We start from the raw sequence: 72,089 nt of genomic DNA on the forward strand, positions 1-72,089 counted from the left end.
TTTCTTTTTGCTCTTCAAAAGAAAATGCTTTGTTTTGAGTTGGCTGCTATACTTTAACAATACGTGGATTAAGGGTCTGGGCACACGTTAATTTTTTTTTTTCAATTTTTTAATTTTGTTTATTTTGTTTAGGATTTGCTACCCTGAACTGAACTGTAAAGAACATTTTAGGACAAGTTGCTTTGAATCACTCAATTTTGCTCAAGTTTTATGCATTTTTTGACAGGATAGTCGAAAAAACGACTACACTGCATTGTAGTCATGCAGTTCAGATATATTAAGTACCAAGTGGGACGCGTATCGTGTGGAGGACCTCCGCGTTAACCAACATCACTGCGCAATTTTTTCAATATTTTCAAATTAAATTTTACAATGTGATTCGTGAAACCCTTTATGATATTGACTCAAAAAAAGTAAAATAATTCCAATATTCGCATAGTTTCAAACTTATGTGGATTTTTCGGTCTGCTAAGGTGGCCAGTTGCCTTAATCGCCTTACCTCAAGCGTAGATTCGCTATAAGAATATTCTTACTGGTATTTAAAGCAATAAAAATACTTTTTTCAGAATTAATGGTTTAAAAAATAAAATTTAAACTATGCTATAATTTGTATGCATTTTTTTGCACTTGTTAATATTTAGGAATTTTAACTTTCTTACGTAAAACTTGGACAAAGAGTTTCAATCAATCGTTTTTTTGATTAGAAGTTATAATGTCTAAATGTGTGAGCGCGTGGAGATAATAAACAAAAAAAAAAAAAACACCCATAATGTAATTTATTTAATCAGTTTTTTGATCATATAATTATCTGTTTCTCTCTCCAAGAGAAGGTTCAAAATAAAACAAAATTGTCACTTCTTAACGCTATAGGTGCACTATATCTTATTCAACTGCACTTTGTATCAAACAGGGTAGAATTTCATGTTTAAATCGGAATAAAATAAAATACTAGTAAAATTAAAAAAAAGATGCGTATACACCACAGTGAACATTTTTTGCTAAAAGTGCTTTTCAAACTTGTATTTATTTCTTTATTTATAAAAAAAATAATTGTATAAATAACAAAAACATAACTACAGTAGGTTAGTCAAACCCCGAAAATGGCTATCGGACGAAAAATACGACCAAACATAAGTTTGGCATTTCACAAACGACAAAACCCCCAATTCAGGTTATTTTAATGCTTTTTTTATATTAACAGTGTCGGATTCTCAAGATTTTTGTCTCTCTTTTTTTGGGTCCTTTGTCCCACCCCCAGTCATGTTTCTGTAGAAATTACTTTTAAATAATTTTATTTTTTGATATACACATCTTAAATTCTTAACTACCTAAAAGGAATAGAATATTATGACAAGAATATCCATTTCATGCTTTTTGAAAAAAAAAAAAAAAAATATATAACCACCAATATATTTATTGCATTTTAAATGATGTAATTTGCTTAGTGAAAAGATGAACTCATAGGAAGTTCTGACTACCACAAGAAAGTACAATGAAAGCAAAAAACAAGAACAATACAATAACCTCATAGAGGTAGATTTACCTAATTATTAGTTGAATAAACTAACTCAAGTTTATTGACATTAACCCGCATATTTGCATAAAACCACATCCAAGAGTGCAACTAATTGGTAGGTTCTTGACAGCTGACAGCAAAACAAACAGAATAAAAATACAATAAATTAATTTAGCAAAAAATATGCTTCAAGGTATCTGAGAATTATGTAAACCTATTTTTGTTCTTGAAATGAGTTATAATACGAAATTAAGAACAAAATCAGATTAACGAATTTTTTGCTATTTTATTGTATTCAGAATTTCATAATTTGCTTATATGCAAACATCATTCATTAATCCAATTTTAATGAATAAGATTAAAAAAAATAATAAAAAATCCTTCCATGCCATAAAAAAAAACAAATGCTTAAAAAATTGTAACTTATGATAATCGATTTTTCAACCATCAGTTAAGTAATAAATTATGTTAGATGTTAGAAAAAAAAATTTGGCTAGTAAAAAAAAAATGGTTAAACTGAGAATGAATAGTAATTAGTTTCAAATTTTGAAAATATATCTTTGTTTAGATATTCTACAACTTATGTAGTTCCAAAGGAATAATGATTCTTCTTTCTTTCTTTCCAAATAAGGCAAAAAAAAAAATCTATTGTTTATGTTCAATACTTTTAACTACAACCAACCACCCCTTCTTTTACCCTTAAGTTACTTCAGTATTATATTTATTTTTACTTAACGGCCGGTGTACAATGGTACCTTTGCAGCTTTTTGGTGTCAAAAATAATTTACGCTGCCATTTCTTGACGAAAAATATATTAGTTTGGAGAATACGAAAAATTTTTTTTATTCAAAATGACGGCTACAAAATGAACAGAATAAGCGTTTAAAGTATTTGCAGAGCCACTTTACATTAAAACCAAATTTTTAGTTCACATCTTAGCCCTACATAGCTATGTAAATTAGTACTTTTGACATATTCTATAACAAGGAAAAAAGCAGATGCTTCCTCGAGATCCAGATCAGATCATTGATTTATTTGCGAAACAATAACAAAACAAAATCCTGCTTTTGTTGTAAAACTAATAAAAACAATGATCTGATCAGGATCGCGAGGAAAATAAACCACAGCTATAATTATAAGTAATTTAAAATTTATGGAGGAACATGCTAACGTATTAAAAACTACTGAACTAGAACAACAAACAACTTCTCCCATGCTAAAAGTCAGGGTCCTTTCGTAAAGTTTTTTTTTTAGGACGAACATTTACTCTACCATAAAAATATTCAGCCCTATGCTATCGAGGTATCCGTAAGGAGCAAATTCCAAAACGATAGCCCGTTCCGATCGGAACTCAGATTTCTTTCAAGGTATCCACTTCTGAACAAAAAAAATAAAGCATAAAATCGCAATCATTTGACACATTGTGTCAGCGTGATTTATTTAAAAATTAAAAATCCTTGTGATTTTCTTAAAATATTCCGGAGAATTCCCGATGAAATTCAACGCATAACTGTCATAAGGTCTTTGCTGAATACACTTCATCGCAATGCGTTTATAGGTGCCATGTTTCATCGGAAGATTCTCCGATAGGTATGGGTGTTTTCATAAACGTCGGAAATCTGCGTCAGTAGAATCGTCCTTCTGCTTTGCTGCATTAAAGAACACACCACTTCTGCAGAATGTTTGCAGGCCTGCGTTAGTACAATTTTCAGCAGTCACTGAGTGTTCATAAACGTCAGAAAAAAAAATATAAAAAAATTACCACATAATGAGTTTTGTTTAGGCAAAAAAATATTTCTTGTTCAGTTCCCGAAAATATTGTTTTTAATAACACGAAAAATTTGTAAACCGTGTTACATTAGGGTGGCTTAAAAAAAAAAATACTTTCTTCTAAAAAAAAAAAAAATTAAAAACACCGAGTAGTTCACATTTAAAACAAATTATCTATGGAAAAAATATTTTTAATTAGGGTGTTCAAGAAAGTTTTTTTATGCGTTTGAAAAAAAAAAAATGATTTTTAGTGCACAGAAAGTTAGTTAAGTGCATTTTTGATATAGTAATATTAAATTCATGCTGAATTAATTAAATTGAATTTGGTTGAATTCCAAGCGTAAATGTTAAATATACCATTTTTCTGAGCCCCCTAATTCGAAAATACCTACCCCAATTTTACATTTTATTTCATAAACCATGGTTTACAAACTTTCTCTGCAGTGAAAAATAATTTTATTTGTAATTAATTAAAAAAAAAATTTTGAACCACCCTAATGGAAATTTTTTTTATTCTTCGATAATTTGGTCAAAACAATATCCACGTTGATTTTTTTGGAATTCTTCAAGCAACTGTAGAAAGATAACATTTTTTAGAGCCACCCTAATACGAAAAAAATTAATATAAACTCATTACCTCAAAAAACACGATTTTGAAATTTTCTGTGTCATTAAAATTTAAATATGTTTGTTTCCTTATTTTTTTTTAACAATATTTACATTTATTAACAAAAAAAAATAAAATCAAGAGTCAAATAAATTTCTCCTTGAGTTCTGCAGCAATAAAATTTTGGCTGCGCAATCTGCCCGATGTTGACGACATACTGACGTTTATGAACAGCAAAACTGCAGTTGGACTAAGTTAGTCCGATCGCAGATATGAGTTTATGAACACGACTAAAGCAGGTCTAAGTTAGGCAGACGTTTATGAAAACACCCTATGTATGTCAATCGGAACGGATACCTCGATTGAAAATTCTCCGATTTAGGAAAAAAAAAAAATTCTCCGAACGGATACCTCGATGCTGATTATAAAGGTTCTGAATAACCTTAGATTTGAACACACAAGTGCTTGCTGTACATTTCTTCTTTATAGACACACTCAAAAAGATGATACCAGTATAGATAAATTATTATTCATGATTGCTTTTTTCAGACAAGGTCTTTCAAAAGTCAATATAAAATTTAATTCATACCTTCCAACTTTTGAGCATAAAAATAAAGTGCTACTGATAGCACTTTTTTCCACATCGTTTTCCCTACGTCTATAATTTTGTGTGAAATGTATGCCATGGATTTAATATTTTGTAATATCTTCACAGTGTTACAATTAGCCAAAAAAATGTTGTTCAAACAAAATAATTTTATTCAAGGCCATAAGTAATTTATTAACACTTATACTTCATCTTCTGTGTGTGATGTGCGTGCCATATAATTATTTCAAGAAGCACAGCTTTTAATTGCAGTTTTATTGGAAACTGTGTATAAAAGAGATTACAGAGATTTTCAAATTCTCTTAGTTTTTATTTTTAGAGGTTAAAAAAAAACCATCAAACAGAATTTAATTCAATAGAAGAAAAAACTAACCAATTTTTTAGGTAATGCAGATAACTCCTAAATTATATGAAGAAACCTACATTGGAAGCTTAAATGCATTAAAATAATGTATTATTTTTAGAGGTCTTCAACACCGAAGTTGATAAGCTGGGTTTTTGTTCAAAACAAATCAAATTAAAATTCTTTTGTATACAGAAAGAAGAGAAAAAATTTCAACCTATAAGGAAGAACACTATTCCTATAGAACCTCTCCAACAAAAGGTTCTACAGATTCTAGGTAAAAGCTCATAAAATACAGAATTTAATGACTTCCCTTGTCTATCCATTGTCACTTATTTAGTAATAAATAATTCACTTGCAAAATTGGCAATTTGTCTGTGATGGAAATTCCATCCTAGCCATGACACATTACTTAAACAATTTGCAGCTACTTCATTATGACCATATCCCAGTTATTTTCTATTTCCTGCATTCTGGGAGGTAACCAATTTCATTCTATGTTCTAGAATTAAGCGCAAGTCCACTAGAATTTTGCATGTTCGTGTCAAAAAATCATTCCATCTACTTAGGTATGCGCATTTGGTTGGTAATTTTACAGAAATTTTACTCATTTGCATGCTAGAGAAGGATGTATCGCAGTAGTACATCATCATTCAAGAGTAAGTCAAAGAGTAGAGGTAGAGGTAACATCTTCAACTTGAAACATAAAATAAGGCATCACACTTTGTGGTTAGGTAATATTTTTAACTCTTAGAATAGATATCCTCTGTGTTGAGCAAACTGGGAATTATTTCCAAAGAAAGTGCAGACTATAATCATTTAGTTAAAGTGAAGTGGTATTGAGGTTTAAAGATTGTTTCAAGGCAATTAGAAGTGACTGGGCTCACGTAATAAGCCGTCTAATTGGGCAGCACACACACACAGAATACACTACACAGTACATTTAAGTGAAATTGAATGCAAATTGTTTTGCGGAAAAAGTTCAAACGGTTTATAATTTTTAAATTGCATCTTAACCCTAGTTTACAAATTGGGGTTCGTGCGAACCCCAACGCATGTTTAAATGGTTATAACTTTTTTCTAAATCGTTTTTTCGACTTGGGATGAAAACTCAGTGAACGAAATTCATTTTTGTTTACGTTTTTTGTCTTTTTTCCATAAAAGCGGTTTTATATTATTTTTTGGAATTTTTTTCTGAAAAAAAGTCACATACCAAACTTGGGGTTCGTGCGAACCCCAACGCATGCTTAACTTTTTTCTAAATCGTTTTTTCGACCTGGGATGAAAACTCAGTGAACGAAATTCATTTTTGTTTACGTTTTTTGTCTTTTTTCCATAAAAGCGGTTTTATATAATTTTCTGGAATTTTTTTCTGAAAAAAAGTCACAAACCAAACTTGGGGTTCATGCGAACCCCAAGACTTTAAATGGACTATTTTCAACAATTTTTATTAGGTATATTTTGGCAAAAATATACCTGTTATATATACGTGTTATCATAAAAAGACACCGCAACTGTCACCTTAATCAATAACAGAAAGAGACAATGCATCAAATTGTTGATAATGAACAATTAGAGGTGCATAAAAGCTTTGGGGTTCGCGCGAACCCCCAAGTTTGGTTATTGCATTATTTTGCGTGCGGTAAACTAGGGTTAAAGGGCTTCCTTGATTTTTTTTATGCAGAAATGATGAAAGTGCTGGTTCAACGTAAATTTATTTACAGTGCAAATATTGAATAGTTGTGGTGTTTTTGTGTACCACAGACCTCAATAATAGTCTATTTTGTATGAAAAACTTAAAAATTCCCGAATAAAATTAAATGATATTAAATAAAATACAAAATTTTTGTATGAGTCATTTGGGTGTCAATTTTTATATTTAATATTATAGAAAATAGGCACAAAACCTTTCAAAAGCATAGGTGAAGTAAGGTGGTTGTCAGAAGTCATTAAACTTTAAAAAAAAACATTGTTTCCCTAGCTATAGGTCGTTTCAAATCAAAAGTCCTGACTCTGAGTTTATTTTCTCCCTTCCAATAAAATTGAGAACAAATAAACAAAAAACTCAATTTTAATGGCTCATTGCGACAAATCAAATCAAAAATAACAACAAATCATGCTTGTTTGAATGAAAGAAATGCTAGAGAAAAAAATAAACAAACGAAAAATCTGAATTTGTTTATTAATGATTTCTATGGTGACGACTCCAAAATAATTGAAAAATAAAAATAAGATATTTACTGCCCAATTATACAAAAGGAAAAGATGTGAATAGAATTTTAAGTTATGAATTGCTATCATATAAACTGGACATTTCTGGTCCATCTTCACCTAGTCCTATAATAATATCTTCGGCAAAGTTATCCCAACTGCCTTCAAATGATAAATAATTAAATAATTGTATGTTTTTTTGTATTGCCCGCGGATATGGAGTGATGCAAGCCCGGGAGACTTGCATCAGCTTTCTGAGGCTTACCCAGTGAATCTCACAGACGGATCAATTAATTAAAATAGGGATATCAAGAACTGTTCTTCGTTATTTTATCGTAATTTTATAAAAAGTTCAGCTGCCTCATAAATGCTTCCTTCCAGTAAGCAAATGAGTTTTTTTTATTTTTGCTCAATTTTCCATGGGACTTTTGATTTGAAACGACCTATATTATCATTAAAATAAAATAAAAAACTAAAATTGACTGTACTGTTAAAAATAAATAAACGCGTACAGATACTAGATTAAAATTTAGTACTTTTATTTCCTTTATAAGCATTTTGAAGAAAATAAATCAGCAAAAACATAAAGTGAAGTCATAGGGTTACCAGATCATATTATTACATAGGTCTTTAAAATATTTTAAATTAGGTTGGTACACATACAGTTCTTGTAAACTTAACTGTAAACAACTTATAGATAAAGTTGTTTTAATTTAAAAAAAAAAAAATTGTATACACACATTTTGTAAATTATATGAAATAAAAAAATAAGAAAAAAATAAACATAAAATTCGTTCTTCAAAGGAAACAAAAAACAAAACAACTATTGAATTTGAGTTCAAAAAGTGTACAATTTTACTTCTTATAATTATATGCATTTTGAGAAAAAAAAAAATCAAAATCTTTGTAAACATTGATCACTACTCCTTAAACTAAAATAAAAAAAATAAAAAAAAAGTCATGTGTGCAATTCACACGTGGTAGAAGTGAAACCTTAAAAAAAAATTACACCTATTTTTTATTATACATATCTCCTTTAAATACATGTTTTTTATATAACAACCTATAATAATTTTATATCATCTGAAAGCTTATTGTTTCAGCTCAAAATATTTATATCGTCCATGTCTATATACAACATCTACAAAAAGAGCTTATTTTTTTCAAACCAAATCACTTTTCATCAAAAAAGCAAAAAATTCAATCTTTTTTCTCTTTTAACACCATTAAATATATTTTTTTAAATGACAGCCTATAGTAAATTTTATATCATCTAAAAGGTTATTTCACTTTTTATATGACTTATCAATCATATTTCTATCATGCCTAGAAAAAAAAATAAGAATTTTTTAAAGCCAAGTCAAAATTTCAAGCTGAGAATACGGTACTTTCTACACTGGTCATCGTCAACAGATCTCCACAGGTGTTTTGAGGTATTTTTCAAGTTTTTCAATTTAAGATTGTGTAACTTGTAGAGCTCGTACAGTTCCTTGTGATATATCAAATAAAAGGTTATATTATCAAAATGCGTATTAAAGTTAAATAAAATTTGTATGTGCACTAGATCAAAAGATATAACGTGTGTAGAAAAAGAACATCTTTTTACCGTTATCTCAAAATTTTGTACATTTATAGTTTATTTAATTACCTATCTACAGTACAAATTTCATTCATCTATCTATTAAAACAAAAAAGTTATAACAAGTTGAATGTAGCGTTTTCGTTTCATCTTGTTTCAAATCACTACGATACTAAAGTCTAAAGAAGTTTTCAATTCAAAAATTGTGATAGTTTCACTCATCAGGGATATTAAAATTAAATGTTCTTTCATTCAAATATACCAAGGAACACCATTCAAACTTCCATGCGATATAAAGTATTTCAAAAACTACAATCACACATATTTCTGTTCTTGGCGTCTTTCCAAATCTAAGACATTTAAGGGCATTGGCAATATTGACCACTTTATCTACATAGTCGTCTATCCACAGTTCACACACAATAATAATAAAATATTAATTTTAAACGGTTAGAAAGTTTATTTACATTTTAGATATTTTGAAAAGGAATAATAGCTTAGTGAAAACGTTTTATCCCGTTTTATTCCATAATTTAACTATTGTGAGTTTTACTTAATTTGTTGCTTCTTTGTTAAAAGATTGAAAATTCATATTAAAATAATATGAAGTTCACATCAAATTTAACTGAGTTTAAGTGGAATCAAGTGGAAGGGTGGTGAAATTTAATGTGCGCATCATCTTATGCCCTCTTTTTTCTCCGTGTATAAAATAAATAGAATAAATTAGTCTTATATCAGTCAAAGTAAAAATAGGAGGGAAAATTCGCTTTGATAAAAATTCCGAAACAATTCAATCTTTACACTGAGGGAAAAATTAACTTAAAATCAATGAAAACTATTTTTCGGAATGATTTTGCGTTGAAGACGAAAATTTTAAAATCAAAGAACAAGAAGAACATCGTTAGTTGTTTAAACTTTGAAAAAAGCATCAATTTATTAAAAAAAAAAAAGGAAAAATTTGGCAACCATTGGGATCGAACCAATAACTCTTGGGTCACTAGGCGAATGCTTTACCAACGTGTTATCTCGCTGTTGGAAATTTGGGTGATAAAATGCAACAAAAGCTGAAGTCAAACAAAAATAAAAAAACTCTTACGTTGTTTCAATTTTAATTTAAAGATTTTAATTTAAAGATGTTTAAATATTTAAAATTTTTTTTTATATTCACTATCTTTTTTTCGAAACTATTAAAAAAATGTAAAAAACAAAATTTGTTGGATTTTTAAAAAATATTTCAAAATTTTATTTTTTTATAAAATTAATTTTGTTGAATTTAATGAATTATTTTGAAAATCGACTAGTCAATTCTTTAGAATGGTATACCAGGTTATTTGGTGAAAATAGTATAAAATTATATGAAAAATTAAAAAAAGATCTTGAAATTCATACCTACAACAATGTTGTTGTTTTTGTAAGTATTACATCTAATAATGTAGGTACCATTTATGTAATTATTTTCGTAATTTAATTTTTAAATGAATTGCACTCTGTTTCGCTATTCGATCAAAAAAGAACCACTTTTGCCAATTTGTCTCAAACTACCAAAAAATTTGATGAATTAAGCGTACCTTCAAGAAGTAGCTTCATAGAAGTAAAGGGTTAATTGGAAATAAAAAAAAGCAAGAATTTTTAACAACTCCTAATTCCTAAATGGTAATATTAAATATCAGTTATAAGTTCAAGGAAATAACTGACGGAAAGATGAGTTGAATTCATCTTTATTCAATGATAAATTACCAAAGATGTTGTCGAAGAAGATGAAAATCCAACAGAAATGATCAGAAAGGGAAAACTTCATCAGGCACGCAAGAGTGAGGCAAGGAAGTTGAAAAAAAAAAACAACCGCAAAGCCTAGTCTTGCAAGAAAATGCAGACAACTCAAACTATCAGGCTTCTCGAATAGTGCAAAGCGCACGCTTACAATTGATTCGACAACAACTCTTTCCCTCTACACTATCTTTGCATCGTCTCCTCAAAGTTGTTCATAGTCTTCGTCTTCCATACAAAAAAAAAAAAGATAAATGTGAAAGATTCCCCAACAAGTACCTGTATCTCTGTGAGGTGAGGTTCGTTTGGGCATTGGCTTTGGTCATGACATTCAGTCTGAGTTAGGTTTTTATCAACAACGGTCGTTCGTCGGTTATGTTCCATCTCAAAGTGTGACTCTAAAAGATACTCTGTGAACTTCCAAGTGCAAGATAGATACATAATTTTTCTCAACAAAAAAAAAAGAGAGATAATCTTTCCAAGACAAGTCTGCGTGTTTAGATACTTGATATCCCGAATAGATTATGAAGTCTTGAATTGATTAGTAGAAATTGCCGGAACACCAATTCATGTGCAAAAGTGATTAACCCATTTTTTTTGTGTACCGTGATTACTATAAATTGAGGGAAGTAAAAATTCGTGTGTACTCTAACCTCTGTTTGTTTTTTCGTGTTGATCTTCAGAGCCACTTATGACCTTAAGTTTGGATTAAACATCTTTACCAGGGACTCTTATTGGAAAAGATCAATCTTTAACTCGCTGGTTCTAACAAAAAATATTGTAAGTTTATTTATAAATAAGAATTCTGAATAAAATTATCTTTTATTTATTTAAAGAAGTGTCTTTAATGCTGTGAGTCGATTAATTGTTTGACTAGATATAACGGTTTTTCTGTTCTAATGCATGGAATTTGGGTTACATAGGAATTTATGCAAATCGTATATAATAAAACTAAGATTACCTACTACAGCTTTCTTGTTGGTAGAATATACAAAATCTTTGAAAAAAAAGATACTTCTTAACAATTTTTTTTTGTCCAAGAGAGTTTAACCAGTCATTGGGTCAGTGTGCTGCTGCAGCAGCAACAGCGCAGGTGAACGGAATACAAGTTTTTGGATTTATCTTTGGGGAAAGGTACATTTTTATCTGGAGGTAGTAGTTTTCAGAAGAGAAGACCAAATAAAAGACTCCAACTTGGAGTCTCCATTTTAGGCGTGATTGGTGTTTTTTGTTGTTGTTTTTGTTATGTTCTTGAGCAAAAGTAGAATTCTTCTCTTGGGCAGTGGTTTTTCATTTTATGATGAAGTTTTTTTTTGATTTAATACTTTGGTAACCCAGATTTGTCCCATAAAACATTTTCTTATTTATTATGAGCTGTAAAATATTTTATTTAGTTTTTGTTCGATTTGTAATGAATTAGGCGTGACAACATGCTTGTCTGGATATTAATACCTTTTGTTTACAAACTTAATTGATATATTCAAAATTTAAATTTGTTTAGTGCTAATAGCTGGTTTTAATATGAAAGAAAGTTTCAGAGTGTCTGTATCTATTATTTATTAATATTTAAACATAAATTGAAGAAATGTGGGTAGAATTGAATTCAAAGTTGATTATTTGTTGATATGAATGGATTTTTAAGAACTTTATAGATATTTTTGAAACAGCAAACAGCCTTTTGTATTAAGTTGTACAAACGAAAACTTTACGTTTTACAATTTCAATTGTTTTACTTATTACAGTTCATGTAGATCTTAACTATTGTTTTCGACTAACTTCCAGTAATTTTCTATTTTTCTTTGTTCGATTTTTATCAAGAATTGAGAGACTTTTAGTTCATATTTTAGAAGCCAAAATGCTATCTATTGCTCTTATTCAATGAACAACATCTAAAAACGAATTTTTAAAAATATTTATCCACCTGTTGTCAACGAAATTGACTTAAAAAAATGATTTTTTTAATCCAAATGTAGGTTTTTTTGAAAATTGTTCTTAATAGGATTAAATATTTAATTCAACAAAGGTCACGAAGTAAGAATAATTTAATAATTTATGACTTATCGCTTATCCATAAAAAATGTTCGTTGAAATCGGTTATATCCCTTACGAGGTAACTGATAGGACTGTCGTAGACACAAATTTTTGTATCACAATCGTTAGAGCCGTTTTTGAGATGGATTAGTTTTTCGATTTCGGTCTTATTTCTCCTATATGGAATGACCCAAAACTGTTCAAACTTTAAAAACTCGAGTTTCTTCAGTCTTTTATGTCATGAACCAGGCCCTATTTAATTGCCCGTTGGCAACGAATTCTTTTCAGAGTGTTCAGTGTTCAAAGTCCCACAAAACAGTCAATTTTTTCTCAATGTAAATCAGACATTTATGAGGATGATATGAGAATTACAAAAAAAGTATTATCTATCACCTGAAGATGCACTTATTCTGCAAAGAGAGTTAAATATTTTCTCAACTTAGTGTCAAAACAATTTTTTACAGCTTAACATTAAGCTATAACATTTTCTTCTCATAGATAAAACCTAATAAAACATGTTCTTGTTGTTATTTCTATTCGTGATTTGGTATCTGCTTTGACAATAATATTAGTAAAACTAGATCAGCTCTTGGCTTCATAAGGCGTTGATTGTCGAAAGAATTTTCATGTCACGAAACCTTTTTATTTGGCATTCGTGAGGCCACTCCTCGAATGCACCTCCCAAGCGTGATCACCGCGCATATTGACCTTGGTTGAGACGATCCTTTAACTTACATCCTTATGAGGATTTGCTCAAACTTTACTCAAACGATACTACCGACATTCTTTTTGATTTATCAACCAAGTCGAATATTTTCTTTTGCAATGGCGCCGTCTAACAACGTCTCAAAGTCAATTCGAATTTTTATTTCAAGAAGGGTCTCACGTACTTGCTTTTAGGGTGAAACAAATAATAATAAAATTTGAAGAATAAATTAGAATTAGATTTGTAAACTTTATTTGTTGTCGGTTTTCTTAAACACCATAGCTACCTACAATCTTTTGGTTTCCACAAACTTATGTTTTAATTATAATTAATTATAACACTGGTTAACAAAATTAAACTTTTTTTTATTACCGTTAGAAAATGCAGCTTTTTGGACCTTATTCTTTTATATATGGAAAATTGTTTGAGCATATTTAGTAACGCTTTTTATAAGAACTATTTACCACCTTTTTAAATCGGTTTAAATCTTTCCGATATCTTTTTTACTACCCGAGATATCCTCAGTTGTTTGGTATTTTTATAAATTTTTTAACGTCATTATCTTCTTTATGATATATGAAGCGAAACATACTGACTTCAGTTTAAGATATCTCGGGCACTACAAAAGATATTGAAAAGATTTAAGCACGTAACGAAAGATGGAAAACAGTTCTTATAGAAACCGTTACTATATATGCTCAAACAATTTTCCTTATACAAAAGAAAAATATCCGAAGAACTCAAAAACACGTTTCTTCGCATTTTCTAACGGTAATATCTCAAAAAACGGGAGCTGATTAGTTGTTTTTGACTTCGGATTCGAGTTCAGCACACCGAAAACCTTCAGAAAAGTATATTTTTGTTTCGGCAACAAAGTCCTTGTAAACCAGTGTAATTAATAATAATTATTGTTACATTTATAAAAATAAATCGTTAAACGATATGTATTGTATATTACGCATTTTGACTACGAAATATAAATTTAGTATGAGCAAGAATTATTATGGAAACACCTAGATGTCAGATATCTAAGGATTGAAATAAGTAAACGAGATAAATTAAATGCAGTTACATAGCTTTTAAAGTTCTAATAAGTTTTACACTGAGGGAAAAATAAATTGAAGTTGAAACGTCGTTATTTCAAAGATGAACTACTTTGATTTATGTGACTTTATGATACGAATCCATGAAAAATTAACCTTTTTTCCACGTTGATTTTAAAATGTTCATCTTCAACACAAAATCATTGGGAATAATAGAGTTAAATCAATGTAAGTTTTCATTGGTTTCAGGTTGTTTTATGGTGGCTTTTCCCTCATTGTAATAAATATAACAAAAACTAACAAATTGTAAGAAAAAGTTGGGATTTTATACAATTTAAAAAATCTGAATTTTTGCAAAAGTGTGCATATTTCGTAACCTTCTCGATTGCGTTTTTTTTTTGACGACTCAAAATAGGTAATCAGATATGGTCCCAGAGACCACTAAGCATAAGTTATGAGCAGTACGTAGTGAATTGAAAAAGAATATCTAAGTCAATTCAGATGGGTTCTAAAAACTCACAAAATGTCGATTTCCGACAAAAACGAGCAATCTTTAGAGGCTTCCCGATTTTAGTTTATCATTGTCGAATAAAAAAAAGTATCAGAATATGTTCAGAAGACCATAACGCATAAACCATGAGTTGCACGCAGTGATCTAAAAGAAAAGTCCAAAAACGCTCCACTCTACTGTATGTCCATCAAATATTTCCATAGCAAACTAAACTGCATATGTATACATCAAATATTTCAAAAACTGAATTTAAATTCCAAACAGAATGAGAATATCAAATAATATGAACAAATAAAAAACTCTTACAAAATTCTCATCAAACATTTCACTCAAATCTATTTAAATTCTTCCCATCACATTTCCAAATGTTTTAAGACACATTTCCGTTTCATTACTCCAAGAAAATAATAAGTAAACAAACCAGCCATCATAGTAAACCTACGTAGATGAACTAAACAAACCGTTTCGTGCAAACAAACTTTTGACATCATCATAATAATAATAAAAAAAAGGTTCTTGCACCTATTAAATTGATGTTGTCGTAATAATCTCAACCTTTGATGTCTCATTACAACCGAAAACTGTGAATACTTAACAAAACCACAAAAAGTAAACACTGAAAAAAAAGAGATAAAAAAGGGGGCCAACATTAAAAACACATAGCGAGGAATCTGATAGTTTGTTGAACCCCATTACACGACATTTAATTGTTTAGGTGAACCTCAAACCATGCAGGTAGATAGAAGGTTTTTTGTTGTTGAAACAGGTGCATTCTGTGGAATTCCTTCAGCAAATTGATGCACTTCCAGAACTATTTGTAACTCTGCATTTTTGTTCTAAGCCAAACAAACTGTCAAGTCAATGATTTCGAAATTGAATTACACAGGTTGTTGTTGTTGTATGTGTACAGAATAATGTCTCGGGTAATTAGTGATATTAATTCCCCTCATTTAAAGTCAGTCAAACAAGTCTAAACACACAGAAGTGAACTCATAAAATGTCATTATAGGGTGTTGCACATGCGCATAATAAAGACAAAGAGCAGTTATTCAGTAAGTTGTTGACTATCTTGAGCTTGGCACGGAATATTCTAATCAAAGGTTCGTGCTGGTTGGTTCTAAAATTCAACAGAATGGATCATTAGAACTCTTTTGACTTGGCTAAGACTCCATCAGTAGACTATCTTATTAGCAATTTTAGTTAGAACATCAGTTGCGTGATGAAAATATCCACCAAACTACTATATTTTACCTCATAATGATGAGAATTTCGAGATGCGATCAACTTAGGATAAAAAAGTAGGTACGAGTTGTATCTTATTTTAATTTTGACGATTTTATCATTTTATTATGTTTTTTTTTTTTTTTTTATTCGTTTCTTTTATTGTGAGTTTTTATATCCAGTAGTTATAGCTGATGATTTTGGAGAAGCTTATTTTCTTTCTGTTTAATAGGATGACCTAGAAGTTGTTATCTTAATTACAACTTAATAACAACTTAGTTGAAAATTTTGGTTTCTTTTATATAAAAAATACTTTCTTTACAACATTCAAACATGTGTAATTAGTAAAAAATGTATTCAATACTTTTTTTTCCAGAAAATTTTTAAAATTTGCATTCATCTAAAAACAAAGTTTGTAACAAACGAGTACGACTTTGTGATTTCTTTTTTCAATTAAATTTTGATTTAAATTCTTATCGAATTTCAACATTTGGCCGTGCATAGTTTTTGCATCCTAAAAAAAAAATTATTTCTGGGTTACGAGGTATTCGATCTAGGTACATCGACGATATGACAACAAAATTTGAAAAGTTTGTATGCTACTAGTGGTCCAGAGGCTCATATGGCTGAAAATCAATTATGAAAATACTCCCCAAGTTTCAAGACTCTAAGTCGTGCAATTGCTTTTTGAAAAATGCATTTTTGATTTCCAGTTAAACTACTTTTTCAAAATATTTTAAGCTTGAAATAATTTAATTTTATAGAACCAGCTTTCATTTGGGAATTCTTGCAGACGTTTGCCTATTGTAATTTTCGAGTTTCAGCACTTTTAACAAAAACTAAATTTTTCTATTTGATAGACCGAAGTTCCAGAGCAATAATAGAACAACTGGAATGCTTCTTCTGGAAAAAAAACATTCTTAATATAAACTTCCGACGGTAATATCTCTATAACCACTTATACGATTTAAAAAAAAATCATGTGTGCAATGCACACGTGGTAGAAGTGAAACCTTAAAAAATCATTTTTCTTGAAAAAAAATTAGACCATTAAAAAGCTTACAAAGTTTTCTAAAGAATTAAGAGATACTTAAATTTTTACAATGCGCAAAAAGCATAATAGTCTATTTAATAGACCCGAGCTCCAGAGCAAAAATAGAACAAATTCGTTCAAGACTTTTTATTGGCGATTATGATTCCTTGGCATACAAGAATACTCCAGCCAAAAGTGCTACTAAATCCGTTGGTGCATTTCTGAGAAAACGGCAACACTGGTCGGTTTTCAGTTTTTTTGATTTAACTCGAAAACCAAGCCTGACTTTGAAATGGTTCAAAGACACTTTTCATAGCAAATTAAATTTTCTGTCAAGTTAAGATGGTTAAAAAATTTTTAAAATTATTTTTGACTAAAATTCTAACCTAAAATCAAAGAAAAAAAAGTTAAAAAATTGACAATTTTATTTTTTTTTACTAAATCAAGGGGCATTTTGTGTATGTAGCCGGGACGTCCAAACTTTGTACTAATGAAATAAAGTAGAGGTAAAATCCTTTGATAATATGCAATTTTTAATTTTTTTTGTCAAGAAACAACTTAAATGTACCTATTCAAAAATTAGCACTTTTTCTAAATTTTTGACTTTTTTAGTTAAAAGCAAGTTTTTAAAACTCGATAAAATCGTATTAATTGGTAACTTTTAGACTTTTAAAGTAAACATACTTCGAGGGATTGATTTAATATAAACTAAATATGACAAACAAAAAAATTTATTTGCATCCTTATGGCCTTTTGTGCAATTTTGTGTAGGTGCATTTTTATAAATTCGGGTCGAATGGATGGACGGAAAGCCATTAGCGTTGGTCTATTGCATAGAAGAACATTTAATACCAACTCTTTTACTGTTTTCAATGGCCTGAAAAACAATTCTTGAAAAATCTGCGACCAACGAAAAGTTTCTCTTGAAAAACGAAAACAATACTCTAATGAGTTTGAAACAAAATAGCTCAGGCAAATTAGTAAATCCAATTGCACTTTTCGCAGGATAAATTTTTTTCATGGAACGTGTTTAGGTGAATGTCCTTATAGTAAAAGTGAATTTTTTGGGATGATAAGATATCGGGAACAGCCGCCATCTTGGAAAAGAGGTCGGTGCCGTTTTTATTTTATAACTCCATTTTTACTCATTTAAACCAAAAATGTCCAAGGATAGACTTATTATAAATTAAATTATCTAAAAAATGATATACAAATGAATTCCGTGAACTAGTTAAATTCAATTTTATAGTCGGTCAAAGTCCAGGTTCTTCTCGCAAGGTTAAGACAATATGACATTTTTTCAAATATCCGAAGAACTTTTTATTTGTTTGGGATTTTCTTAAAGAATGAATTATAGCACTTTTAAATATCTATAAAATGAGCCCTTTCTCGTAACTGTAACCAACATAATGTATGAGCCACCTAACGTCGAAGTTCACATTCTACTAGTCAAAAGTGAGAAAATAACAAATTTTCTTCTATTAGATCGAGCAAATTTTTGAAATGGAGGCATAACCAAAATATAAGTAAACAGTTTTTTAACTATATTCGTCTAAATATTGAATTCAAAGTTTGAAATCTTTAATGTTAACCTTTATATGGTTTTCGAGGTTTTAAATGAAGTGAATTTTCCAATTAATGTGAATAAGCTAAAGTGACATTATTTATAATTCTAAATATAAGAACTGATGCCCTGTCATTTTTCCTAAACATGAACACCTCAATCTCAGCATTACGATAAGTATAACTCAAGATATGAGGCGTGTAAGCCGTTATGTTTTCGAGACTATTGTGTTTAATTTTTGATTGTTTATTTGAACTATTGAAATGTTCAGTTAAAAAATCGTATATCATGACTTCGACGTTTGGTTGCTTCTGCAATGTGATGGTTACAAAAACAATAAAGGGTTCATTTCATCGATAATTAAAAGTGCTATAATTCATTCTTTAAGAAAATCCCAAACAAATAAAAAGTTCTTCAGATATTTGGAAAAATGTCATATTGTCTTAACCTTGCGAGAAGAACCTGGACTTTGACCGACTATAAAATTGAATTTAACCAGTTCACGGAATTCATTTGTATATCATTTTTTAGATAATTTAATTTATAATAAGTCTATCCTTGGACATTTTTGGTTTAAATGAGTAAAAATGGAGTTATAAAATAAAAACGGCACCGACCTCTTTTCCAAGATGGCGGCTGTTCCCGATATCTTATCATCCCAAAAAATTCACTTTTACTATAAGGACATTCACCTAAACACGTTCCATGAAAAAAATTTATCCCGCGAAAAGTGCAATTGGATTTACTAATTTGCCTGAGCTATTTTGTTTCAAACTCATTAGAGTATTGTTTTCGTTTTTCAAGAGAAACTTTTCGTTGGTCGCAGATTTTTCAAGAATTGTTTTTCAGGCCATTGAAAACAGTAAAAGAGTTGGTATTAAATGTTCTTCTATGCAATAGACCAAAGCTAATGACTCTCCGTCCATCCATTCAACCCGTATTTATAAAAATGCACATACACAAAATTGCACAAAAGGCCATAAGGATGCAAATAAATTTTTTTGTTTGCCATATTTAGTTTATATTAAATCAATCCTTCGAAGTATGTTTACTTTAAAAGTCAAAAAGTTACCAATTAATACGATTTTATCGAGTTTTAAAAACTTGCTTTTAACTAAAAAAGTCAGAAATTTAGAAAAAGTGCTAATTTTTGAATAGGTACATTTAAGTTGTTTCTTGACAAAAAAAAAATTAAAATTGCATATTATCAAAGGATTTTACCTCTACTTTATTTCATTAGTACAAAGTTTGGACGTCCCGGCTACATACACAAAATGCCCCTTGATTTAGTAAGAAAAAATAAAATTGTCAATTTTTTAACTTTTTTTTCTTTGATTTTAGGTTAGAATTTTAGTCAAAAATAATTTTTAAAATTTATTTACCATCTTAACTTGACAGAAAATTTAATTTGCTATGAAAAGTGTCTTTGAACCATTTCAAAGTCAGGCTTGGTTTTCGAGTTAAATCAAAAAAACTGAAAACCGACCAGTGTTGCCGTTTTCTCAGAAATGCACCAACGGATTTAGTAGCACTTTTGGCTGGAGTATTCTTGTATGGCAAGGAATCATAATCAGCAATAAAAACTCTTGAACGAATTTGTTCCATCCAAAAGGGTCTATTCAATAGACTATAAATATAATTTATTCAAAACAATCATTTTCATAAAAAAAAGCGAAAAAAACAAGTAATTTTATCTTCTCACGCTATTAAATACATTTTTTCCCTAACAACCTATAAAAAATGTTATACCATCTGAAAGCTTATTGTAAGAGATTAAAATATATATATCGATCAGGTCTATGAGACATCTACAAAAAGAGCTAGAATTTTTTAAACTCGATGAAATTTCATCCAAAAAACAAAAAAAAAAAACATTTATTTTTATGTTCTCATGCTATTAAATCAATTTTTTTGTTTGACAACCTATAAAAAATTTTATACCATGTGAAAGCTTATTGTTTCACCTTGTATAATGATGCATAAATCTTATTTCAAAGATGTCTACAAGAGAAGTTAGAATTTTTTAAAGTCAACCATGTCGAATTTCCAGACTGAGATTACGGTACTTCCTACACTGGTAGCTGGTCATCGCTAACAGATCTCCACAGGTGTTTTGAGGTATGTTTCAATTTTTACAATTTAAGATTGTGTAACTTATAGAGCACATACCGTTATGTGTGATATATCAAATAAAAGGTTATCACATCAGCATGCATATTAAAGTTAAATCAAATTTGTATGTGCACTAGATCAAAAGATGTAACGTGTGTTGGAAAAGAACATCTTTTTACAGTTATCTCCGAATTTTGAATATGAATTTAATTGAAATTTTGTACAATTATAATTTATTTAATTACCTATCTACAGTACAAATTTCATTCATCTATCTATTAAAACAAAAAAGTTATAACAAGTTGAAGTCGTGTCGCGTTTTCGTTTCATCTTGTTTCAAATCACTACGATACTAAAGAAGTTTTCACTTCAAAAAAAATTACAGTTTCTATGCAGAAGCCTTCAGGTTTAATTTGACACCAGTCTTATGGCTGTACGCCTTTGGCCCAACTCCCATATAATTTTGCCTAATCTACTTTGTGGGGAAATTGTTCAACTTTTGGAGTGATTTATTTCAATAAGCTTTGGACCTACAGAGCTGTGGTTACGCTCAAATTATACCAAATTTTTGAAATCTTAAACTGGTAGTTATAAACATTTTCTATAATATGCACCATTTACATTTTGAAAGCTAAAACTGAAAAATATCAGAAAATTTAGCATTTTTTCGCACCCCTCATTTAGTAAAAAAAAAATAAAATCCTCATTTTCTAGGGTTTTTTTTTTTTATTTAATGTTAGAATGTTAGTCAAAACTAATTTCTAAAATTAATTGATAGAAAACTTAATTTGTAATGAAAAGTGTCCTTGAACCATTTCAAAGTAAGCCTTGGTTTTCGAGATAAATCAAAAAAGCCTAAGGAGCAAACAAATTACAATTTTTTTTAAATATGAACCGATTTACGTGGACAAAAATAATTTACACACTAAGTTTATTGTCTGAGCAGAGATATAACAAAATAATGATGTTTTGTTGATATTAATGTAACAAAAATGTTTCATCAACTTTAATGTTAAAAATCGGAAAGATCTTCAAAAAACTAATTTTTTTTTTTTAATTTTTGAAAAAAATTTTTTTTTAAACTGGCCAATGATTTTTTTTTAACTTTAATTTTATGAGTGCATTAATATTCCCTCTTTAATGGCATACCAAAATCCTTTTTGAAAAATGTTTTAAAATTTTTATATATAAAAAACTATTTTAAATTGATTACGCGATAGCTGTAATTAAAAGCAACGGTAACTTCCAAAGTGACCAAAAGTGATAGATAAAATTTTGTGTGTACCTTCTTAAAGTCTTTAAGGACAATATTATTAAAATTAAAAAAGGGTACTCCATGAAACTTTTTTTTTTTGTTGCATATGGAAGTCGTATTTATTATTAATTTAATAGATCTTATTGAATGCTTTATAATTATTAAATTATATTTATAAAAATTACAAAAAACCTGAGAAATATATAAGATTCAAAAAGTTATACTTTAAGTAAACAGTGATAAGAACACGATCGCCACACATGTCTAATATTATTAATTTTAGTGTTTTTAAGTTCAGAAAACATTTAAGCACGTGGTTACATCTTTAAATATGCATAAAAGAACATCGAAAATTTCTTGTTTCACACTTTTAAAAGCTTGATTTTAGGCAGGTTTTAATTTTTAAACTTTTATTATTACTTTAATATGCAAATAAGTAGCCTCAACACTTATACAAAATTCGCAATTGTATCCATATTTAAATGCCTCGTGAGTTGGAAAAAGTGTCTCACACCAAAAAATTTAACACTGTTTTGAAAACAAAATCAGGCCATACATGAATTCAAAAATAATAACTTTCCATGACGAAATAAATGGTTTGAAAAATCATAGAATGAGTATTAAAGGTGAACTTGTCTGATGCATTGCTCCAAAGTCCAAATTTAAACAACTTGCATTAATCGCAAGAATCTTTCAATACAAAATAAATGTTACGTATACACCAGAGCGGCCCAATAAGAAATTTTTTGACGCCATCTAATTAAAAAAAACAACAGTTGATCTTAATGATTATTTAGTGAATATTATTGTTTTCTCTTTCATTCTGATTTGAAATTACGAATTTGCAGACAATATTACTTTTAAATAGTTGTGATACAGGTAGATATATTTCAGAACTCAACATTAACATGATAGTTTCTCTCAATATATCCACAGAAATTGTATATATTTATATTAATTCGTTAATATGAATAAAACTTTCAGTAGACACCTACATAATTCATTGTTTATCTAATCTTAACCTAAGCAAACTTCACAATTAAGTCAATAAATTTATTCTTATTGTGCTTAAGTTCACATCAAAAGTTGATAGGCATTTCAAAAAAAAAAAAAACTTTCATTTAATAAGTTATCTCTCAGGTGGCTCTTTAGCTCAAAATAATTATGACATCAACAAAATAAAAGATCGCACCCTGAAAGCTTAGCTCTCAACTGTTGCTGGATGGCGTTTAGAAAATAATGCGATGCTCAAATCTCACAATTAACATTTTCATATCACTGTCACTTATACTGTTTACCCTTTGGTTTAATTATTTTTTGTTTAATTATGTAGATGAAAAGTGCATTTAAAAATACTTCCCTAATCCAAATGTGCTCCCACGATTTCAAAGACTGTAGGTAGGCAGTCACAGAAGGCATTAATACACACCAATATTGTTAACAACTAAACCACAAGTCCGTCTCGTCTTCCGTTTTAAGTCGAAAAATCCCACACTTTTTTACCACGAATGATTAATTATTTTCACACTGCATGACTTTGGTGAAAGCATTATCTTGAATGTCATGCAAAAACGACACAATTCTTTTATTTTGTATCAAAGCAAGAAAATACCCGACCTTGCCAAACGAACATTGTAAATACTTTAAAAGAAATAGAAAAAGTAATTTTATTTAATTATATTTTTTTCATATTTTCAGTTGGAGTGACAATAGGGAGTCTCAAGATGGACCAGAATTGAAAAGATTTTTCAGGATTATTCGGAAACAGACAAAATGGCTGATAGCAGAGAGCGAATACGAGGTCCTTCCAGGGATGGAAGGGAGTTTCTCACAAGTCCAAGACATGTTCTTCGTCGGTTAATGTTGCTTTCAGAAGGGAGACAATATCGAGAAGCAGCTGGAGTAGTTGGCCGATTGGGACCATCCGTTTTACGTTCCGTCATAACAGAGCTTCCGATAGATTTGCTGTTAGAAGCTCTACCCCATAGTGCATATCTATTGGAATCATTTTTTTCAAGGTAAGGATAAATTAATCTTGTAAAAAATCGTATAATTTCTTATTGACAATAAACTTCAAAAAACAGATTATAGACAATGGCAATTAAGAGAATTATCAAAGAAGTTCTACACGTCTAATAAATGCTTAAATATAGAACATTTTGCATTAACCATCTAGATAGTCAATACAAAACATTCCACATATACGCCACAGTGACCCTCTAAGTATAAAAACAAAAATCTATCGCTAGATAAATAATGAAACAAACAAAAAATTGGCAACATTTCACCACCAATTAATTCTTTTTTGACCACCCCTAGAAAAATTTTTATTTTTGAATTTTTTTTTTTTTTTTATTTTCTAAAAATTTTTTTCAAGAATTATTTTTTTTTTTCGATTTTTGAAACATGACCATTAGGCTATTGATTATGTCGAAAAAAACAGGGCAATAAGGAACTAAGACGTTCACGGGTTTTTATTGCAGGAATCGTTCAATGGGTTATAAAAGAAGATAAAACCGCAGAGTGCTATTAAATGAGAGGGTGGAAACTGAAGATAGGGGTGTAAAAGCCCCCTTTTTGGTTTTTTCAATATATCTCGTAAACCGAGCAAAATTGTAGTATATTGCTCTCAAAACTTTTTGTAGAGAATTGAATTTCCTATTAGAATAATGTTTTTTAAAAATTGAAAAAAAAAATTTCCATACCAAAATAGTCGAAACAATCATAAAAAAAATATCAAAAAAATCGATTTTTTGAGTTTTTTTGCTTTTTTAGTTGTACATTTTTTTTGGGTTGAGATAGACATAAACATTGCTCCAAAGAAAAAAAGAAGATTAAATTTCCTTCAAAACCCTGTACTCACTAAATTTTTTCATTGAAAATTAACCGAAGTATGGCCATTTTAATTTATCTTTTTTTCGCATTTTTAGTTTTACTCAAGTAAAACAGACACATTTGAGGGGAAAGTACGATAACTAAAGCACCAAGAACTGATAATGAGATTTTGTAGAGGGGTTAAATACAATCATTGTTTACTATGGGAGGGGGGTCTATGTCGCCCCGTTTTGGCGGGAGGGGCAATTTTCTAAAAAAAATACTTAAAATAAAAAAAAATTATTAAAAAACAACGGCAACACTCACAGTTTTGATTGATACTTTTTTCAAAAGCTAGAATTATAAACTTAATATTAATTTTAAAATGAAGTTATTTTAATCAATTGTTTTTGAAATACCCGATTTCAAAGTCAAAACTTGTGAAAAAAAGTTTAAAAAGCACATTGAGTACAATTTTCACAAAGACTGTGGACTTCAATACGAAATTGATCGACAAAGTAAACTGCCTTAATTGATTTCTTATCAAATCATGAAAATCATAATGTTCCTATGCCTTCTACTTTTTGAGAAAATTGAAAAATAGACAAAATACTTTCATTATTGGAATCACTCGTTTGTTTCAAAAACAATTGATTAAAATAACTTCATTTTAAAATTAATATTAAGTTTATAATTCTAGCTTTTGAAAAAAGTATCAATCAAAACTGTGAGTGTTGACGTTGTTTTTTAATAATTTTTTTTTATTTTAAGTATTTTTTTTAGAAAATTGCCCCTCCCGCCAAAACGGGGCGACATAGACCCCCCTCCCATAGTAAACAATGATTGTATTTAACCCCTCTACAAAATCTCATTATCAGTTCTTGGTGCTTTAGTTATCGTACTTTCCCCTCAAATGTTTCTGTTTTCCTTGAGTAAAACTAAAAATGCGAAAAAAAGATAAATTAAAATGGCCATACTTCGGTTAATTTTCAATGAAAAAAATTAGTGAGTACAGGGTTTTGAAGGAAATTTAATCTTCTTTTTTTCTTTGGAGCAATGTTTATGTCTATCTCAACCCAAAAAAAATGTACAACTAAAAAAGCAAAAAAACTCAAAAAATCGATTTTTTGATATTTTTTTTATGATTGTTTCGACTATTTTGGTATGGAAATTTTTTTTTTCAATTTTTAAAAAACATTATTCTAATAGGAAATTCAATTCTCTACAAAAAGTTTTGAGAGCAATATACTAAAATTTTGCTCGGTTTACGAGATATATTGAAAAAACCAAAAAGGGGGCTTTTACACCCCTATCTTCAGTTTCCACCCTCTCATTTAATAGCACTCTGCGGTTTTATCTTCTTTTATAACCCGTTGAACAATTCCTGCAATAAAAACCCGTGAACGTCTTAGTTCCTTTCTAAATGACATAATCAATAGCCTACATTGTGATTTTAAAGCATGGTCATTTTAGATTGTTATGTTCTTTAAAATGGATATCTATGAAATTTGAAAAAAAAAAAAAATATTTTTGGGAAAGGGAACAAACGTTTTTTTCCAAAAACAAACTTTTTTTTCAAAAATGAAAACTCAAAATATTTCTACGGGGTCAAAAAAGTTGAAGAGTTAAACTTAAAGTTTGAGAGGAGTTTTAAAAAAGTTTTTTTTTAGTCAAAACTTTAGATTTTGGACGGTTTTCTAATGGGTTGGGGTCAAAATTCTGCCTGGGTCAAAATTCTTTTGTCAAAATTCTGCTTTACAAAATTCTGCTTTCAAAATTCAGCTTTTCAAAATTCTGCTTTTCAAAATTCTGCTTTTCATAATTCTGTTTTTTAAAATTCAAAATTTTACAATTTTTTAATTTTGTGCAGAATTCAGTTAAATCATCTTCTTGAAAAATGATCGCTAATTTGATTAAAATTACCTTTATACTTCGACATTCTTTGAATGCATATTAATTTTTGTTTTATAAATGAATCAATTTGAAAAAATTAAAAAAAAGGTTTTTAATATTAAGCACTTCCGAAAATAATTAAAAATTCATTAATTTATCAAATAAAGATGAATATTTAAAAAATTGAATAAGAAAAGGAATATTTTGTATCAAACAACATCGGTTCCAATTAGAATATAGATTTTATTTGAAAGAAATTCAGCATTTTATGCATTTAAAAAAATATTTGCGACACTTAAAAAAAAAAATTACGAAAGTACCAATGTTAAGTTACATTAATGAATATATTTTTCTTTAGCATATGCGCTATGCTATAAAAAAAACAGAATTGGCAGAATTTTTTTTGTTCAAATATAATGCTGGCAGAATTTTGAAAAGCAGAATTTTAAAAAGCAGAATTTTGAAAAACAGAATAGAAAAAAGCCGAATTTTGAAAAACAGAATTTTTGCTAAAAAAGCAGAATTTTAAAAGGCTGAATTTTGAAGCCAGAATTTTGACCCGATCCCTTTTCTAATTTTTCAATTCGTATCGTCTTAATACAAAAAATAATAATTAAAATTTGAGACAACTACTATAAAGAGAGTGTGGTATCCACTTGTAATCTCTGTAGGATGATGAAATTGTACACTCATTCAATTGATTTAAATTGGTTTAAACTGGAAAGACGTCAAAAACTATAGAGAATTTCTAATACATACAAAAGTGACATCCAGCCACACTAACAACATCATGTGAAATACGTGATTCCACCATACATTGACATTCAAGGAGTTCTATACCTACTCAAATTTTGTTGTCTATCAAAAAATGAACCAAACGTTAAAGAACGTTAAAAACGAATGTTTTTGAAACTCTTTATCACGGATGCTACCGGCTTGATGCTACGGCAAAGTGGAAAAGCATTTTCATTGTTGGCTCTTAATTTTTTTTTAGATCATTATATTATCTAGTATACAGTCTCAGCTCATTTTTTATTTAAATGCAAAGAAAATGCCAAAGTTTAAATTCTTAATACCAAAATCCGTTTCTTCCAAGCTTTTAAAAATTTTTTTAAGAATTCCTTTTTAGATCCAAAAACCAAAAATCTGAAGAAAAATCCAATCGATTTTATCTCAAAGAAAATCTCATAGTTGTCCCATGAAAAACTTTGATGGAAAAATCTTGTCGTATTAAGGACCCTCAGAAAACATACATGAATACAATTTTACTAGACTATTTAAGAAAAGCAATTTTTTGCAAAAAACCCATTTAACCGTAATTACTTCGATATAACCTTCTATTTCTTCTTTGTTCTAGATTACTCACTTTAAATCCAGCACCAAAGCCAGATGTACCGGTTGAGGCAGTTACATGGCAACTAGTGCGACTCTTTTCCAACCCACACGAATCCGGCCTCCGACAACGCTGTTCCAAACTGCTCCAAGCCATTGGCCAATATGAACCATCAATCCGCCAAAATATCCGTGAACGCCGAAAATCCTTCGACATGGCAGTTCAAGGACTCGGAATACATGGCCTTACAGCCGATCATACCGGTCAACTGATATCCCTTCATCAAGCTCTTAAGACTGAACTCCAACGTCATATCGACATCTACAAGGCGGCCATTCATAAACTAGAAGAATTGAGTGTAATAACCGTCAATCAGCATCCAGCACATTCCTCCCATCAACGTCTGCTAGCCATCAATTATGGTGACATCCAACAGCGTCTAATAGACAACAAGACCCTATTAACGACATTAGACAAGCCCGCCCTCAAGCAATTGGCAGTTCTAGTAGAGAATCTCGGTCAAAGGGTACAAAACGACAAAGAGGTGCTACAATGTGTCAGTTTGATAAAACGTCTTGACGCCCAATCCTGCATAGAGAAACGACCTGCCGCAGGCTTACTTATGAATTTCACCCGTGGTTGCGAAGCTGTGTTAAGCCTCATGGGACCAGAATCTGCTCCGCCCAGCCCAAGTGCGGGAAGTAACTTTAGTGATGGTTATCATTCAGATGATTCTGCTGCTGTCGATGAGATGAGGTCAGTAGGTGGTGGTGGTGGTTGTTGTTGGAGATGTTTTTTAAACTATTCTCATGAATGAATAATTTGCCATACTTTCCATTTAAGCCATAAAAGAAAACAATTGACATCAATTATCCAAATTGGCACCTTTCGAGAGTTCTGTAAAATGTTTCATAATTAAGAAGCATCACTTAACTCTCGAGATGTCAAGATGTTTGGAATTTGAATGGCATTTGAAGATTTGTTTTGTTTTCTTATTTATTTTTTTCAGTGAAATTGTATCACAATATCGATATTTGTATGAAGAAAATAGGACAGAAACGCTGGAGGTGTTAGATAGCTTACCGCAACTGAAGCACGTGCATAACTTGAAAGCGAAATTACTTTTTTCGATTATTGTGGTAAGTAGTGTTTTGTAGCAGAAAATAATTATTGTACAATGTTTTTTTTTTTTTTTTTGTATTCAATGATCTTTGCGCGAAGATAGAAAAAGTGTTATTATTTCGCTTAGAGAAAATCGTAATTGTTTATTAAGGTGGAGACAAAGGTTGGAAAAAATTACAGCGAAGCGTTTATGGATTGACGCACTTTCTTAATGCAGTACATTGACTTGTAATTTGTTTTGAGAGATTAAGAAAGGTTTTTGTTGACTTAATTTCTCTGCGCAAAATGTCAACTTTGTTGATAAACTACATAATTTACAATTTCATTTAAAACAACTGAATTTTAAATATTGGCAGTTTGTTAAGTGAAACTACTGTTTCCTTTTGCGTGGTATTAAATTGAATTGCATTATAGTTAATTATATGTGGGTACTTGAGTGAGAGTCCTACTCTTAATAATAAAAAAACACAGTACGAGCTTTAGGAAAATAGTTGGGGTTTAAAATTGGAGGAGAACCAGAGCGTGTAAAGCGTTTAACATTAGTATAGTGTAACTGAAGGAAGAAGCTATTATCATTTGAATTGCTCCATTTTGATTTTTGTTCAAGAAACTCAAGCAAAAGCATCTTTCTCCCTTCATCATTCAGAAATAGAATAAGTTTACATTGAGATTTTACTATAAAAGTGCGTATACGCCACAGTGACCAAAAACTTGTATCTTATTTACTCACTTTTTTCTTTTAATTTTGATGATCATTCGTTAAACGTCAAAAATAAACAGTTTTTTTTTTACATTGTGCGGTCTAGGATCTTGAAAATATTAATGAACAATATCGCAAGTAAGAAAACAAAGTGGTCTTTACACAAATGCAAGTGGAAATAAAATGCACGACTGGGTCGCACGAACTTGCTCTTAGAGTTAAAGTTGCTTAAATTTTTAAGACTTTTTATATAAAAATTTGGAATAAAAAATAAAATTGGTTTTTTAAAAAAATAAAATAAAATCTGAAATTAAATTGCCCTCCAAATTGCCCTCCAAAACAAGTATGCAGTTTTGATTGATATATGTATTAATATGCATTTTTAGAAAAAAAAAATTTCAAAATCCTTAGAGCCGTTTTTAAAAAAAAACTAATTTTTTATAAATAATTTTTTGGAAAAAAGTTTTAAAATAAAGTGGGTATGCCTTTTATAGAAATCACTAATCAACATCTTAAAACAAAATTTCAAACAAATTCAATGTCCCGTTTTCGAAAATTTGATTTTTCAAAAAAAATAATTTTTTCAAAATTTTATTTTTGGCTTATATTAAAATTATATAAATGCTTCTTCACAAAAAGTTTCGTTGTAATCGAATAAGCGGTTTCGGAGATAATCGGATTTGAAAAAAAATGATTCTATGGCAGGTACCGTTAATAATGATTTTCAAAAAAAATTTTTCATTAGAAGATAGACGTAAGCTTTAAACTAACATTTGAATTTTTTAAACAAAATCGTTATAGCCGTTTTCGATATATTTCCATTTTACTAAAATTGGTCTATGACAAGTACCGTTATTTTTGGTCCAAAAAAATTAATTCCAAAAACCCCTCTGGAGAGTTGCCAAATAACGCTACATACCAAGTTTGACATCAATCGGTCCATCCGTTTAGGCTGTAGCTTCGTCTACAGACAGACAGACGGACTTCCGGGACCCACTTTTTTGGCATTCTCTACCATCGTAATGTCATGGTAAAATGTTATCTCAACTTTTTTTTTTTGTACGAATGCATAACTTGATATATATGTACATATGTAGTACCTATATCGCAAGTAAAAATGATTAAATTCAATGGTGAAACTTTTTGTTTGATTGAAAAATATTATTCTAAGATTAGTTTTTAACATTTTTTTATACAAAATTGCTAAATATGGCTTTGTCATTAAATTCTAAATGTTTACAATGTTTTAAACAAAGTTTATTTTGAAATTTTCTGAAACTGTTAAAAAATTTAAATCCTTTCACTTAAGTAATAGTCCATAATATTTTTCTAAGTTTCAATTACATTATCTTTGCTATTTTAAATTGAACACAAAACATTATAATTTTCACTCTCTTTTATGAATAAATAATCTTGCAACATAAATCCACTCTCAATTTTCTCCTCATATAATCGACGCGTCGCGTCGCTTCTTAGTTGTATTATTGATGGATGCAAAACAGTTGTTTAGCAGCCGTTATAATTATTTTTATTGACAAACTTGTTCCATTACGTGGTCGAATAAAATTGATGCCGTAGGCTTTTAAAATTAAGTGGGTATTAAATCAACTACGCCATTCTACAAAATAGAATAATCACATAGATATAATAGTCAGAAGCAGAAGCTGATGGGGATAAGAAAGTGCTCTCTTTTTGCGTCGGATGATAGCACTTCAATACTACACGTACTTTCAATTTCAATTCGCAGCCGCACCTCTCTTGTCCCAATTATGCCTTAAGGCTATGACATGATTAGATATTTAAGGAAGAAAAAACGGAAAGTAGTTATTTTTGTTCAAAATAATACAACAACAAAAAACATGATCTCGTCAAAATTATTAGCCAAATACAGTCAATGTATTTAATTTCAAAAAATATTATAATATTCATTTCCTTCTGGTCTGCATCTGACTGAGAACAAACAAAAACAAATTTAAACTTTTGGCTTCAGAATTATCATAGTTAAGAAGTTAGTTCTCTGCGTTCACTTTCTTATCATTAAAATCGATCTTAAACATCACCATAAAAAAAAATTGTTTAATTTTTTTCAACGTAAAGGAATTTTTGAAGAAAATAAAATGCTTGGAAAATTTATTTTTGATTCCTTCTTCTTCCATCTATCCAAGTACGACATTGGTTTTACTTTCAAATGTGGACTCTTTTGAATGTCCTGGTATTATTTTGTTGAATTTTTGATTTTTGGTCTTCTTTCTTCTCCACATCTGTTACCCTGAGGATTCCATTGTATGTAAAATACTAACCGTACGCAGCTACCCGTTCCGCGTTTAAAATCATTTCCGTTGGTAATTGATGGAATTTTGTACATATAAGGGCTTAATCTACAAAGGAAAAATGTCAATAACATTATTTTATTGAAAAAAATTAAAACTTTGGTGCCTAAATTAATAAGAAGCAGCACCTTGCATCAGGCGCCATTGTTGTCTAGACTCAACTTAAGCTATGATTACACGGTCAACAAAAATTGGTCAACGCGTTGACTCTCTGACGTAAAAGTGATGTCACAATCTGTACCAAGAGTGTCACGTCGTGTGATCGTCAACGAAAACTGCTGTCATTGCGTTGACGGGTACGATGACACTAGCGTTGACACACATTTTTGGGTCAACGCATTGACTATTTTTGATGACCGTGTAATCTTTCTGTCAATGCCATTGGGACGCGTTGACAGGGTTTTAGGACTGGATGTCATTGCAATGACCCTGTCCCAGCGTTGACGGGGTAGAATTTAATACCGTGTCATCATCGTTCAGATTGACATTATTTTTTGTATAGAAATGTGATGAAAGTTGGATTGGGAACATTTTTTGTAGAGCGATTGTTTGAATGGTGTACCGTTTTGGAGGGAGGGGGGTTCTCATTTCACCTTTTTGTTATACAAAAAAAAACTTTTCTGTATTTCCATGGCATCCATGTTGGATGCAAAAAAAAATTTTTTTTACAAAAAAAAAACCAAAAACCTACAAAAGCTACATTTTAAGACCATAACCATTAACATTGGTTGCGGCGTTCCTATGCTATAAGCGTTTGCCATATTGATTTTTTTTTTCGATTTTTTAAAAATGAAATGTCGAAACTTTTTTATTTTTTTCTAATTTTTCGACAAAACTTAAGTAATTTTACATTTATGTATATTCGTTCAACAATCTTATCAGAATATCTCGAAATATTTACATTTCAATGCAACCATGTCAAACAAATTTTCGTTTAATTTTTCTATGAGAGCTTTTTTAAAATCTCATTTTCTCTGCTTTTTGTTACAAAATATTTTTGGAAAAGGAGAATGGGCATTTTGGACGTTGAGCGGCCATTAATAAAATTGGTATCAAATGCAAGGACTATAACTTAGGAAAAACTTTTACTATGGACGTTTCGCAGTATTGCGTTAAGAATGTAAGAAAATGCAGTATTTGTATCGTTAATGCGTTATTCAATGTATGAACAACAAATTATTTTATATTTTTATTTGGAACATAAAATATGATGCTCTGTCATTTTCCCTGAGTCTGAAGTCATTACTCTTGAAAATCCGACCAATAGAACTCATAATATAAGATTTTTAAGACAACCACTTCAAGATTTTGTTCGAAAGTTTTCAAACAATTCAAACTAACAAAAAATTGAATAACGAAACTCTCAAAATAGTCTTGAAACTGTTGTTTTAAAATGCTTATAGTTTGGGTTCTAGTGGTTGGATATTCAAGATAAAGGTCTTCAGATTTAGGGAAAATGCGAGAGTATCGTATTTTGCACTTAAAATACACACATAAGATACAACTTTGAGACAATCTGCATAAAGTGTTATATGCAAAAATGCATTTTATCCGTTTTTGGAGTACGTCACAAGGATAAAACTTCTCCACAACATATGTAAACCTTAATTACATCAAAAAATAACAAATTCATTCCTGGCCGCGCAACGTCCACATTCCATACAAACTTGCCCATTCTCCTTTAAATTTTTGCTTTGTGTCAAACAGTGTGATCAACAAAGTTTTGCGAGTCAACGCGTTGACACTGCTAAGTAAACGTCACGTTAACACACCTGCGCGTCAACTAGTTTGGGACAACATTGACGCAATAGTGTCAATCGTGTGATAGTCAATGTTTTATGAACTGACACTGTGAACGTTGACGGTGAGATGACAGAGAGAAAATGGATTTTTTTCTTGACGTCAGAGAGTCAACGCGTGACCGTAAAAAAAAATACTTATAGCCAAAAAAAGATTTTTCAGGAATAACCAAATTTATAGACTTCACAGCTTTTAACTCGCATTTACTTTTTACTTGCGATAAAGGTACTATGGGACAAGTTTGGGATTCGTACAAAAATCGAATTGGAGTTTACAATCAGACAAATCGAATTGGAGTTAACAATCAGATGTTAGAGAAGTGCAGCCTGTCCTAGAACCGTTTTCTTGATTTCTGACTTTTTAGTCTGACTTAGTAGCCTTACAAGTTAGAAAAGAGTTTCTAAAATATTATATATATATATATATTTTTTTTAAATCAAGTTTTTTGTAAACGGGCCAATACATTTCTATGAAATTTTGTTTTTAAGTGTCAATTAATATTTCGTTTTTATTGGTTTACGAAGCTTTTTTTTTAATGGTTGAAATTTTTTGTATTCTATTTTTTAAAATACGGCTCTAACGTATTCCAAAACAAAATATCTTACAATTCATTGATGTACCTAAAAGAAAGATACGTCGTTTGTATATCAGAACCACTTTTTGAAGTTATACTTCTTTTGCGGTGCGGCGGTGAGCCACTAAAATTTCCTCTTTGACAAGAATGTCAAAGGGATTATGACGCAATCACTATCTCCGAGACTGATATGGGCAGCAGGGCTGTCGTTTCACCTCAAGAGTTTGCAGTAATTTAGTATTTAAAAATGCAGTACGCCCCAGTACGGCAAAAAAAAAAACTACAACACGTGGCAAGTTGCATGTTTCATGTCGCAAGTTGAATGTGGCTGGTACCATGTGGCATGAAACATGTGGCAAGAAGCAGGAATTCCTCGTGGCATTCAGTATGCAACATAAGGAAGTGCATGTGGCAAGTTGCATGTAGCAAGCTATATGTGGCAAGTTACATGTCGCATGTGGCAAATGCATGAAGCATTTGAGTGAGAAGTATAACTTCAATCGCGCGTACAAAGTACACACACGCTTTTTTTTATTTTAAAAAGAAATTTTAAAGTATCATTGAGTTTTTAATAAATTTCTTATAAAATTAAATTAAAAATAATATTGCTTGTGAATAAAAAAAAATATGAATGCCTATTTTAAGGAACTTTTACCAACGGACCAAGAACGGTGCGACCATTTTATTTCTCTAAGACCAAGAGTTTTTAAGAAATGTATAAGTTTTAGAGAAATCCAACTAACCAAAAACATTATTATAATATGGACATTTTTTTTTGCCTAGAAGTCATAACTTCTTGTTTAGCTACTTTTTTAAAGCAGTATTTAGGAGAGTTGTTGGACGGTAGTTACATAGACTCCTACAAGTAGGGGAGAGTGGCGGACAGTGAGACACCCTTTTTTTAAATTGGTATATCTTAGAATGTTTTCGAGATAGCTTAACGAAACTTTGAAGTTAGTTTAAGACATATTTTATCTTAATGTTGCAAAAAAACTTATAGTTAAAGAATGAATGAGGGCATCACATTGGACTAAAATGTAGAAAAAGTCAAAACGTCTCACTGTTTGAAAGGGGTGCGATCAGTGAGACATTCTTAGGTGAAAAAAAAAATAACGAAAACGTCAAATAATTAGGTAATTGACAAGTATATACTTAATTAATTTATGTTACTTTAACCCATTTATTCAAAAAAAAAAAACAAAAAGCCAAAAAAAATGAAAGAAAAAACAATACGAAATCATTTTGAAGTTATGCTAAAATAATAGATTTTTTTAAAATCTATATGTCTCACTGTTTGCTTTTTAAAAAACCTATGTCTCACTGTTTGCTTTTTAATAATGTCTCACTGTTTACTTTTTGTCATTTTTCGGAAAAATATAAAATTACAAAAAACGAGAAGGAATTCTAATTCAATGATATTTTTTTATGAAAGAACATATAAATATAATACATATGTAAAAAAAGTTCTGTCCACTAACCAGATTTTTTTGTGTTATACACTCTTTTTATAACACTCCAAAAACTACTTTCACCTGATTTTGTGTGATATTTTACGGCGGGGGAAAATAAACAGCTTTAATTAAGTCGGGACAAAATTAAAAGACGCAGACGGGGAAATAAACGTTTTGACCCAAACTAGCGTTACTGTGCTTATTTTCAGAAAAGAGAAAAATGGATTGTCTCACTGTTTGCACCGTCTCACTGTCCGCCACTCTCCCCTACAATATGAGACAAAATAATGTACCTTTTTCTGCTTTGTGAAGATGTTTTAGCAAGCTAACAAATTTTTTAATTAAAAACCTTTCAATACCTTTTGATTTTGGACCTTTTCACCGCAATTTTGAAGATAATCCTTTGGCTTCAATACATATTCCCATTACCTGGAACTTTGAAGTCTTTAAATCTTGATTATTGAACAAAATTTTTAAAGGGCGGAAAAAAACCAACCTTTTGGTAAGCCTTTTCTAATCTAATTGCTGTTTTTTCATAGTACTTCTTCCACCTAACGGTAAGCATTATTTTAATTCACTTGCATTTTGAATTTAAATGAGCTTTGGTATAATTTTACATAGAGCTATAGATTCTTAGGAATTTAATTATTTGTTGAAGACATATACGATTTCTTACAATGAAAGTGGAATTTAAAATTGGATTACCCTTTTAATGACTACTTTAATGAGGAAATAAAAATTTAATATCCAAGCAATTATATGAAGAGTATTCATATTCATAAAATATTACTAATAACATCAATTTGCTGGTCTATTAAAATACAAAATTTCAACCAAGCCTTTAAACTTCCAGTTTCCAACCCACATATTGATACATTAACTTACCTTTTTTTTAACTTTCTATTTCAATATACATTTCAAAGAATTCTCATTAAATTCTCATCTTTCTATCGACAGCTTTCGTTCCGAGCATGCCATGGAATGCGTGAACGCAAAGTAATCGAGGTGCGTCGAACTCTGAGTTGTCCATTGGATAGCATGAATGAGATCTCGTTGGCTTTGGATCGTTCGGTGCGTGCACATCTTCACATCACAGCAGATACCTTCCCAATGGGAGACATAGAACGACAGGTGTCTAATCAGGTAAGTCTGATGAGATGAGAAAAGAGTCTTATTCGTTCTAATCTTTTAATCCAATTTCAAATAGGTTCTTTCGACGCTACACGAATATCCATGTTTAGAAACATGCTTGCCACTAACCAAATTTATCAGCGATTGCGTGAGACAAGCTTGGAAGATGGTCAATCAGAAATGCCCTTATTATCTGGATAGTGATTTTAATTTGGGTAAGTTTGCTGAATTTTCAAAACCTAATTTCATAATAATTGAACTTGATTTTTTTGTTTAAGGTTTCCTTCGTCCAGAAAAACACGAGCGTCATCAACAATCGGATCGACGTTCGGATCTTATAAAGGCATTCCTTTGGCCAGCTCTAATGCAAAACAATCAATGTGTTTTTAAAGCATTTGTAGAAACTTAATAGTATTTTTGCTTTTTTTATTTTGTTATTTTATAAAATTTATTTTAAAATTAAGTAAAAATAATTATAAAAATTTGCAATATCAAACAAATTTGTACAAAATAATTTTTAAATCTAATTTTATGTTTTGTAAAGAAATTTTTTATATAAATTTTTTTAAAAAAGTTAAGTTGTTTGTTTAAAATTAAGAAAAATAAAAAAAACCATTTCTATGATATCGGTATAAGCTTAAGACTTATGCTAATTTTTGAATTTGTACATAAAAGTGGATGAAGTCTATAATAATCGATAATATCACTTGGTGCATTGAATAGTTTCTCACAGGGTTTCTCTTGACCAATGCCATACATTTCGGTGCCGAGAATTTTTCGTATGTACAAATGGAAGTAGTTTTGTTGAGCATAAACTGTCACAACGTATTTAATTGAGATATCCTGGAAAATAGATTTGAAGAAAAACAATATTATTTAGATTTTTATTTTATTTTTTAATAAAATACATAAGTTTGAGGGACTGACTTGCAGTAATATTTTACCTCTGTCTCTTCTTCTTTGTATTACTTACTTGTTCTTTGTAAGGGCGAACTAAACAAGCTCCATCCTCGTGACATGAAAGTCTCTCTTCAGCAGCCTTACGATCCACAGTGCGATAGTACGTTTCGGTTTCTATTTTTTTGGTGGGAATTACATAGTACTCTAAGTCTAGGTCATCTGAAATTTATTAAAATAAAACAAAACATAAGAGTATACAAATAGTAGATTATTGATAGTCCTATATACGTAGGGGAGAGTGGGGCACATTTGAACACTTTTTGCTTTCGCAGCTGCTTGAACGAAATATGTTCGATTTCTTGATCTGTAAAGTTTTCTAACATTGAACAGTAACATTGAACTTCGATTTCAAATAGCATTTCGTTAGTTAGACGAAATATTTATATTAAATTCTGATGTTAAACCAATATAGGCTCTTATGTTCAAAAGTGCCCCATGTATGGGGCAGCTTTGAACATGGAAGGGGCACTTTTGAACAGCAGTTTTAGTTTCGTTGTACTTTTTACTAGGTTTTTAATAAGAACATACACAAACTTAAAATTGATTATTATATCATATTCAAGGAATCAAAAAAAAAAAATAAAAACTCTGAAAAAATAAACTTTAAATTTGAACAATAGTTATCACATTTATTCGTTGAAAAGAAAAACAAGAAAAATTCATTTAAAACATAACTTTAAAAAATGGAATTCATTTATGCTTCTCAGAGTAAAATAGATTTATTTTGTGATTAACCTATATTTCTAGACATTAAATGCAAATGTTAACAAAGTGGATGTTCTTCATGTACCAGGAGCGTTAATTGGTGTAAGCAGCTTGACTTTAATTTCTATACCGCTTAAGTAGTATATAATCGAGTTCTCATCGAGATCAGTCTAATACTCGTAGAACTTGAAGAATTCAGTAATTTTTTTTTCAATCTTCAATAATGTTGTACATATTTCCATTTTTTCTTTAATTTTGCCCACAATTAGTAGTTTCATTATTCTTTTTATGAGAACATTACGATTTATTAAATGAAAAACATTAAAGTTTCCTTAAAATGTCTGATACAAACGTGTCAACGACATAAAATGTTGAATAAATATTTAACATTAATATATTCATTAAAAAATTCACCGTGACTTAGTTTAAAATTTATTAAACATTAACAAAATGGGAAACCTACACTATCTCCAAAAAAAAAAAATCTCAATCTGATAAAATCTCCAGAAAATTTTTGACCCCATGGACAAAATCTCCATGGTGAAAGGCATCCGATGGACAAAATCTCAAATAAATAATTTTTTCTCCCATTTTCTCCAAAACCCCAAAAATCTCCAACTAGCAAAGACAAAAACGTAATAGAATGTATGACTTGAACCTTCGTTGTTTGACCTACCATTCGTGTGCCTTAACAATGATTCTAATATACTGGAAGGGTACAGGGAGTTGAACTAATCATAATCTTTTGAGGCAAGTTATCACAGCTTACAATTAAATATCATTAAAAATAGGTCTTTCCAAAATGAAGATGCGCAAGTTGTGTATCAAGCTTGATACACAACTTGCGCATCTGAAATTTTGGGGTTTTCGCTGGGAGATTTTTTTTTTTTTGTGATTTTTTCCTGGAGATTTTGTCTATACCCAGGTTTGTCAACTTTTTTTGGTGGTATGTCAATGGATTCAATCACACAGTCAACCTTAAATTACAATGGATATATACGGAAAACTATATGTATCCTTGAAATATATAAAAGGAGAATGGGCATTTTGGACTCTGAGCGGCCATTAATGAAATTGGTATCATATGAAAGAGCTATAGCTTAGGAAAAACTTTTACATTGAAAGTTTCGCTGTATTGCTATAAGAATGCAAGATATTGCAATATTTGTATTGTTTATGCATCGTGTAATGTTAGAAGGAAGAATTGAGTTATACTTTTATTTGAAATACATAATATGAAGCTCTCTCATTTTCCCTGACCCTGAAGACATTGATCTTGAAAATCCGACCAGTAGAACTCATAATACATAATACAAATCTCAAAATAGGCTTGAAATTGTTATTTAAAAAAGCTAATAGTTTGGGTTCTAGTGGTTGGATTCTCAAGATTAAGGTCCTCAGAGTCAGGGAAAATGACAGAGTATTATGCACTTAAAATACATATTGAGGTTACAACATAGAGACAATATCTGCATAAACTGTTAAATGCAAAAATGCATTTTATCCGTTTCTGAAGTACGTCACAAGTATAAAACTTCTGCAAAACATATGAAGGACTTAATAACATCATAAAATACCAAATTCATTAATGGCCGCGTAATGTCCACATTCCATACAAATTTGCCCATTCTCCTTTCCAATAATCATGTCAAAAAATCATGTCAAAAAATCAATTTCGTCTAAACTAAATAATTTTTTCAATTTATTGTTTTTAATACAAGTAGCTTTATAATGTAGATCACTCAGTAAAGCCCTACAAAAGTTATATTCGTTTTTCTATTAATTGTTTGGGTATCAACCAGCGTTGTGCAAATGTGCCCAATTGGGCCATTTGGCCCAAGAATTTATATTTTGGCCCCGTGCCCAGGGCCAACAGCAAATGGCCCCATTTAATGAAATTCTTTAATTAATACATGCATTTTTACAAAATAAATTAGTTGAATTAACAACTTGATGATTTTTTAAGTAGTTATCGACTAAAGATCGATTGTCAAAATATTTTGCGAATGCATTCACTGAAGAGAAAGGACGACAAATGATATTTGTTTTCCTTTATCTTTATATCTAGTTTAAACCTGATTGATAAAGGCTTCTGAAGTATTCAGTATTTTTATTTCATTGGGAAAAAGACTAAAATGATTTATAAAAGTTTATGGCCAAAAAAAAAAACATACACATTTAATAAAATCCAAAATAAATTAGATATATTAGATTTTTAAGAACCAATTTTTCTGGCCTTCGGAAGCCCCGGTTGTTCGATCTTCATAAAAAAAATTTGGGGACTTTATTTATAAAGTTATATCTAACATAGAAGAAACAGTTTGGATCTGGATCAAATAACTTACTCGGTCAAACCAATAGGCTGCGAGGTATAGATCAATTACAGTTTTCCAACATTGCGGAATTCGCCATTTGGTGATGAAATGATCCAAAGACCAGGGCTTAAGTTTTTCTATTACCTTCTTTTTATTAGACTATTATTATTTAGTGACCCTTTTTTGCGACCGTTTTGAGTTTCCCAACGGCAACACTGCTTACTTGTATCTATAGACTATAGTACCTACTTATGTATATCTTTAGTTTGTGTTTAACTTATCAGAAAAAATAATTAAATAAACTAGTTTATGTGTTTTGGTATGTGTTTTAAAAAAAATGTTTACATGAAAAATAAAATGGCCCCTAAATTGTTGAAATGGCCCCGAAAGTGGCCCCTTATATTTATTTTCCAGGAACAACGCTGGTATCAACTCGTATGAAAAACTGTAATTTTCGACATCGAGGGACAGCTTGTTATAGCTTGAATAAAAAAAATATCAAAAAGTGCCAACATTTTAATCAATTTAGTGTGCAAAAGATTTTAATCAATTTAGTGGGAACGTTCATCTAGTACTAGCGTAAAGGGTATACAATGGTTGGCACCGCTAATCATTTTTCACCTTAAATTGACAACTTTTATCAATGTATAAAAAATAACAAAACTTAATTTTTGAAGTGAAAACTTCTTTAGTATCGTAGTGATTTGAAACAAGATGAAACGAAAACGCGACACGACATCAACTTGTTATAACTTTTTTGTTTTAATAGATAGATGAATGAAATTTGCACTGTAGATAGGTAATTAAATAAACTATAATTGTACAAAATTTCAAATCATTTCATATTCAAAATTCTGAGATAACGGTACAAAGATGTTCTGTTTCTACACACGTTATATCTTTTGATCTAGTCCACACACAAATTTGATTTAACTTTAATACGCATGCTGATAACATAACCTTTTATTTGATATATCACACATAACGTTACGTGCTCTACAAGTTACACAATCTTAAATTGAAAAAAATTTAAAAATACCTCAAAACACCTGTGGAGATCTGTTGGCGATGACCAGCTACCAGTGTAGGAAGTACCGTAATCTCAGTCTGGAAATTCGACATGGTTGACTTTAAAAAATTCTAACTTCTCTTGTAGACATCTTTGAAATAAGATTTATACATCATTATACAAAGTGAAACAATAAGCTTTCACATGGTATAAAATTTTTTATAGGTTGTCGAACAAAAAAACTGATTTAATAGCATGAGAACATAAAAATAAATGTTTTTTTTTGATTTTTGGATGAAATTTAATCGAGTTCAAAAAATTCTAGCTCTTTTTGTAGATGTCTCATAGACTTGATCGATATATATATTTTGAGCTAAGACAATAAGCTTTCAGATGATATAAAATTTATCTAGGTTGTCATATAAAAAACATTAATTTGAAGGTGATAGAATAAAAATAGGTAGATTTTTTCTATTTTTTTTTTTTGCAAGAAAAATGATTTTTTAAGGTTTCACTTCTACCACGTGTGAATTGCACACATGATTTTTTTTTGTAAGAGATGTACCAATTAATAAAGAGTATTGTGTATATTTAGTGTTAAGAAAAGAAATACTCAAAAATAATTAACTTTTATGTGATTTTAAATCATTTGATTTTTAGTTTTTGAGTTATGGATATGTCCGGGAACGCTTTTTTTGGGTACATTAGATGCAATAAAAAAGAAATGGAAACTTTTCTAACCGAAACAAATATATTCTTAGATGCGTGCCAACTATTTTAATTGGTAAATGATAAAAAAAAAACTTTAAATAAATGTTATTTTAATTAAAAAAAATGCCTGGACATCAAATTTTCCACCTCCATGATTTTGATCCATATCCGTTAAAAAGGATAAATTAAAAAAATATAAAAAACGGGTCTTGAAAGTCACGTACAAATCCTCTATACCGAGTTTTTAGCAAATCTATCAAACCGTTCAAGTCCATTTTTCCAATATATAAGGGATACAGGGTATAATTTAGTGGTAGTACAGTTATTGACAATACAAATTTGTAGAAAAGCTTAAAACACAGTTTTTGAAAAAAACTCGAAATCAAATCAAAATCGTTAAAGTCATTTTCTAGAACTCTAGAATACCTTAAAATGTTGCATGGATAGTGCCAGTTTTAAAGGAGGTATTTAAAAAAATAACAACATTTATTTGGGGGTGTAAATTGAAAATTGGGAAAATGGTATGATGGTATGTCAGGACTCTCAGTATATAGCTTGAGTTAACCTTCAAACTTAAGTTTAAAAAAAATTGTGTCAAGTATTTTACAGAACAATTTTTGGTATTGAATCATTTTTAAGTGTGCTTTTAAAAAATTTTTTTTTTGTTTTAGAAATACTGGCTTTAATTTGTGTGTACTAACATAATTTTTACTTGCGATATAGCATATAAAGTATACATAGGTGATACTTTAAGTACATACTATTTATCAAGTTAAAACAATTTAAATTTAAAACAATAAAAATAGATTATTTGAAAGATGAGAAAAGTCACTGAAATTAAACAAGATTATCAAGTTATGCACTCGTACAAAAAAAACGTTGAGATAATAACACTGGTCAACAAAATTTAACCTTTTTTTTGCCACAAGAACCAAAGTATACTTTTCTAGTAGTTTTTGGGGTGCTGAATCTGAAGTCAGAAAAATTTGATTGGCCTCCGTTTTTGAAATATTACTGTTATAAAATGATAAAAAATGTCATTTTGGCTGTTTTCGAGGTTCTGTTTTCATTGAAAACAAATTTGTAACGGGGATTATAAGAATAAATATTCGTCTTTCAAAAACAGTTTAAATTTTCCCGATATATCTTTTATTGCTCGAGATATCTTAAATTTCAGTTAATAAGCCAAAGAGAAACTAAACTTAATCTAAAGTTTAAGTCACTGGTCACAGAATTTTTGCCAACAGCCAAAATATACTTTTCGGATGGTTTTTGGATTGCTGTACTCGAATCCGCAGTCAGAAAAATTCTATTAGCCTCCGTTCTTGAAATATAACCGTTTTAAAAAAAAAAAACCTTTTTTCTGCATTTTATAACTGTAATATTTCAAGAACGGAGGCTAATAGAATTTTTCTGACTGTGAATTCGAATTCAGCAACCAAAAAACCTTCAGAAAAGTATATTTTGGTTCTTGTGACAAAAAAAGTTTAATTTGGTTGGCCAGTGCTGTTTCTGAGTCAAAGACCGCAACTTAAATTTTAAATATCTCGGGCAGCAAAAGAGATATCGGAAAGATTTAAACATTTTTTGAAAGAATAAGACCAGTTCTTATAGGCACCGTTACAAATTTATTCATAATGAACTACCCCACATAAAAACATAACCTAACCTAACATTACCTAACGGTAATATTTCAAAAACGGAGGCCAATAAAAAAATTCTAACGGTAATATTTCAAAAACGGAGGCCAATAAAAAAATTCTGACTTCAGATTCGAATTTAGCACATCCAAAACTACTAGAAAAGTATATTTTGGTTCTTGTGGCAAAAACCTTGTTGACCAGTGTAATCAGACAGGACAATACGATGATAGAGAATGCCAAAATAGTCATAGAACCTGTTTTTCTAATCAGACTTTCTCAGAAACTGCTTATTTGTTTTCAACGAAAGCACAAAAGCATTTACATTATTTTAATATAAGTCAAAAAAATTTTTTTGGAAAAACTGATTTTTGTGTTTTTTAAAATATTTTGATGTTTTAGATGTTGATTATGATTACTAACAGCTACAAGATGGTAGGTATACCAAATTTAATTTCAATATTTTTATTTAAAAAACGGTTATAACGATTTTGACAGTATTTTTTTTTTTTTTTCTAAAAATGCATCATCGTAAAAGAAATTAGACACCATACTTAATTTGGGGCTGAATTTGATTTAAGATGTTGTTATTTCAATTTGAAAAACGAATTTTGTGTTTTTTATTTTTTTTTTTCATATGCATTTACCAAATTTCTTTATAAAAATTCCTAAAAATTTTAGCATCTTAAATTCTAAGAGCAAGTTGGTGCGAGCCAGTCGTTTCATTCCTTAAGAAAATATACAATGTACATCAATAAAAAAACTATATGCTCCAAACGAATATTATTTCCTACCGAATTCCTTTTAACTTATTACTTTATTCTTTTTTTAACTTGAAAAAGAAATTTATTCCTATAGATAGAGAACTTAAAATAATTGTATGCAGTTGTCTACAATTTAATTCTTAATTTACATCAATTCGGCGCCAAACTGTATAAATCTTTATATGCATACAATTTCCTCCCTTTGAACAGGAAACTAAAACAAAATCTGTTATTTTAAACATACAAATTATTTTCTAGTTCATTGAATATTCCAAAACATCCGAATCGTACATTGTGTCAATAAAGAGGCAACAAAATTCCATTTAAAACGAAATTGTGTATAAATTTTGCCTCATTACATCAACATCGATTTTATTTGCAAATTAAATTTTCCAAAACAACTAAATTCAACAGCATTCCGCAACAAAAATTCAAATTGACTTGTAAATAATGATGATGATGATGATCATCATCATCATCTATTCGACTTGTTATTATTTGTTTTTTTTTTTTGTTTTTTTTTCAAAACTAATCAAACTCACTGAATGAATAAATTTTGTTGGATTAATTAATATAAAATACTCACTAACGATGATATAATCATCGAAATTCGGCGATAGATCATCGTTGTCTTTCGTCTCGCCAATTTGTTTTCGTTTCTTTTTACAACAAAATCCACTGTAGTAAGCGTTGGTTAGATTTTCCACAAAACGAACAAATAAATTATGCAAAACTGTCCAATAGACGCGCAGACACCAGCACATGTTTTATTGTTTAAAAGGGTTTTCTATTTTTTGTTTTGTTTATTTAGGGGAGGGGAAGGTTTAATTTATCTACTGAACTTGAATATTATAAAGCTATCAAAATATTGACTATGACCAGCCAGAGCACTGCTGCGATCAAAAACCGAAAACAGCAAGAAGGCGACATTGCCGTGATACATCTCCGGCTAAACTACACAACGAAAAGGCGAGAATTATTGTTTTCAGCTAGAGGCTAGAGTGTGACTTTGAAAATTAAACAAAAAATATAAAACAAAAAAAAAATTAAAAACACAACAGCCACTCCACTCAATCGGATCATGGACCACGACGTAATCCATCTCAAAAGTTATACAGAAAAACAATAGGAGCAGCATTCATCCTAAATGCCGGGCGCTTTGTCAGATGGGGAAATGCCCTGTCGGGGGGTTGATTAAAGGGTATTCCAGAAAGAGTTCTATTTATTTTCTTTATGAAACGTATGTATAAAAGAAAACACAAAACTTAGAAAATTAAGTCCGATTATTTTAATATTTCATTCAAATTCATTCCATTCCATTTCAATTCACTCCAAACCGTTTTATTTCATTTCCATTAAATTTAATTTTTCATTTCATTTTCCATCTCATTTCATAATCTACTTAATTTAATTTTCCATATCATATCATTTTCTATTTCATTTAATTTTTCATTTTTCACTTTTCATTTTTAATTTTTCATTTTTTATTTTTAATTTTTCACTTTTCATTTTTAATTTTTCATTTTTTATTTTTCATTTTTCACTTTTCACTTTTCATTTTTAATTTTTAATTTTTCATTTTTCATTTTATTGAAGTGAAAACTTCTTTAGTATCGTAGTGATTTGAAACAAGATGAAACGAAAACGCGACACGACTTCAACTTGTTATAACTTTTTTGTTTTAATAGATAGATGAATGAAATTTGTACTGTAGATAGGTAATTAAATAAATTATAATTGTACAAAATTTCAATTAATTTCATGTTCAAAATTCGGAGATAACGGTAAAAAGATGTTCTTTTCCAACACACGTTATATCTTTTGATCTAGTGCAAATACATTTGATTTTACTTTAATAATGCTGAAAACATAACCTTTTATTTGATATATCACACATAACGGTACGTGCTCTACAAGTTACACAATCTTAAATTGAAAAAAAAATTAAAAATAGCTCAAAACACCTGTGGAGATCTGTTGGCGATGACCAGTGTAGGAGGAAGTACCGTAATCTCAGTCTGGAAATTCGACATGGTTGACTTTAAAAAATTCTAACTTCTCTTGTAGACATCAAAGAAATAAGATTTATACATCATTATACAAGGTGAAACAATAAGCTTTCACATGGTATAAAATTTTTTATAGGTTGTCAAACAAAAAAATTGATTTAATAGCATGTGAACATAAAAATTAATGTTTTTTTTGCTTTTTGGATGAAATTTCATCGAGTTTAAAAAATTCTAACTCTTTTTGTAGGTGTCTCATACACCTGATCGATATATATATTTTGAGCTTAGACAAAAAACTTTCAGATGGTATTAAATTTTGTATAGGTTGTTATGGAAAAAATGCATTTAATAGCGTGAGAAGATAAAAATACGTGTTTTTTCGCTTTTTTTTTATGGAAATTGATCGAGTTCAAAAAATTCTAGCTCTTTTTGTAGATGTCTCATAGACCTGATCGATATATATTTTTTTAGCTAAGACAAAAAGCTTTCAGATGATATAAAATTTATATAGGTTGTCATTTAAAAAACATTTTCAAGGTGAAAGAATAAAAATAGGTAGATTTTTTCTATTTTTTTTCAAGAAAAATGATTTTTTAAGGTTTCACTTCTACCACGTGTGAATTGCACACATGATTTTTTTCATTTTCTATTTCATTTTCTATGTAATTAAATTTTTCATTTAATTTCATTTTCCATTTAATTTCATTTTCTATTTCATTTTATATTCCACTTAATTCCATTTTCCATTTCATTTTCCATTTTATTTCATTTCCTATTTAATTTCATTTTACATTTCATTTTACATTTCAATTTAAATTACACTTTATTTCATTTTCTATTCAACTTCAATTTGTATTTCATTTCATTTTTCATTTTATTTCATTTTTCATTTCATTTCATATTCTACTTCATTTAATTTTCCATTTCATTTTATTTTGTTTCATTTCGTTTCATTTTATTCTATTTTAATTTTTTTTATTTAATTTATTTTTATTATATCTCGATAAAAATTAAAACACCCTGTGATTCAGTTATTCTTCGGTTGGAAGAATTATGGTAATGTGATTCTTGTTCAACAGATGTTTTACACTGAACATCTCTGATGGGAATATCATTCATTTAACACCACGAGGCAATTTTTTGCGCTCTAAATAAGCTGTTGCTTTCGATACATTTGTGTTCATTGTAAATTTTCTTAAATTTCAAATTAATGGAGATCATTTTTAATTAATTTTGCGTTGAGTTTTCTTGACATTAAAATGCCTTTTTTGAGACATTTGTTTGAACTATAATTTTTTTATGATTGGAGAAGTTGTTAATGAAGGGTTTAAAAACATTTTTACGTGGCAGAAATACTTGAAAAGAATTTTTTTTTTGTTTTGTCATAATGAAATAAAAAAAGACATGGAATGCATATTGCTTTTTTGGTTAAGCAGACATGTTTTACAATTTCATGTGATTATACGAAAAGTCTCTTTTAAAAAAAGAGCTATAACAAAGAGAGTCGGATATTAAAAATATTTATTTATGGCAGATATGATTTTCTAAGCTGATTTTTTTTACAAATTCTCCATTATGTTTCTTACTATGTATTGTATACCCATTTGTGAAAAGGCCTTGCATATCAAATAAAACCATTGGAAAAGTTATAAATTATTAAGATATTTCTATTTAAAAAAAAAAAAAAGTTACACATACGCCATAGTGACCATTTTAGTTCCCTTTAAATTAATTCAATCACAATACAAAAATAGGGAAACATATACTAATTTACTGACTATTTGCTGATTGTTTAAAGTTATTTAGTTGTTGTAAATTTTAGAAGCTAAAGGGACTCTAATCAGAAAGAAAAAAAAAATGACCAAAACGCATGAAAGTAAAAAAAAAATGTTCTTTAAAATTCAAATTTTTGTTTTACTCGCGTTGGTTTGGCAATGGTTTGGTGATGCATTACCGTCGTTGAAATCTAACCAAACCGTTCTACTCAGTTTTCCGCCAACCAGCGGAAGACCTTACGTTGTCGTTCTGTGCGATTGTATGTCGGTGCGCCCGCCCATCCTTTTTACAAAAGAGCCCAAAATGATGAACCCATCTGCCCCAAAACTGATCATATATCCTAATTTTCTCAAAAAAATTTAAAGTGTTGCCGTATATGCCAATTTTTTTTTTTTTTTTTTGTTTACGACTGAAATTTGAGGTCATTTTAAAGATAAGGAAATATGTAAGTTTTCATTTTTTGAAAAAAAAAATATTTTTTGGTGTATATTTTTTCTTATAACTTAACCAAAAACTTAAAGGAGAATGGCCAAAAACTCATTATCCATTAAAATGAACCATATCATGTATGACTTGAAAGGGCATTAATAGTATTTAACAAATATGAAATACATATTATTCTCAAAAACTCATCCCCAGGAACTTCCTATGACTATTATAATTTTTATATTAAAAAGTGTTTTTTTCATGCAAATCTATTTCCAGGAAAGTAGTTATTTTTAGTTCTATGGGATCAAGCATCGAAATATACCCTAACATCATGTGACAATAGCGTAAATGATACGTAAATATTGATTTTAAGTTTTTGAACCAGATCGAAGACCACAATGACAATTTCGCAAAAAATAAATTAAAAATATACCTAGACGCTAACTAAAAACAATTCCCCAAATTATAAAGTTCAACTGTCACTTGTCAATATCTTCACAGCGCAGGTTTTATTTAATGTTAGTATATGAATATTTAAGAAGATTATATTACTCTACATGTTTCTTAGGGTCCCCATATCAATGAAACATTAGAACACTGCGTCCCCATGCAATATTTCTTATTAGCTAGCAACTATGTTAGAGTAGGTTACACTCAAAATGTTACTAGATATCCTTAATTGTCATCATTACATTATTAGATTATTGTCATCTTAAGATTATTTAACAAATTACCTGTTTTGTTTTTGTGCAAACACTGGAAAATGTTTTAGTTAGTAGATCACTTACATTCAACTTACAGTCGAACATATCTGTAGGTAACTATCTTCTACACCTTGCTTAACAATATTACTGCTTAATGATGAAAGTGTAAATTATACAATGCAACATTCATTCATACCAACTTTTAAACTATTTGAGTCACTAAAGTTTTACAAATTCTTTCTTTTCACAAATTATTGGAACCGGAAAAATATAAAACACAGAATTACAAATAATATTAATATGCTGTAACAAGTTTGCAGTAACAAACGAGCTGATTAAGAACAGTTTGATGAAACAAATTAAGCTACAACATATATATGTATAAATGCTGATGTAACAGTTTACGTAGAAGAAAAATCAAAACATAAAAGTTTATGTTCACCTTAAATTTTTAAGTTTCATTTCAACATTAAAATTGGTCCTCCTAACACCTAAAAATAAAATTCTTAAGATTATTCAAATTTGAATACATTAAAGTTTTCTTTTATTCGGTCGAAGAGACACCTAGGTACTCATTGAAGAAACAAAACACCTACATCGAATAAAGCGCTTGTGTTGCATTTTCAAATTCATAAATGGTTTTTATTTCGATATTCTATGTTTTCAGAGACAAGAACCATAGTAAAATATTTTTCATATGGTTCGGGTATAAGGTAGAAGAGTTTTCTATGTTAAATTTCAGTTAGAAATTTAAGATAATTAAAATAATTTAAATTACCTACCAAAAAAATTTGTTCACGTTTTTATTTTGCCTTGTTTAGCCAATTATAAAAATTATGATAACACTGGTTTACAAGGGTTTTTTTGCCGAAACAATTAGGTTTTTGGTGTGCTGAATTCGAATCTAAAAAAAACTAATCAGCTCCCGTTTTTTGAAATATTAGCTGATTAATTTTTTTCGACTTTGGATTCGATATAAGCCCACCGAAAACCTTCAGAAAAGTATATTTTTGTTTCGGCAACAAAAAAAAAAGTTTAGTTTTGTTAACCAGTGTAGTGATCTGATTTTGTAACTTTAACTTGTATTACTTTTCTTAATTAAAGCTACACGCAAAATTAAGTAAAAATTGTTTTATATGAAAATAAATAAGATCAATCGTTAAAGTTAAAAGAATGTTTATGTTTGGTATGTAAAGATTCATAACAAGATATTTTTAAACAATCTAAAAATATTTTTTGAAATTCTTTTCAAAATTGTAATTTTTTTTAATAGAATTGACTGCGTAAAAGCCACACAGACAAATAGACGCCGTTTTTATGTATGCCAGGTCTGTTAACTCACAAAATGAATTTGAGATAAAAAAAATATTTTTTGCAAGAAAAAAATCTGCATTGAAGAAAAAATTAAATGCAATATGTGTGCATACAATTTTTTTTTAATATTCTACGATTTTCATTAAATTTTGACTACAAGGTTCAATATTATGGTTGAAATACATATTTACATGTACTAAAATAGTCAAAATTTTAAGAAATTTGACGAATATTAAAAAACAAAAAAACATTTAATAGGTACACATTTTGCGTTTACTTTTTTTTTCAATGCAGAATATTTTTTATTTGCAATACATTTTTGCAAATGTATCTTCATAATTTATATAGGCTTCTCAATTAACAACGACTTTCAAAACTCCAAACCTTTAATTTTTTTTCAATGATTTTGTTTAAATTATGTCACATTAAATCAGAAATCGGAGAATTAAAGACAAACCTTTGACTTTTAAGGAATAATTCCCAAACTAAACCCATAACATAAATAAGTCGTCTGGCAAGCGAAATAAAAAGGAATGTATGGCACGCAAAGAATAGTGAACCAACCCAACCTTATCGCATTTGCACCCAGTAATATAAAACCAACGATTTGCATCGATTGTATTTTTTTTTATATATGCGTAGCCGATTGAGAGGATTAGATTAAATCCACTTAGTCCCATTTATTTCACTTTGTCACATCGTTTAGGAGGTGTGAAATGAATCTTTGGAATTCCAGGATCCTATAAGGAACATTTAAATGGTATTATTTTCTTGTTTAATAAAAGCGTAAAATAGTGCAAAAGAAGGAACACCCAACCAAAGAAGCTTTTGTAGTAATTTTAAAGAAGTAAAACAACAATAAATTTGTAACAGATTTATATATATGTAGGAAAAAAATTAAAACTTGAAAATAAAAGTGAAACATTTTCTGAGAGGAAGAATTAGTTAAGAAAATAATTTAGGGATTAGTCCTATAGTATTGCCTATTAATAATGATTATAAAATAATTTTGGTTTCTGCACACTATCAAATTACTATCAAAAAGTAAGTACGTAATAATTACAAATTAAAGCTTTATTATCTGCACGAATTGATTTGGCAAAAGTACGATAACTAAGGCGGTGAAAAATAATAACGGAATTTTGTAGAACAGTCAAATCAAAGCATTTTTCACTATGGAAGGGGGGGTCTATCTCCCCCCGTTTAGGCGGGAAGGGCAATATTCTAAAATATGACGAAAAATAAAAAAAAAATTATTCAAAAACAACGGCAGGACTTACAGTTATAAATGATACCTTTTTCAAAAGCCAGAATTGCACACTTAATTCTAATTTTTAAATCAAGTTATTTCAATCGAAAATTTCAAAATTTGTGAAAAAAAGTTTGAAAAACACATTGAATACAATTTTTATCATGCCTGACATTAAATATGAAATTAATATAGATGAAATAAGCTGCCTTAAATAATTTCTAATCAAATACTGAAAACCATATACTTCTATGCCTTCTAGTTTTTGAGAAAATAAAAAATAGAAAAATTACCTTTTCATCAGATTTTCATTTTCTTGGCTATTTTCGCCAATATTAACAGCTTTTTAACTTTAAAGTATCATGCCTGGCCCACTTTGAAGGCTCTTAAGATTTAAACTCCCTTTTGTATCCTCTGTCCCGCTCAGACAACTTCGTTGCTTCCCTTAGGCCAAGAATCTCGCGATATTTTTAAAAAGAATACTTAAAAATAAATAAAAATGGTAGAAGTATGAAATTCAAGGCGTATCAAAGTGAGATGCCTAAGGGAGGGCATGCTGCCCCCTGCAACCCCCCTGTTAGGACACACTATAGGATTTGGGGTGGGGTCAAGGTTAGATTGGGTATGTACAAAATTTCTTTTGAATTCGAAAAAACTTTTAAATTCTGAAGAAAATTTGCCTACACCCAAACTCGCATCCACCCCAAATCCTATAATAGTGAGCCCAAGCAGGGGGGTTGCAAGGGGGCATACTGCTTGCAAGCATTATGTTTATGTAAACACGAAAAAAACTAAAAAAAAAATACAAATTTGATAAAACGGAAGTTTTTTAATTTTCAATTTTCAGAATTTGGTAAGAAATCAATTGAGGAAGATTATTTCATCGATTAATTTCACATTAAAATTCAGTCTTGGTAAAAATAGTATTAAATGTGTTTTTTTTTTTTTTTAACTTTTTTCCCAAATTTTGAAGTTGATTATTTCGTTTTGAAAAAATATCCAGAACATTTGATAGAAATTGGCAGCAAGCTCTTTAACTAAAATGTCTGCATTCAGCATCGATAAATAACCTTTTGACTGGATAAGAAGTAACTTTTCAAAGTAGGGTGGGATGCCCTAGGGTTCAGTTCTGTCTCCTAATTTCTTCCTCAAACTTTTTTCTTCAGAAACAAACTTTTCAATATAAAAGTTTCATAACCTTTTAAAAAATATTCTATATTCTTAGTGCATTAAAAATCACCGGATGAGCACATTTTCTACGTCACATTGCCTAAAACGAGCTGAAACGTTGAGGTTTCATTCTTAGATGCAAGAATTTTGTATCCCAAAGTAGATGACTGGAACTCTCTAATCTTACTTACCTCAAATGAACTATTTTACTCGATCCCATAGACATACACGCAGAAAAATAATGGACCTACCGAGGAGTGAGTTAAATAAAATGTGTTAAAAGTAACGTAGTCTTGGTTAAAAACTACATAGTTCTCGTTGCTAAAATCAATGTAGTTGCCTCGGTTAAGTTAAATTGTTTAAAATTACCATTTCAAAAGGTTATTTTAACCGATAAACTTGTTTATATTGATTAAGAAACTCGGTTAAAATTTGAGATTTTATAAAAATTTAACCGAGAAAGTGGGTAAGATTAAACAATTTTTAATAACCGAGTCGACTCGTGTAATTTTAACCGGGGTTAGTTTGCAGGTGCTATATTAACAATCTTCTCTGTTAATTTTACACGAGTTTTACGTTGTTTTTAACCGACCATTTTTCTCCATGCAGTTTGACAAAAGTCGAACTTAATAAAGTATTTAAAAATTTTTTCGGTTCAACCTGCTTTACCAACCGGATGGTATTATTACCTCATTACCTAAATTATATCAAACCAAACCACCTACTCAAAATATAAAATATAGACCTTAAAAATAGTACCTCACAAGTTATGATGAAGCCAATCTCCTTCAATTAGTTTGCTAAAAATAAACAAACAAGTAGTGCATTGCAGCAGCAAAATGGCATGCCACTATAATACTAGAGGCCATTTGGTCAACAATCTGGATTCACGATTATTACGTTAACACGCAGCCACCGAGAGAGACTCTACGAACATACTTACGCCCCATGCTGTCAGATTAACTAAACTATAAACTATGCGTAAATTGGTTGTAAACAGACCAAGAATGTTGCAGCAGTGCAGCACTCGCGACGGACGTCGACAATCAAATTTTAATGACTTCGAAAAAATGCAAGAGCTCCAATAAAATTCCAACTTTGATGTAATTTGTGAGATGTTATCGCATGATCAATCAATTTAAAACTCATAACAAGAAGACTGCTGCTTGTTTAACTACCTGTCTTGGACGCTGACATGTGTGTAGCCACAGCATCATTGAATGCAACAAGTAGCTTCGCAGGTGTTGAAAGTTAATCATTCCAATTTGTTGAAGTGATGAATATTGAAATATTGGATGGAAAATATATTTGACGTTTGAGGTTTTTACGAGGGCAATTTTGAAGCCGCAGAAAAAAGTGCGGATTGAACTAGATAAGCTTAAGGGGATACTAGTAATTTTTTTTAATTGTTGGATTGCGCTTCTGTTTGGTAGATTTAACTGCAGGCAAATTGCAATTTACAAGAGCACCGACAGATAAAGTGTAATAAAAGTCAATTCGAGGGTGTTTAACCCTAGTTTACCGCACGCAAAATAATGCAATAACCAAACTTGGGGGTTCGCGCGAACCCCAAAGCTTTTATGCACCTCTAATTGTTCATTATCAACAATTTGATGCATTGTCTCTTTCTGTTATTGATTAAGGTGACAGTTGCGGTGTCTTTTTATGATAACACGTATATATAACAGGTATATTTTTGCCAAAATATACCTAACAAAAATTGTTGAAAATAGTCCATTTAAAGTCTTGGGGTTCGCATGAACCCCAAGTTTGGTTTGTAACTTTTTTTCCGAAAAAAATTCCAGAAAATTATATAAAACCGCTTTTATGGAAAAAAAGACAAAAAACGTAAACAAAAATGAATTTCGTTCACTGATAGTTTTCATCCCAAGTCGAAAAAACGATTTAGAAAAAAGTTATAACCATTTAAACATGCGTTGGGGTTCGCACGAACTAGGGTTAACCGGAACAGATAGGGGTTATTTGGAAATGTCAGCTTAGCTTAATGTTGAAGTAGTTTGACAGTTGGGAGCATTTTTTTTTACTTATGGGTGCATATTCAGTTTAGACGCGTTGTTTGTCACGAATTTAGATGCATATTTTAAAAGGTCTTAGCACATATTAAGAAATTTTTTTAAATGAACCCTTTTAATAACCTAGTTGTACATATCAACAAAAGATTGTTGATTGAAAAACTGCAAACGATATAAAGTTCTCATCATTGTATACAATTTAACTTTTTTTTATCTGGTTCAGGGTTTAATTTTTTATTTTTCATTTCCACTTCTATATAAAACCAATGAATGGGTAAAAAGATTAATTTATTATCTCAATTTAATGACATGCATTTAATTCACTATAGAGTTTTTTAGAAGCTGAAAAATCTATAGATTACTAAGAAAAAAACTGACGAGGGCTTTTTTACATTTGTATTGATAAGATTGGATTTTTGTTTGAAAACAATACATTATACATGATTTATACTTATTCAACTAATAACGCTTAATCACTGATTTACTCATGGGGCAGAGGCCTCTAGAAGTAGCGTAGAATAGCACCTTTACATTGTACAGGTTATAATTTAGTTATTATGAACCCCCTCGATATCGAGATCATAACAGTGCCGAATTAAAGGAAGAAAAAGAAAGCAGAAAATAATTAAAATATGTTCTTAGTTTGATATTTAATAGAAAGATAAGCTATATTAATGGAAATTTAGCTCATTCGGAAAAGATTCATAAAAACGCATGCAAAATTATTTTGTATGATTTTTTAAAATATTTTTTCTAAAATAACCTCAGTTACAATTTTGTGCAACATAATTTTTGTCTAAAACCTACCGTTTTTTAAATAAAAAATATTGTGACCTTTGACCACTTATAATGGGACTAGAGGACAGAGGAAACTTCAGGACTTTCCACAGATTGCAAGCCACCCTAACACCAAGTTTTATACCAAAAATCAGCTTGTTACAATTTTTTACCTTGAAAAAATCTATTTTTCCTGGGCTAAAAAGTAAAATATGTATAATATGTAAAGATTGTTTTACGGTTATTTGAGCAGATCGAGTCATTATCACTTCGGAGCCTTAAAATATTTTTTGGATTATTTAAACTAAACATTGATGGTCATTGCTGGATAGGTTAGGTTAGGTTATGTGGGCTGACAGTTGATATTGTTACCGTCACACTTAGATCAATGTAGATCCCTTGTGATACCCTGAAGTATTGTAACTTCATGAAAAAAAAGTGTTAACCTATGAATGCTATGGTTGCTATAGCAGCCTCTGCATAGATCATCCGTACAAAGCCCCATTTTCTTTTTGTCATTGCTGGATGCTTTATAACTCATTATTTAAAACAAAATCATAAAGAATCATTTGATTTAAAAACTCTAAAACAACAATAACTACCTATGTTGTACCCTTTTCCTATACTCAACATAAAGTAAAAAGCTTTTTTATAAACTGTTATCATCGTTATTAAAATCGTTAGATTTTGTACAAAAAGTGATTTTCCGATATAAATTATTATGAATGGGTTTCGGTTCGAGGCATAGAAGTTCGAAGAGAAGTCAACAGTGTTTCAGTTGAGCAAACATAAAGTTGAGCATCTCTTCAAAATACTTGTAGCTTGCTTCATCGCCGTTGGTTGTCGGGTTTTTAGTTTTTATTATTGAATAGGTTGTTTATAGTCAATTCTGAATTGCTAATCAAAAGAACAAAATAATAATAATATCAGAACACTTAGCCCTGAATTAGCTAAAACAGCACAAGAAGAACTCGGTGAGAATCCTGATCGGTTACAAAAGGACATCAACGAACTTCGTAGCGGGCTAGAAAGTCAACCTCATCTGATTTCTGGAAAAGATGATCAATTCTTGGAGACGAGACTAAAGAGAGAATTGATGCTTTTCTCACATGTAAATCGTCCTATCCTGAGCTTTTTAAAACCCGAGCTATTGATTGATCTATCTATTTTGGATATTTTGAAATGCGGGTAAGATTAAACATCGAATCAAAAAGTTCTTTCTGATAATTTTGTATGAACTTTTTTCAGAATGAACAATATTCCACCGAATCCATTGCCAGGAAATGGTAGAAGATTGTTGCACAGCTCTCCTAATCGATATACTAGCATTCGCTGACGATACCACTTCGATTAACGGGTTGGAATTAGTTTTCGCTTTAAAGAATTGTTCACTTCAACAAGCTTTGTATTTGAATCCGGAAAGAACTTCAAGGAATTATAAAATTAGCTAGAAGTATTGTCTCACCTTTAAAAGGAGAATTTGAAGTGGGTTTAAAAAAAATAAGTTTAATTTTATTTTTTAATTACCTATTATTTTTTTTTTTTAAACCATGTCGCCGAAGACTACAAAATAACTTTGGTTTAAAAGTTGGTTTTAAAATCCTGAAATTTACAAAAGTATCCAGAGTGTATTTTTTGATAAGTTATAAATAAAAGTTAGAAAATCCACGACCCTTTTGAGTATGCATATGGAGGAAAATAGAAGTTGACTGTTATTTTTGGCCTCTGATTGTCTTAGTGTTCATTCTAAATTATCATAATTGTTCTTCAAAACTACCGACAAAATTTTGTATGAGTTTTTGCAATCAACGAAGCTGGTATTCAATTCAGAGGATGAGTTCATTAGAAAATTTTTCTAAACGCCAGAATTCGATGAAGTCTATAAAAGTTGTGATTCATTTAGTCTTATCACAAAATAGCCTACGTTTCCCGATAAAACTATCACAAAATCTATTGCAGTAAATTTGGAGTAGAAAAATGTCCTCGGTTTTCGAAATTCTTAACAAACAGGCATAATTTTTTTTGTACGACAAAATATTTGTGTCGAAGTCTGAATAAAAACTGTTTTTTTTTTTATGTAAAATGAAAGTTATTTATGACCATATCGCCGGTTCAAAGGAAAAACTCACTAACTTCTATTTAAATCGTATGTACTTAGTGAGTTTTTCCTTTGGACCTACGAAAGTGTGTAAATTAATTTGCAAATTTTGTGGTTAAAAATTATATTTTGTTTCATTTAAAAGTTTCAAAGCAACACAAAAAGCCCAATCTCAAAGGCTCTCTGAGTTGTTAAGATGGTTCGACAGGAAGTCTTGTATAGAAAGAAAATTGTTATAAAAGAAGTTATTTTCATTATAATATTTATGCACAAATAACGACTTTTTAAACATTACAGAAGTTCATTTACCTATTGTTGTAATATCTTTGATCCATTTTCAGTCCAAGTCTGTTTCGTATCTGGATCTGGCTTTTGTATTTAACAAACAGATCAATCGAAAATCAGAACCATTGGAGTACATTCAAACCCCTTACAACCTACATTATTGGTGATTTTCCAAATGAAGCAACAGTGAATAGTAAAGAATTTATAAAGGAATTTTAAAAACGTAAACTTTCCGTAAACTGTCAAGTAAGAAAAAAGGTAGGCCATATCATGGCAGCTACGTTATTTCTTTAAACGACCAACAGAGCTAAAGAACAATCAAATCTTCATATTCGCCGAAAAATTTAATATTAGCCCCGTTCCATTGGAGGTGGTAGTTTACTCATGAGTAAACTACTAGAATTAACACATGATCTTCTACTCGAGAAGATGGGAATGTTTAGTTGTTGTACTAGATTTCTACTCACGAGTAAACTACCACCTCCAATGGAACAGGGCTATTTCTAACTTAGGACTTCACTTTGCAATTCTCCAGCCACCCTCTCATTCCCTCTTCCGCTGGTTAAATTCAAAGAAGATCTAGCTCAACAAAAAAAAAATTGTAGCATAGGCATACTTAAATTTACTTCCTCATATTCTAATATGACTGATATCTTTAAAAAATTACTGTGTCATTACTCGAGCAACAAGAGTATCATCAACAAGCCAATAAACAATGATAGAAAATTCGTTCAATAGATTTCCCGTCTACGAAACTATTAATTTGTTAATTTTCAGAAGAAATTCTCTTTTAATCATCCGTTACTGAATCATTCTTTATCAAAGATCATTACGTACTTTTAATTTCTATTTCTTGTTTCTTGTTTCTTTGTTTTAATTTGATTTCCATAACCGTCCTTGGAATGTTTTCAACACACAAGTCAAACAAGTCTTCAATCTGATGATGCAGAAAAACTAATACCAAATATTACCAACCATAAAAAAGGGACACAAATGATCACAAAATGATGCAATCGAAGCTACCTATTACCGCAACAACGCATAACTATAAAACAAAATCAGCAAGAAGTCGTCACTATACGCACAAGTATAATGCGTTGTGATGTTAAACATCATGATGCAATCCAAGGAGCTGCACAAACCTCTTTTTATAATACTTGCGCATTCTTCTTTTCAACATAAAATTAGCAAAATTACAAGCCAATTTGTTGCAAATACCTACACCACAATGCTGAAGTTGAAAATTGAAGTTTATTGAATTCCCTTTCGACAGGCAATCACTCCTGGATAAAAATTTTTTTTTTTTGTGTGATTCTCTAATTTTGTTCTCCACTGTTTTTTTTTGCTAACTGTTTTGTTGGGAACTTTTGTGCAAAGGCCAGTTATTGGTTCGCTAAAGAAATTAATAAATCTCTTGCGAAACAAGTAAAATCATTCACCTGAAGGTTTTATGTCTTAGCAAACCTGATAAATTTCAACCGAAATAGTGAAATCATTGACAAAGTAATTTCGCAACGGAAATTTGTAAATTTCTTGCGAAACAGACAAATGCCACGTGCATTTGCAAACAAAATCGGCCAAAACTTGCAAATCTTTCAACTGAAATTGATTTGTCTCAGCAAAATAGGTAATTTTCACCGAAACAACGAAATTTCCTCCGAAATTGGTCTTGCGAAACAGAAAATATAATGCGAACCTGGTAAATATCAACTAAAACTGTTAAAAATAGTAAATAAAAGCATGTACATGCGACCCATTTGCAGCATTTTGTATAGGCTTTTTCAAGCATCCTTTAACCATCATCATCAAGGTTTATGGACTTTTGTACATACCTACACACATTTTTGCAACCAAAGTGCACAACACAATATGAATAGAGTGTGTGTGCTATACCTACATACAATTCAGCAGAAGAGCGGAACTATTACCGGCTACAGCATCTGCGCTGGAGCTTGTGACGTCATTGATGATGATGCTTCTTCCAGCGAGGATAACAGAGAAAGCATCCTATCGCTGAGTTTCGCCACCATTAACTCTCATTCTAACCAACAGATTTCCAAACATTCACTTAACCATTTTTTGAAGGTGAATTTTTTGGTTCTGACGTATAAAGAACTTAAACTGAAAAAAAATTCAACCCTAAAGGGGGGTATAGAGGAGAAGAATGAAGGTTGCTTTAAAGTGGGTGGTAAGAGAGACGTTCTCGGGGAAAGTATATAAAGTGTGTATGTGCGACAATGGAATTTCGGTTCGTCCTGGTTCTTCTTCTCACAGAATTTGAAATCCTTATCACCACAACATAGTTCGTTTTGTTCGCGGCAAAGGCGTAGAAGGTCCTCTACCTGCGGAGACCGCTAGACATCTTAAACAACCTTAAAAAAAAAGTTGTAATCGTTGGTTTTTTGCCCTTCTTCCAGTTTTTTTGGTAATTTTTTTTGTGTGATTTCTAATTCTGTGAAAAAATATTTAGCTCAAAAGAATGGTATTTTCATTGTGCAAGTGAATAGTGAATACTTTTTTTTATAAAGAAAACTTAAAGGATGTGTCTGTATACAGAAGTATAAATAGGAATACATCACACTAAAATATATATATCAATAGAAGACTCCAGGTAAATATGACAGATATTTAACTATAAAAAAAGGAGTGGAAAGGTCATTGGGCCTTAAGTTGTTGTGCTCTATATAAATAGAAGAAAAAAAAAGGAAACAGGCGCGGTATTGCAGTAGTCTTTCATATATGCATCCTTAATTTTTCTGATGCAATATATCTAAGACTTGAGACATATCCAGTCTCAAAAAGGATTTTCTATTTTTTTTTTTAATCCTTTCAACTGGTGTGACATTTCTGACATTGCAACAAAAGAAAGAACGGAAAAAATGGGGGTTGTGTTGGGTGAATTATGTGTATAAGTATAAATATCACGCCTGTGTCCACAAAAAAAAATGTAAAGCATGTGCTTTTAGTCAAATGATTTTTTTCTTTATTCCTTTTTTTTTTAGAAAAAAGAAATAAAATAAAAGAATGATGAATCGTTGTTTCTTTTTTTTACAAAGGAATTTGTATGAATTTTTTGAAAATGTGCTTTTTTCATTCAGGATAATTTAGGATAGTATGTCAATTCAACAAATGGGGATTATTTCGGCATCCATATTGACTTTTTTTTAGTGAGATTTTTAGTTTTGTGTACATTAAAGGCTTTATTAAGGCAAATAATGGCGATTTTCTTTAAATAAAGAAATCATTCAATTTTTGGAAATAAATCTAGGTACTAAGTTTTGTTCTTTACTAAGGTAAAAAATCAGGACCGTACTCATCAAACATCTCCCAGTCAAGTTAATTCCTGATCACTAATTCTATCTGAGACTTTTCCACTAGGTACCTATATTTTTTTTTTTAATTTTGAATTGCTTTTTTTTTTCAAATTAAGAAAACAACACGAATTTGGGTTCCAAAAAAAACTTTTTATGTTTTTTTTATAACTGTAAAAAAACGAGAAATTTTGGCATAATTAGAATTTTCTATAATCATCAAAAACAATAATTATGCATGGCATAAAATATAATTCCATATAATAGTGACTCACAAAACGTTGGAGGTGGATATTGTTAATCACCGCCTGAGTTAAACATTAAACATCCATCGATATACCAATATCCATTATTGTTTGTTTTGGCAACAAAACAGATTGAATAAAGTAAACTAGTCCTTGATTATCTTAAGCTGAATTCTTGGAAAAAAAAACACTCTTCTCTTCATTGTAAACTTGTATTCATAGTACGCATAGTTTGGCAACAAGTTGACACATTTTTGTGTTTTTGTTTTCAAATTTACCGAAAATTATTCTTCCGAAAAGAATGATTGTACAGAAATAATTTTTTTTTCTACTTTAAGCTTAGGTCAACAACATAATTTTATTCTTTACTAGCCGACCCGGCAGACGTCGTCGTCCGGCCCTTTCTGATGAATAGCAAAATGATATTGTTTTTTAAATTTCAATTTAAATTTTGGGTGAGAATAGTAAAATCTATAGTATAATCTTTGGATTGGGGACAAAATCCCGAAAACCGAAATCCCGAAAACCCAAAATCCCGAAAACCCAAAAACCTGAAAACCCAAAATCCCGAAAACCCAAAGTCTCGAAAACCCAGAATCCCGAAAACCCGAAATCCCGAAAACCTAAAATCCCAAATGGGATCCCGAAATCCCGAAAAATTATATAAAATGAAAAATTTGCGCAAATTTTGCTTTCAGCAGTGTTTTGTTATGATTGAGTTAAGTTGGAAAAATCTTTAAACTAAAATCAAAAGAATTATGAGTTTTAATATTTAACTTATAATAATGTATGTTAAAATTGTTTTTTAATTGGTTTTAATTTTATGTTTCAGTTAAAATTTCAGTGAAACACAATTTTGAAGAGTTTTTTATCTATTCCGTTTTATTTTCGGGATTTTGTTCTTTCTGGATATTGGGTTTTCGATATTTTGGTTTTTCGGGATTCTGGGTTTTAGGGATTTTGGGTTTTCGGGATTTTGGGTTTTCGGGATTTAGGGTTTTCTGGATTTTGGTCTTTCTGGATTTTGGATTTCGGGATTCTGTCCGTCTCCCATAATCTTTATCTAATGAAAGATTTGTAATAAGGCGAAAAACTTCAAGTTATGATGACTACTGATCCAAACTTAATTTTTTGTACACTATGCAATTTGTGTAAAAATTTATTGCACAGTGCATACTTTCTTTAGGGTCTTCTGGAAAGAAGAAGGCTGAAACAAAAACGTGTTGGACTTACACTTTTGCAATCAAAAAAGTTTTTCTAATCTTTTGGTATTTCATTTTTTTTGGTTATAGATGATAGGAAAAAAGTTATTTAGGAATTAAGATGAAAAACGCATTAAATAAAATGTTAAAATGCGTCTAGAAAGCAGAAGACTGAACAGAAAACGTCTTTGGCTTACATTCTTGCAATCAGGAGAATTGTTCTGATTTTTCGGTATATGTACCATTTTTTTGGTTATATAGATGATATTGACTTTATTGACTTTAGTTTTAAAAACGGATAAAAATGTTAAAATGCGTCTGGCAAGGGGAAGGCGGAAAGTAAAACTACTTGGACATACTTTTCTGACATCAACTGATCATCCTATATTGTTAAGGTATATACAAATTTAAGTGGTTGTCACTTCAACCCCAAACTCGAAAAAATTACTATTTTCAAAAGCCCATCCCCGCTCTCGGCTGAAAACTTGCGAGACGTCTGAATTTGATATAATGCTGTGCCCGACTAACAAATTTGCTTCTATAAAGCTTTACAGGTGTTAATGTAGCTCCTATAAAGCTTTATAGAAGGGATAATGTTTGTTGGGTGTATATCTACAAATATGTACATAGTGCATCACAATATGCCTAAAATTTGTTGCCGGCTCTTAGACTATTACTGATGATCAGCAATTGAATTTTGTACGCTTAATAAACCCCTTAACATATTTTTTGCAACGTGGCTACTTGCTACTATCTCAGATTAATGCACAGACAACGCCATCTTTTCTTACTAGTGAACGGAGCCAACATACCATGGCACGTTCATTTTTATCCGTGATTTGTTTTTTTGTCACTCTGCTTTATTCAGAAAGAACACGTTGTTCTTGATAAAATTAAGAAGATTTTATTAGAACTCGAAAAATGCAATTTTCTAAAACTCATTTTTTATTTACATATTTTCCCATTGGACATTTTTTTACAATTTTATTAAATTTTTTTCAATGAAAGTTTTTTGAAATATTAAGATTGAAATTGTGAATGAAAATAAAAATGTTGAATGTTTTTATTTGACTTTTTTGTATCTTTTCGGAAAATTCTTCTTTAGTTGGTGATATTCATATTTATTCACCTTTTAAACGTTCTCTGGACTTCCACAAATAATTCAAAACCAAAATTAGGAAAATCTGTCAAGCCGTTCTCGAGTTTTAGCTAGACGAACAGCATTTCATTTTTATTATTGTCTCAATGATTGAATATGTTAAAAATTTCTATGAAATATTCTTTAAATCGAAATCCAAAAAATATTAGAAAATCATATCAATCAACCTCATTTCTAGGTACCTTTGTATTCTTTTAGAACAAGTAGAATTTTGTTGTAATTTACTTTTAAGTGAAAGGTATGATGCTGATTTATTTTGTTCTACCAATAGTCTTTATTTGTACACTGAACTGATTGAAATCTAAAACCAGTTTAATTGAAACCAAGACACATGAATACAAAAGATTTAAATCTGGGAAGTTTTTTTTTTTAAAGGCCCGCTTAGATATCATCCGATGTGCAATTTATTGTTAGAATGATCGCTTGAAGCTACCTTCTCAGTGGAAATAATAAATTGAGAATCCGCCACAAGGAACAAAAAATTCAGACACATCATTATCTAGATATTGGAGGAATACACATGTAATAGAAAGTTTGTAATTTTTATAGGGGATATCACATTTTTCAGTAGTTAGTTTTTTAATTGAAAGATTACACTGGTTAACAAGGGTTCTGTTGCCGGAACAAAAATATACTTTTCTGAAGGTTTTTGGTGTGCTGAACTCGAATCCGAAGTCAAAAAAATTCTAGCAGCTCCCGTTTTTGAGATATTACCGTTAGAAAATGCAAAAAAACGTTTTTTTGAGTTTTTCGGACCTTATTCTATTGTATAAGGAAAATTGTTTGAGCATATTTAGTAACGGTTTCTATAAGAACTATTTCCCATCTTTCGATACCTGATTAAATCTTTTCAATATCTTATGTATTGCCCGAGATATCTTAAACTGAAGTCAGTGGGTTTGGCTTCATATATCATAAAGAAGATAATGACATTATAAAATTTTTAAAAATATCAAACAACTGAGGATATCTCGGGAAGTAAAAAAGATATCGGAGAGATTTAAACAGATTTAAAAAGGTGGTAAATAGTTCTTATAAAAACCGTTACTAAATATGCTCAAACAATTTTCCTTATATAAAAGAATAAGGTCCGAAGTGCTGCACTTTCTAACGGTAATATCTCAAAAACGGGAGCTGCTAGAATTTTTTTGACTTCGGATTCAAGTTCAGCACACCGAAAACCTTCAGAAAAGTATATTTTTGTTCCGGCAACAAAAAAAAAGTTTAATTTTGTAAACCAGTGTTATAATCCACTTTTTATTAAATAAAGTTGAACACAAAATGAATTTGTTTGCTCTGACTAAAAACTTTGTTTTTATTTAAATAAAATATTTTCGTTTTTTTTTTTTATCTACATACTCGTACATTGTGTTGATTTCTATCGTCACACAGTGTGGCCGATGGTAGGAAAAGTTGGCAAAAATTATTTTTCTTCGTTTCTAAGTTTGTTATGGGTAAAAATACTATATTAAAGCACAAAACTGAGACAACTTTTGTGATTCTATGAAAAATTATCAAAAACGCACATTATAAGGACATAAGTATCTGTTACCTTTAACTTTGAAGTTGTTTGAGAAAGAAAATTGTTATTTATTTGTTCAATACTTAGATTTTACTGTTTTTTTTTTTTTTTAAATAAGATTATTCTTAAAAATAGATTTTAGACCTGACTCAACGGTTTAGTCATAACAAAATCTTCTTAATGAAAAAATACACTGGTCAACAAAATTCAACTTTTTTTGTCCGAAGAACCAAAACATACTTTTCTGAAAGATTTAGGGATGCTGAACTCGAATCGACGAAAGAAATATTCTATTAGCTTCCGTTTTTTTGAAATATTACCGTTATAAAATGCAAAAAACACGTTATTTTGAATGTTTATGGTAAAAAAGTGTGGTAATTTCTTTAAGCATAGTTTGACGCGGACATCTTCTTCAGAGAACCGTTTCAAATTTTCCGATCATTTTTCATGTATGAGATATCTCAAGCTGCGCCTGCGTCTCCATTGTGTAGATCAACACTATTTCCTTAAATTTTTAGCCACAATGCTAACCGTACACACTTTCAGTTTTGGCTAATAGAATAATTCTGACAATGGATACGAGTTCAGAATTTCTAACACCTTCAGAAAAGTAAAATTCTGTTGAACTGTATTGTCAGTACTTCCGGAATCTGAGAAATATATACAAAAAAATCGTTATTTTTAGATAACTTCACATAGTGTTTACTCAAAAAGGGGCAATCATGGGCACCACTTTTTTAATTGACACGAAAGACGACACTCTCAACAATAAAGGGACACCAAAAACAAAGCGCCACTTCACACCTTTGTGAACTTTTTCTTAACGAGTTTGTATGACGCACACAAAAAACGAATGATTTTAAAGACACCGAATTCGAATAATTTTTTCAAACAAACTAGACACTCATAATTCAAAAGAGGAATGAGAATCGAAAGCTTCCCTTTTGCTTGTAATTCCATATTTATTTCAAATTTTTATCTTTTGATTTAACGAAATAGCACTTAAAACTTAAAACACAGACGGGAGCTAGAAAAAGGTAAATAACGAATAATTTCGTCAATGGCGACATTTTAAAGTGTAGTTACTCACCGCGTTAGACTTAAACCGTGGAATAAAAACCGGTTTTGTGTAGCTTATTAATCCCTTTATTAAAGTAAATTTGTATTTGGCAGTTCGGTACAATTTGAAAATAGCTATTTTTGCCAGCTTTTGATACCATTGGCCACACTGTGCGTCAGTTGATTGGAAACTGTTAAACCATATTAAAGTTATTGGGACGAATCAATCTTAAGTTTAAAATTGATTTCAATTTAGTTTTTAAGATAATTAAGTACTAACAAAAACCTAAACTTTTCATTATACCTAATCCAATTTTGAACTTTATTTAAGGTACATAATATTATTATATGTTATGTATGTTCTTGAATAATTTCTAAAATATAGGGTATAAGTTATATTCTAAGATATTATTAACATATTGTTATGTGTTTTATTTGTTTACAAAAAAAAAAAAAAAGCGCATACAATAAGCATTTTTTCTTTGAATATAATACACAATGCAAGTAGTTTTGCTTGTTCATCCTCATTATGTTCCATTCCTATACAAATAAATTTAAAATGAAATAATCTCAGAATGGACAGCAAATAGTTTAATTGGACAAGAATCTCTAAAGCAGTTTATACTGCCGGTCATGACAACAAGAGTAATGAATTTAAATGTGCATAAGTTACTCGTAGTTGTTTATAGAGAGCACAGTATCGATGTGTTTTCACTGAATTGCTTTTAACGCATTCGACTCCGTCATCAATAGGATGAAGATTCACGTTTAAAGAATATAAAAAGCTAAGGGGCTGTCGGTCGTGGCAAAATAAAAAAGGGGTCATTTTAGAGTATTAGAAAGAGTATCGAAGCCAAAAGGCAGCCCTGGGGTACACCAGAATTTTATTATACAAGATTTGGAGAAGAAGGACTGTGAGTTGTTTGTTCTTCAAATATGAGCGTTGCTTGCTTATCAAAAAACACCACTGAGCTTAAAAATTTCTGCAGACAATTTTTAACCGTTCCAATTGACCTGTTCATATTCTCCTACGATTCTATATATAAAAAACATTGCATTTCTTCACCTAAAGTAGGTAGGTACTTTACTTTGATTTAAAAAAAAAAAATAAAAATTCCTCCAAAAATCTTTAAAATTTTAAACTTCACTGGCAATCCCTTTTTCAATTTCACATAAACCTATTAAGTCGGCGAGCTCTGTTATGCCCTTTTAGGTCTATAGATCTTCCATAAGAGGATTCAACTAATTAAATTGTTATTATTCTACGTTGCCATAGTATGTATTTAAGATTTTTCATTCAAAACACTGTCATACACAAAATTAAACAATCAAAAATAAATGTCATCTTTTTTTTTTTTTTGTCTGAAATTCATTATGAGTCTTAACTAAATAATTACACAAATGTCTGACCTTGCTTCTTGCTAATTAGAAGACATAGACAAGACACATCATACACAATGACATTTAATGATACAAATTATAAAACGCAAAGTCAAGACCAAAAAAAAGAAGAGAATAATTCAAGTGCATTATTGTGTGTGGTTTCTACTTCGTTTAACAAAATGACATTTACTTGTGTATCGATATCACTTCAATGTACTCGCAAAAGTTCATACAAGTAAACTGTAATACACATTGTATAGATATAAATGGTGTGAAGCCATATTATATCAAGTTCTTTACTAAATACATTTACCTAGTTTAAGGAGAAAAGAGTATTGTATTACTCAATTGTTTTAAGTGTCCTTAAGTGAAAGGATTAGATAATAAGCTTTTCAAGAGGATATCGATAACATTGCACTCTTTCCGGATAGGGTTTCTATTTGTTTTGAATGTTTTTTTTTTTTTTTTTTTAAGAAAATAATCAGGATTGAATAAATGGTGAAAGAAATTGGAAGTTGAAAAAGGTCTGGGGCTTTGGAAAAAATAGAGTAATGTTTTATTTGGGAAACCGACGAAGTTATGAACACCAGAGTTATGCGCGAGAGAGTTACGAGCGTCAAAGTTACGCAAAACCGAAGTAACGAAAAACCGAAGTTATGAAAGACCGAAGTTGCGAAAAACCGAAGCTATAAAAAACCCGAGTTATGAACACCAAAGCTATGAAACGATGTTTTTGGGTTGGCAACCATTGAGATGAACGATATACGGGATTACCGTACCAAAAAGCTAGAGCGTATAGGTTGAGTCAAGACAAGAAAAAAATTGTAGGTATGGGACGGGGATGATTTTCTAAAAAAATTACTTAATTTGAAAAAAAATTATTTAAAATCAACGGTTACACCAAGTAACATTCTGTAAGTTTTTGTAAAGCCAACAACTATGTACATATATTGACTAGTTTTTGAAAAATTACTTTTCAAAATCAAAATTTGGAAAAAAAAAGTAAAAAAATAAATTTCGAACTTATTTCTTTAAAAATTGTATGTAATTAGGTGCTAATTTAAATTACATAATTTAATGTTCTTATTTGTTTTTAAACGAAAACTGAAAACTGGATCCAAAATTGTCTTGTCGTTTTCGATAAATTAAAAAAAAAAAAACCAAAACTACTTTTTTTCAAAAAGCCATATATTTTTTTGAAAATTAATTTTTCAAAAACTGTTCCATTACATAATTTCTTTAAAAATAATATACAAGAACAAGTCTTTGGCCTTACAAAAAAGTGCATTACGATATTAATGGTGTAACCGTTGATTTTTAATAAATGTTTTCCCAAATTAAGTCATTTTTTTTTTAAATCTCCCCTCCCGGCTAAACGGAGGGGATTATACACCCCCGTCCCATATAATTTTTTTCTTGCCTTGACTCAACCTATACGCTCTAGCTTTTTGGTACGTTCCTTCTGTATATCCTTCATCTCAATGGTTGCCAACCCAAAAACCACGTTTCATAGTTTTGGTGTTCATAACTCTGGTTTTTCCTTTTTCATAACTTCGAATTTTCGTAACTTCGGTCTTTCATAACTTCGGTTTTTCGTAACTTTGGTTTTGCGTAACTTTGACGCCCGTAACTTTTTCGCTCATAACTCTGGTATTCATAACTCCGTTACCATTTCGTTTTATTTGCAAGTGCAGCTAGTGTCTAAGCTTTGGACGACACGCGTCGGACGAACGAATATTTGGCGGTCACGTTTTTCATCCCCGAGCATCCTTAAACATCTTTACCAAAAAGATTGACGTCATAAGACAAATAAATAAAAAGTCCCTGAAAGTAACTAGGTACTAGGGTGAATCACAACAAAAAAAAGCCGCTAATAAAATAAATATTTCAAGTCGAAAAAAAAAGGTTAACGTTCGATATTTTTTACCAAGGTTTTAATTACTATAAATCTTAAGATTATAACAAATCTACTTATCTTTCGCGAAAGTAATATTTCAACAAATTATAGCTACTTTCAAAATCAAGAATCAAACAATTTCAAGCTTCATTTGTATTTTTTTCTATAAAAAGACATTCATTAAAGTCTTTTGATCAGGATTATTTTTAATTGTGTCAAATCTTGAATGTATTATAATAAATCAGAAAGACCTATAAAAAGTCTTTAAGTGAATTCTATTGCAAACGGGTTCACTATCCTTGGTGACACATAGCTTTTTAAATTCGTGACGAGTTTGCATTGTAAGAGTTAGATCTTAGATGTCAAACAAGTTTTTATTTTTTTAGGAGAACAACATTTGGGTGACAAAGTGTGACTTTATAACAAAGACGGTGGCAAAAATTGTAGTCATTTCAAATGAAAAAAGCAATTGTTGTAGGTACTGTTATTTAATTTCAATGAAAAAAAATGTATATTGTGTCCTTTCCACTGTGGGACATCATAAAAAGATTCAAGTCTAAGATAGAGTCCATCCAATCTATCCATTCAACTGTAATCCAAACTATGTATAATAGCTGTGATTTCATTTTGAACTTCGTACTAAAAAGACTGTGATCAAAGGAGAGGATATATTCAATTAGAGGCATATTTTATGCCTGAACAAAAAAAATGGGGATGTCATTCAAATGGGATATTAGAAAGAGTCTATTTATGAATATACTCCAGGTCGCCACCGACACGGACTGTCTGGCTTTTTTGAATTGTGTTAGAAGATGATTTGATTTAATTTTAATTTGCATGTGCTTTTGTGCTATTGCACCGGATAATATAGTTACTATGTCCGTCTTCGTTTATTGTAGGTATTGTGTATTTATATGAATTTAAACACTTCAAATTCTTTGATGTTGTCAGTTTATAGAATACGAATTGTTAAATTCAATCATAACTATCAAATAGTTTTCTCAAAAATATTATATATCAAAGATTTTGATCACTTTTGAGTAGGTATTTTTTTTACTTTGAGATAATTTTATTTAGAAAAATACGTTATTGAATACCAACAATTTTCTCAATTTTTTTTTTTAAAGTTAAATTTTTTAATTCATAATTAATTTCAACTGTTTTTTCTTTTATATCATTGAGATTTTTGGAAATAACAAGATCCCAATCAAAGCGTTTTATCGTTCTTTTTTTTAATTTAATTTTTTTGTTGTTTTTGTTTTTTATTTAATAATTTTAATTTTCTTTACCATAGAAAAATAGTTTTACAAGAATAAATTGGTCTTTTAATATTAGAAGA

At 29.9% G+C, this 72,089-nt stretch overlaps 4 protein-coding genes across 4 annotated transcripts in view; 3 read left to right on the forward strand and 1 right to left on the reverse strand.

Annotated features, from left to right (window-relative positions):
* The first annotated feature begins 23,594 nt into the window (after positions 1 to 23,594).
* On the forward strand, positions 23,595 to 37,591 carry LOC129913475 (uncharacterized). The gene is made up of 6 exons (XM_055992171.1): positions 23,595 to 23,894; positions 27,941 to 28,672; positions 28,926 to 29,055; positions 36,851 to 37,036; positions 37,101 to 37,239; positions 37,303 to 37,591. The coding sequence occupies exons 1-6, from the start codon at positions 23,650 to 23,652 to the stop codon at positions 37,431 to 37,433; spliced, it is 1,563 nt and encodes a 520-aa protein (XP_055848146.1). The 5' UTR covers positions 23,595 to 23,649; the 3' UTR covers positions 37,434 to 37,591.
* On the reverse strand, positions 37,526 to 46,242 carry LOC129913483 (uncharacterized). The gene is made up of 3 exons (XM_055992182.1): positions 45,715 to 46,242; positions 37,998 to 38,143; positions 37,526 to 37,867 (listed from the first exon to the last, which is right to left on the reverse strand). The coding sequence occupies exons 1-3, from the start codon at positions 45,890 to 45,892 to the stop codon at positions 37,643 to 37,645; spliced, it is 549 nt and encodes a 182-aa protein (XP_055848157.1). The 5' UTR covers positions 45,893 to 46,242; the 3' UTR covers positions 37,526 to 37,642.
* Positions 46,243 to 54,974: 8,732 nt separating this feature from the next.
* Positions 54,975 to 57,925, forward strand: LOC129914939 (uncharacterized). The gene is made up of 3 exons (XM_055994391.1): positions 54,975 to 55,029; positions 57,498 to 57,777; positions 57,838 to 57,925. Exons 1-3 carry the CDS (start codon positions 54,975 to 54,977, stop codon positions 57,923 to 57,925), a joined length of 423 nt encoding a protein of 140 aa, XP_055850366.1.
* Positions 57,926 to 61,305: 3,380 nt separating this feature from the next.
* The window catches only part of LOC129913476 (Y+L amino acid transporter 2), a 53,260-nt gene continuing 42,476 nt past the window's right edge, over positions 61,306 to 72,089 (forward strand). Inside the window, exon 1 of the mRNA XM_055992173.1 lies at positions 61,306 to 61,583. The gene's annotated coding sequence lies outside the window, so the exon portion shown is untranslated. The remainder of the gene's footprint in view (positions 61,584 to 72,089) is intronic.

The sequence above is a fragment of the Episyrphus balteatus genome, chromosome 3 (assembly GCF_945859705.1).
Source record: "Episyrphus balteatus chromosome 3, idEpiBalt1.1, whole genome shotgun sequence".
Classification (NCBI taxonomy): domain Eukaryota; kingdom Metazoa; phylum Arthropoda; class Insecta; order Diptera; family Syrphidae; genus Episyrphus; species Episyrphus balteatus.

What these genes read in the sequence shown, in the direction of transcription:
- LOC129913475 (XM_055992171.1), top strand. Translation starts at nt 23,650, where the DNA reads ATGGCTGATAGCAGAGAGCGAATACGAGGTCCTTCCAGGGATGGAAGG. An exon ending in GCTGCTGTCGATGAGATGAG is followed by an intron (nt 28,673 to 28,925) that starts GTCAGTAGGTGG and finishes TATTTTTTTCAG; the next exon opens with TGAAATTGTATCACAATATC. An exon ending in AACGACAGGTGTCTAATCAG is followed by an intron (nt 37,037 to 37,100) that starts GTAAGTCTGATG and finishes AATTTCAAATAG; the next exon opens with GTTCTTTCGACGCTACACGA.
- LOC129913483 (XM_055992182.1), bottom strand. Translation starts at nt 45,892, where the DNA reads ATGTGCTGGTGTCTGCGCGTCTATTGGACAGTTTTGCATAATTTATTT. An exon ending in CGATGATTATATCATCGTTA is followed by an intron (nt 38,144 to 45,714) that starts GTGAGTATTTTA and finishes AATAAATTTCAG; the next exon opens with ATGACCTAGACTTAGAGTAC. An exon ending in TTCGCCCTTACAAAGAACAA is followed by an intron (nt 37,868 to 37,997) that starts GTAAGTAATACA and finishes TCTATTTTCCAG; the next exon opens with GATATCTCAATTAAATACGT.
- LOC129914939 (XM_055994391.1), top strand. Translation starts at nt 54,975, where the DNA reads ATGTGTGTAGCCACAGCATCATTGAATGCAACAAGTAGCTTCGCAGGT. An exon ending in TAGCTTCGCAGGTGTTGAAA is followed by an intron (nt 55,030 to 57,497) that starts GTTAATCATTCC and finishes GCTAATCAAAAG; the next exon opens with AACAAAATAATAATAATATC. An exon ending in TTGGATATTTTGAAATGCGG is followed by an intron (nt 57,778 to 57,837) that starts GTAAGATTAAAC and finishes AACTTTTTTCAG; the next exon opens with AATGAACAATATTCCACCGA.